The 72,089-nt window shown below is 38.1% G+C and overlaps 1 protein-coding gene across 1 annotated transcript; it reads right to left on the reverse strand.

Moving 5' to 3' along the window:
• Nucleotides 1-4,731: 4,731 nt before the first annotated feature.
• MACC1 (MET transcriptional regulator MACC1) lies at nucleotides 4,732-42,001 on the reverse strand. The gene is made up of 5 exons (XM_069007082.1): nucleotides 41,892-42,001; nucleotides 21,966-22,080; nucleotides 17,849-19,887; nucleotides 15,153-15,341; nucleotides 4,732-9,725 (listed from the first exon to the last, which is right to left on the reverse strand). The coding sequence occupies exons 1-5, from the start codon at nucleotides 41,892-41,894 to the stop codon at nucleotides 9,513-9,515; spliced, it is 2,559 nt and encodes an 852-aa protein (XP_068863183.1). The 5' UTR covers nucleotides 41,895-42,001; the 3' UTR covers nucleotides 4,732-9,512.
• Nucleotides 42,002-72,089: the final 30,088 nt, after the last annotated feature.

The following is a 72,089-nucleotide window of genomic DNA, read 5'->3' on the forward strand; positions in this document are numbered from 1 at the left end:
TACTTGGAGGCTTGTAGGTGGGTCCAGATTCTCATTTAGATTAAGTAGGCTGGGATGTTATTTTCCTATAATCAATGATATCTGTTTTGAAAGAGCCAGTCTTGCGAGAAAAATCTCATCTGAAATAATACAGTTACAAGAAAACTGTTCACTTTGGGAATGGTGAAATGTGAAATAATATTTCAATTGATAAAAAGTGATCAAAAATCTCACTGCTGCCTATTCTAGAAATGTACCTGACATTGTAAAAAATATGTCTGGATTATTTAAGTGTTGTCTTTTCTCAAGATAAACTTCCTGGTTTGGTGTTACAGTTTCTGGTGATACTTCCAGCTGAGTATTACACAGAAACAGGGAGCTCCTCTATCAGTGTCTTTGTCTGCTAAAGATATTTCCCAGCTTTTATTTTGACAGGCCACACTTGCATTGAGAAGGCTGAATAAAAGATGTACAGCAGTCAGGGCTTCTACAAAAACTGTCTTAGATGTCCATTAGTATATGAATAAAAACATCTCCTACATAGCTAATCTGACAGTTCATCACAGTTTTTGGCCTACAGTTGCAATGCAGGCTAGCTCCTCTCTCCTAAAGCTTCATCCCATATCTGCATATGGTGAGGTATCAATGAACCCTCCCAGGAGTGACCACCAGTCAGGTGAAGGGTACTTTCTCCGGTGCAGTGAGATGCACAGATCCCATGTGCAGAGGATGCCCTCAGTTTGGCTAAGTGAAAGAATATGTGTCTTTTTGGATGACAAAAACACGCACACTGTGAAAACCCTGCAAATGCTCCTGGAAGAACCCATGAACATTGTTGTGAAAAACCACAAGTATTTTTTAATATGCAGATTCATGACAATCCACATAATTATTAAGGTAGCAATGTTTAACAGATAAGGCCTGAGCAAGAGTTTAGAAAGGTCCTGGAGATATCCTTTGAGTGACCTTGAAAAAAAGGCTTTTCTAGCTTCACTTTGCTTCTTGTTCTTTTTCTCACTTTCCGTATTTGGAGATCATTGCACAGTACATCTTCAGCTTCAAACCAGCCATTGATGTAGTACAAATAGCTAACAATCATAATCATCCAAGTAACAACAACCTCTCTTTTTCCTCTCTCTCCTCTTTTACCTTCGTCTCCTCTCCAGACATAAAGCAGGCAAAAATAAACTGAGGAAGACCTGAAATGCGTGGGGCTTGAAATGTGTTGATTGGCTGTTAATATCTTGTAGTGGTTTTAATTACTGTGGCTTCCACATCCTGAATTTTGCTATATTTTCCTTCTCTGGTGAGCTAACTTGACACAAATTTCTGTAAAAATGCAATACTCCATCAACATTGTCCTTAGATTAACATGCTGAGCTACTGTGCCAGCAGTGCCTACCTTTATGCAAACCAATTTCCAAAGCAAAATCCTACTTGTTAGAAGTATTTCAAAAGGAAAAAAGCCTTCTGAGGTTAAAGTCATTGCCTTAAACAGATACTGACCTTAACTACTGTGTTTCTCCTAAATATCGTGGCTTAATTAATTAAAAATGTGTAAAATAGCAAGAAACCAGAAAGCCGTGAGAAAGTATATTTAGCCTAGGGTCAAAATTCATATTTCATCTTTGGTTTCTGTCTATTAAAGGACAACTAGCACGTTTTTGTGTTTCCTTTTGATTTTTGTCTGGATATATTCATCTCTCCTGCCTTTGAAGTTATCTGTGGGTAGATTTTTCAGCTGAGGCAGCCTATGTCCATGTTGTTTTCAGTCTCATCAGGGGCTGGATCCTGGAGTCTATTCCTCAGCAAGGAGCCAAATAAAGGGCTGTGTTCAGCCACTATGGTGCTAAGGGGAGAGCATAGCATCGACTGACCAGGGATCGAGCAACAGGTAGCACAAGATTTGTGAAAACCCTGCAAGGACCTGCGGAGCTGGGATGGGGTGGGCATGGAGCAGGGAAGAGCTGTAGAGAAGCTCACAGAGGTGTGTTACAGGTGGTAGAAAGCCTAGGGAGCTAAGGTTGTTGGAAGTGGCTGTCCAGCTTAGGAGGAGCTTTGGAGAAAGAAGAAAGTACAGCGGACTGGGGGTCAGATGAAATGGGTATCTCATTTCCCAGGACCCAGAGCAGTGGGAGAGGGAGCGCAGCTGAGGTGTGAGGTGGAGTGGCAGTGTACAATAAATGACTGCCAGCTAGGCTGAGGAGAGGATGCCTCAGGGGAGAGAGGCAAGAGGGTTTGGGGACATGAGAAAGGCTGGGAAGGCAGGCTTGTAGCGTGGGTTGCAAAGAGGTCTGTGCTTCTGTGGTACTGATGTGAACACTTCCAAACAGAAACCTAGAAACCTGTGGTGGAAAATGGTATCAGGCAGCCTCCACATGGATCTGCACTGATCACTCTCATTCTCCCCATCTCAGCTACACCATCACTTTTGCTTTATGGAGCACTATAGGCCTTTTATAGGCAGATAAAAATTGAGGAAAGGATAAGGTTTTTGCCCTTTAGTTTTTCTACAGTAGTTTGTTATGTTTGATACCCTGACATGAAGGGTAAATGACTTGCCACTGAAGTCATCCTACTGGCTGGAGGTCCCCAGGTGAAGAGACTTGTTCATATGTATGAAAATGAATCTTCTGACCCAAAACCTTTAATGAAGCTTTCAGGCATGTGGAGCCAATTCAGATTTCTGTTTCTATGAGATAATCCCCTGGTACTAATGGCTGAGGTCTGTAATTTATTCAGCAAAATATCCCAACTCCTTCTTGCTGGGGCTTCAGAGCTTTGGGAGTTTTTATCTTTTTTATTCTTTTAGATTTGATAATCCTATTTAACCCTCCTGCAAATGGGACCCCAGGGAGAGCTTTTCAGTTGCACACAATTAGTTTTATAAGCAGCGTTATTAAATCATCCATTGGCTGTTTGGTATTTTTAAATTCCTTTATTAATAGCAATAGAGGCTTTTGTATGAAGAACAGAGGGTGGCATTATATGAAATCATTTCAGACTCTAATAATAACTTTTCCTGCTTGTGAGTAGAACTAAGAAATGAGCTCTCTTGTCTAAAATTTTGTTCAAAATCTGCTACTGCTTTCCTCCACTCATCCTTCCCCCTCTTCATGATTTTCCCTCAGATTCATAAAATAGGACTATGCTGGATCCTGAGGGAGAAGAAAGTTCGTGGAGCAGGGCCAGCCCTGAGGAGTCTTGGTACATTGATCTCTCCCTGCCTAAAGTTGAGGATCATGCTCCCCTATCAGTGACCCCATGGCCAGAGGCAGCATGTCAGAGGATCACAGCTCATTCCAGCTACTCTTGGCATTCAAGGCCACAGAGCTGGAGAGGTGTCATGGTTGTTGCTAAACAAATTGAGGAACTGTTGCCTGAGCTGGGGCAGAAAGGAAGCAGGTGCTAGAAAGGAGCCTGCTGGGATATGTGAGGACCACGTGAGTCTCATGGTTATGAGACTGCAGGAAGGGTTGGGTAAGAGCAGGCATCTGCCCACTCCAGACCCACAGTCTCCAGAGGAAATGGTGAGAAACTGGATAAGTAGAGTACAGTATTTCTCCCTGCTGCATTTTTAGTATCCAGTTCTGTGTTATATGAAGATGGTGGCTGTAGACAAATCACCACATCCACTAGGCACTTTTTTTTCTCTGTAAATTTGACTGATTTTCTTTCACACCCATGTGTCATTTCATCTTCAACAATATCCCATAACAACACATTCCCCAATTCCTCACTGTATGAAAGGGCACTTTTGCTTATTTTTAAACCCATTGCCTGATAACATCATTGTTATGAGACAGACTGAGCAGTCATTGCATATTCACTTCCCCCTTGTCACTCCGGATTCTATTGTTCTCAGGGTACTGTATTTGACAAGGCTGTATTTTAGATCTTGTACTGAATTTAACACAAACACAATGTTTAAGGCTCTGAAGTCGTGGAGTGGAGCTGAACGCATTTTGTCTTTGTCTGCTCTCCTGGGACTATTGTGCTGCCATGCCTATTTCTGCCAGGCCACTTCATTTACATTTTAAAACCTGGGATTTAGAATAGATATGTAAATTGACCTTTCAATTCACAGGGTAACTCTTCATACTTAGTTTAAAATTTAAATCCTAACCATAAATTTAGGATTTAAGATATAGACTGTGTTCTTGTCCAATGTATACTGAAAGGATCATAAGGATTTGATTTGAGAAAACTGAAAAAAACGTTCAATTAAAAAATTAATCAGCACTATTTTTTCTTTCTATGGAAGGTTCAGAAGCTTGTGTTAGTTCTGAATGTCCTTTTCAAATGAGGATTTATCTTTTTGAACTTACATTCATGATTCTCCAACAAAAAAAGAAAAAAAGTTGAGAGCATGTCCTTGTGAGAAGGCCTGGTTTCTGCTGCAAGGTCCACAGACTGCCCTCTTCTCAAGAGTGAGATAATTCTGTTTCTGGAAGAAATATCAGCAAATTACTTTTGCTTATGAACACACTAAAAGGACTGTGAGTTCATCTTTTTGACACACAGGATTTTTAAATGAAGAGAAATGTGTATAAAGGCATTGTTCATTTCCTGGTATTTACAGAACCATAATCTTTCACCTTATGACCTCTTCCTCCACTCTTCTTAGTCTTACAAAACCAAAATATAATTCACAAATGATTCTAGTGGACAATATAATTTTGTTTATTTTCTTTAAAAATATATACTGTAAGCTAAAAAAATAATTTTTTATATATATATATATAGGCAAGAAATAGAAAATGGTACTTTTTGTACCAAGAATAATCACAGGTTATTTTAATACCCCATAGTGTCTGTAGATATTTATTGGCAGCAAAACTATCAAGAACAATGATTATCACTCACACTAGACTAATATTTTCTTTACATATCTACAATTGTTCTAGGGCCTTGCCAGAGAATTTAATAGTTGGTGTCCCACACTAATGTGAAGAGTATAATTTGCTACATTCTATTCCTGGGCGTGGTGGGAAATACAACCCTTTTGCTCTCTATTTTATTCCTTTCTTTCCACAGGAAATCTTCATATCTATGACACAAACACAACAAAACAGCATAGCTTTATATTCCTGTTTGGTACAGCTGTTCATAGCTGAACAAGCTATTAGATGATGACAAAGCAGGATCACTGGATTTAGCTGGGAACACAGCATCACCATCTGCAGTTCTACACAATTGCCTTTGTTATTTAGTAGGTCACTGTCAGTTGGATCACTTACTGAGCCCAGAGATACTTAAGGAGTAGGTCTTTAGAGTCAGCTCAACAAGACAAAATTGAGTTGCTCCTTTGGAGCTGCTTAGTGTTTGTTTTCCCCACAGCTTAAGTTTCCAGAAAGGATTTGTGAAAAAAAGACTTTTTCATTAAAAAATTACTTAATAAACACTTGACCCCTTTTCCACATTTTCTGTTCTCAGTAGGAAGAAAGATGGCAGATATCTCCTCCCAAATTCTTCCCTAGACAATTCCACAAAGAACACCCCATAACATGTAGCTTGGTCTTGGCATCCAGCCTGCTGCCTGGAGCCTGGCTTGGGGAGTAGCCCTTTACTTACATTTTAAAAGAAACTTCCTTTTCCTTCCCTAAACCTCTGCTTTCCAAAAAAAGCAAGTGAAATTTAAGAAACCAAACCCTTCCCCAACCAAACTGGAGGGCTGGAACTTCTTGGGGGAAATAATTTGCCTTTTCTCTCCAACCCTGACTGTTATTAATTCAGAAATATGTCACTGCACTGTGTCATTAAATGGCATGAAGCCTCTGCAGTGAAACATGAATGGCTTCCAACTTCACTGAAAAACCAGCATTTCTAGTACGAGTGACTTTCCTTGCCACTGCCCACCATGGAAGGTGTCTGCCCTACTCAGGTGCAGACTCATCCAAGGGAACCATTATTCCAGCTGTCATGGGTAGGTGGAATCATAAAGCAACAGAAGCACTCACAACTTTTCCATTTGGTCATTTGCTTAAGAAACACCTATGCAGAAGACAGAAGGAAGGTGAGGGGGTTTTTTGCCTACAACTTCAAAGGGAAATGGAACTGGCTGACACAGCTCTTTTCTACACAAAGAAATTAGGAAACCTGGAAACAGAGGGTCATTTAAGGCAAGGACCAGCGGCTGGTATTTTTCCTAGTCTCCTCCCAAAGAGTTGTTAATCTCATCTCACTTTGAAGAAACCCAAGAAAGTATGTGTGCAGGCTCATGGGAAAGCTGTTCTCTCTTGACAGGGTGGGAGGAAAAGAGAAAAGGTCAAGAACAGAGTGTGTTTACCTAAGCCATGTGCTCCAAGCTGTGTGTTGCTGTTGAGTACAGCTGCTTCCACTCTGAGCTGGCATTTTGTGGTTTTGAATACTAGACCACTAAATAAAATATGGGGTTTTAATACCTGTTTTTTTTTTTTTTAAATATATCCAGTGTGGGCTGCTAAAGTAAACAGAATATTGCATGAGAGCACATTTCATTCACATGAGCAGAAGCTTAAAGCAGAAACAGGAGTTCAATTAGCAACCAAAACCAGCAGTCAAAGGCCCTGGAATACAGCAGAACTACAGGCAGATATAAATTTCCTTTTAAAGAAACATACTTGGAGGACCAGTTGCATAATTCTGCAAGCTAAGGAGAACACTGACTCACTGAGTCAATATTTGCTAAATTTGCTGGGCCAAACTCAACTCTTGTTCAACACAGAAAAAGCTTTCAAAGCAAAGAAAGGGCCTAGGCATGATAGTTACAGGCAGAAGCCTCTGGTCCCTGGGCCCTTCTCTTCCTGAGACCACGATCGCTGACTACCTTCTCAGGGTGGACTTTCCTTCAGCTTCAAAGACTTTGGGCAGCCTGTCCTTTATACTTGGTATTTGGCAGACGTCTGCCATTAGGAATTGGTGCTTCTTGTAGCTTTTTCCACTCTTTTGAATAGTATTCATAACAGAAAAATACAGAACTGAGCAAACGAATTACTTCATGTCTTGTTGAAAAAGAAAGTCAGCACATATTTACTAAAGATAAGAAATTAGGATGTGGGAAAAATGGATGGAAGCAGAGGCTCATCTTCAGAAACAGATTTAAGTTGAGTTGCTTCGCTGTTGCAGCCAGGTTAACAAAAGAGGGGGGGGAAATGAAAAAAAAAGAGTTTTAAAAATTGACTTAACAGGGTTTTAAGCAAGGGAGCAAGGCCTGCTGGGATACATAAAAAGCAGATGGTGAGAGAACATAGTGAAGCTGAAAGATTTGCTTTGTGAACTCCTTTGGTATTTCAGCTCTGGGGGGGCAAAAATATATTTTCCTGAGGTTTTAAGTCGATCTGGTGTGTGGCCTCTTGCACCACTGAAAAATCCTGTTCAGGTTTCACAGTCTGCTACGAGCAGGGTCTAAGGTGAAAGTAGAAGCAGTCTGGGAAACCTAAAAAAATTCTCAGGGAGTTTGCAGTGGGTTTTAATATTTGAATATCCCATATTTTACATATTTTAAAATGTCTTTTTATCCTTAAAATCCCATATTTTAAAATTTTTTTTACCTTTAAAAAGGTAAAAAATTTTTTACCTTTTTACCTTTAAAGACGTCTATTAATATATTTAAAGGTATCAGTATGCACCTTTTCCTTATCTAGCAGCACAAAAGAGTAGGACAACCTGCTTTCTCACCTTCTGGGGGCTTCACTATCTGCATGAAGGAAGAACAAGCATCTCTGCACTAAGTGCAGATCACAAGAGAATTTTATATTTTCTCTACAGCTCTTTTTTAAAACTATGTGGGGAAAGGTATAAAATAGGTGCTGGCACCTGAAAGAACAGGGAGCTTTGATAAACTGACTCTTTTTTTCCACCTTTCCTTGATCAGCAATGCCAGATAGTGCTCTGTGGATCTAATTCCTCATTGTCCTGCAAATCAAGGGCAAGTCCACTGAAGCCAGATAACTTGCACGCATGCTAATTCAGTCATGCCCTGATGCTTGAGGATCTTCTGGTGAACGAATTTACCTACTACTGGGGCAACTACTCCTTCCTCAGCCTCCTTCCTGAGCTATGGGTGCTTTGGGAAAGCTTAATGAAAGTAGAAAAGAGGTTAGAAGAAAGGAGAGGGGAGGAAAAATGTCTAAATGTACAGTTTTATTTTAGAATCACAAAACCTCCCTTTTTGGTAGAAACGCACTAAGACAACAGCGGAAGCGCAGTTTCTGGACTGAAGTGCTGGTTTGTGGTACTCCTGAAAGAATCTGGCTTTGTCTTGTCAACCACAAGTGATGGCAGAATGCCAATTTTCTTTTCAACTGGTTGTCATGAGTATTTGCTGATGTTTCTGAATTCATGTTGATCAAAGGCGCTCAAAATGGCTTTAATCTTTTAGATGTACCACTTAACTAAAAATATATTTAATATGTTAAAAAATTGCATTAAAAAATTTGGTCAGCCTGAAACTACTATTCAGCCTGTATTTTCTGTACTTATAATAAGCTACTCAGTAATTGAAAGATTTTTTACTGATATCATCTAAGCAGGGTTCTTTTTAGAACTTATGACTAGTTATAATTAATTGCTCCATAAATAAATTAATCTAAAAAGCCCCCCACTGTTAAGTTTTTTTGAGAAAATAATAGTCATGTCCCATATCCAGTGAGGTAGAAGAAAACAACCAACAAATGCGGATCTTAATTGTTTCCAGCCCTTGCACTTACAGTCTCTTTTCCCTGTATACTCTTTTAAAAGCAACAGAGAAGGACTACAAAAATTATCAGATAGTGTACATAAAGAAGGCTTCCAGAATTTTCTGGAATTTCCACTCAGCAGAATGTAGAAAAAAATTGCAGAAATATAAACAAAAATACAAAAAGAGAAAAAACCCTGTTGAGTTACATCAACAAATCAATCAAAACCAAACACTTTTGACATTTTATCTTCTGTCTCTCTTCCAGTCTTCAAAATAGACACCAGAAGCTGTTTTGGAAAAGTGCAACACACACCTATTTTTCCAGGAACTGTTGAACTCCTGTGTTGTGAGACAACTTAATTACTTTTGTCCCAGATGAGGATGAAAGAATCATAAACGTTTTTTTGTAGGCTAACCTGCACCCATTAACTTAGATTTGAGAGGTTTGAGCACCAAATAGTATAATGTATTAAATATTTAGATTTTAATACTTCACTGAAAACAATGTAAACCTAGGTCCCACATGCTAAACTCATCCATGAATTGTTCTGGTTTTAAAACTGGTCTCTTCCTAGAAGTCAGTGCAATCAGAAATAGCTCCTTTTAAAAAGTACACTCCATAGAATTCAAGTCACTTTTGTTGACCTCATTATCTTAATCCCCCATTCTTTTCTTATTTACTCAGAAGCCATCAGCAAGCTCTGGCAATCTATAGTTGAGAACCACAGGGCTAGACTCAACATCAACTCAGTTAAAGCAAACTTCATTCTGTCATGCTCTATAAGCATCACTGAAACACAAATATACACAAATAAACTGTACACAGCAGTATAGTTTCCTAAAACATTTTCCAAAAACATATTTTGGCCATCTACTCTTCCTCCATTTTGGAGAAAGCACTTGCTCTTAACACCTCCATGCAATTCACAAGAATCAGAGCTCCAGTTAACTCTCGCCACTGTTTTGTTACTGGGTTTTTCATTTTATCCAAGGCTGATTGCAGATCTTGTAAGACGTCCCTGTAACCATCTCCATAGTGGGCAGCCCAGGTGTAGAGAAAGTCATATGCAGGTTTCCACATCATCTGAAAACAAAGGGAAAAAATGAGGTTTAGTGTCAGAAATTTAATTATTGAGAGGAGAAAAGAAAAAAAGCAAAATAGTTGAAAAGCCATAGAAAAGAGAAAATAAGCGTTTAATCACTAGGCATGCTGAAACACTTTATCAAAAATGGCATCTTGATATAAAAACTGCAGTAATCTTATTTACATTATGTCTATGAAACTCTCAAATTCACAGAGAGGTTAATAATAGATAAATTCTTCATTCAGATGATTATCACCAAGTCAAAATATATCCTTGTCTGAAAATATACGTCAAAGAACAAGGGTGGAAGGAAAACACTTTTCCCCTTGATCATCATTTGCAGTGCATACACCCAGAAACAGTTTTCCTATTTGGATGTGCTTTTGATGGTTACTGCCCCATTAATCAACATCCTACTGCCCCTCTACTTAGCCTGGAAATTTTAAACATGCTTTTTGCCTTTCAGAAATGTTTTCTGACAACATCAGCAGGAACTTAATCTGCCTACTCTCTTAAAAGACAATAAAAAATGTTTCTAGAAAGGCATCAGCAACAACAGAAGGATTAGGGAGAATCTCCAACCTTTATTGGATACAGAGGGCAACACAGCGATGAAGGATGAGGGAAAGGTTGAGGCTCTTAACATCTTCCTTGCCTCAGGCTTTAATACCCCGACCAGATATTCTCTGGGTATCCATTCTGCTGGGCTGGAATACAAGGATGGGGAGCAGAATGAAGCCCCCTTGATTAATTTAGATTGGCTATTAGGAAAAAATTCACCACTGAAATGTAGGTCAGGCATTGGAACAAGCTGCCCAGGGAAGTTGGTTGAGTTGCCACCCCTGAAGGTATTTAAAAGACGTGTAGGTGTGGTACTTAGGGACATGGTGCAGCGGTGGACTTGGTGGTACTGGGTTCAAGGTTGATCTAGATAATCTGACTAGCTGATCTTAGAGGTCTTTTGCAACCTTAATGATTCTATGATTCTATAAAATCTGTTTAAGAAAAATGGGGGGGGGGGGGGGGGGGGGGGGGGAAGCACCCAAACACTAAAACAGGCAAGTCAAAAACTTTTATAATAATTTTTTTTTTAATTAGGACATACAACTTAAAAATTTTCCTGCAAGAAACAAAGGAAATAAAAAGATAGGTTACCAGTGCTTTTTTGTTTTTCAAACTGCAATTTATTTCGTTTATGCCAAACAAGTAGAGCAGATCCTTAGCAGGTGTAATTCGTCATTTCTCTAATGACATTAATTAAGTTATAGCAGCATGATTCAGATACCAAGCTGGACTTACATCTTTCAATGTGCTGAGTAAATTTGCTCAGTTAACAAACAAAATAATTATTTTCCCAGCTGCTGCTTTTCCAAATGTTACTTGGGCAATCAAAATTCTAGTTTCCCTCTCCTCATTGGCAATAAAGATTTTGCAATCAGCAATTGAGTTAACAGTTGCAGGGATGATACACAAATCTGCGAAGAAACCTATGACTCTCCTAAAAGGTTTTGTCATTTACTGTTTTAACAGGAACATACTTATGCATAGTAATAAGTGTATATGGACTGATGACTGCACATGTTTATATAGATACACAAAAGTGATCTGGAAGTTGAGTTTTTTTAGCATCTTTTCCTCTTTTTTTGAAAAAACAGTTTTTATGGTTCTGAAGGATAATTCTGAAGGAAATTGGTTATTTCCTCAATATAATCTTATTAATTTACAAACAGTACACAACATAAAGCTTTACTTCCTTGACTTAAGCTTTATTAACTTGATTCCTGGAGGAACTGAGTAGGAGGAGAATTTCTTTACTCATAGTTCTGAGCTTTTGTCCATATTTTTGGGCTATGATCTTTCAGCTTACCCAAGACTGACTCTGTCACAGTTTCTATAAACATTTACCTCGACTTCTGCTGCCATGCCCAATTGGAAAAAACCATTAAACTTACTCAGCATGTCTCACAGTCTGATTAGTCTAGTTTCTACTTTGAGTTTAAGCCATAGAAAAGTGCCTATGCTTTCAGTGAAGTTTCTCATTTCAGGTCTACAGGAGGGAAAGGTATTGTCATTTACCCAGATGAATGGCACCTACTTTGTCCTTTAAGCAAGTCTATCTTAAGTCATAACCATAATGTTACAGAAGGAGAAAAGTACAGTAGTGGTAGGTGGGAAGAAGAAGATTGACAAATTCTTTTGGGTGTTTTTAGAGATGATAAGATGAATGTAATTTTTTAATTTATTACTGTAAATATTACATATTACAACATATTTTAATGAACTAAAGCAGGTCACCACTGTTGTATTTATGCTGAGACCAAAAAGTTTCTGTATTCCTATTTTTGGCTTGTTTGCCAAAGTAGCCAACAAGAAAAGCTGGTATTTCCTACAAGAGATGCTGGTATTTCCTGAAATTCTGTCACCAGTTATGCTTTTTCTGTGTCTCTTTCTTCCTTCTCTTGCATTCTTCTTAGACAAAGTTATTTAAAGGATTAGGGTACAGTCTGCTGTCTTCACTAGAATGTCAAAAGACAACGAATACAAAAAGATGCTATGCTTTGACTTATGTTGAAGGTCAGTCTGATATTGTAATAAGACACTTGGCTGAAATATCCTTAAATACAAACCTTGGTTTCCACTAATCTATCACAACTGTTTTTTTGGGTTTTTTTATCTAAGAGAAAAGAAAAGAAAGAAGAAAAAGAAGAATGTAGGGATCAAAAGCTTTACAAATTGGTCACTACTGATGCATAATTAACTCAGCAATAATCTACACACTCATCACATTAAACTAATACTGCAAGCACGGCAGTGGCTCCAAGGAAGATTCTTCTCCACATCCACATATTCTAATGCAATGGGTGAACTGAATTGCATTCAACATTCCTGAATTGTATCAAAGCAGAATTTCAGGATAAATATTAAATCACTGCAGCATCCCGGTCAAGTTTCATCTCAGCTGTGTGAATGAGTTTTCCCTCTGTTCCCACTCTCTCTACTGAGTACACAGTAATGATACCTACATCCTCTGCAAAGTGATTTGGAATTTACTCATGAGAAACGCTTCATAATCTACACATCAAGTGTATGTACCCTCAAGTTGCCCGTGATCATTTGCAAGATTTCTCCCACCAAGAAAACTATGAAGTTTAAAAGCAGAAACATTTTTCAACCAATCAATCCTCCTGATGGTGGAACAATCCTTGGTGGGGAATGAACTAGTTAATATTTTCATATAATCCTCAATAACTAGTCAAAACTTGTTATCCTTCCCCAGCTTTGCTGGGTTTCGGGTTTTAAGGCCAATAACTAATATCAGTAGGAAATTTTAAGTTTAAAAAGGTTGGAAGAAAGCACTGATATTTACTAGAAAGTACTGAAATTTAAGGTTAGAGTCACAGGACATTGAGGGTACTCATTGATCACATGAGACACCAGTGCTAGAAACCTCGTGCTTTGAACTCACATCTGTGTGGACAAGCACAATTAAAAAGCTCACCCCAAACCAACAAATCTTCCATGGATCCAATTTAATCCTTGAGAAATGACACAGAGATATAGCAAAATTCTGATCTTTGATTGCTTGTTGAATGTTCTCTGAAAAAATAGGAGTTTGACTGCACTGTGTTTTGGCAGCAGACGCTGTCACAAAAGGCAGAGAATTTTGTGGGTGGTTTGCCATAAAAATAATGCAAAAACTCTTGAAAACAAATGAGTAGGGTATATGACGTGGAAGATAAGCTTCATGCAAAATCAAAACCCATTTAAAGCAAAGTAAATGTTTGTTTATATATTTTCTTAATGTATAAAAATAAATAGGTATGATGCTGGAAAAACTGTTATAAGATTGTTTTATTTCTGCTGCCTATTAGCAAAGGGGAAACATTTCGAAATCACATGGAGACCAGCAGAGTTCTACATTGTTCAGGTCTATAATTCCTTCTGTAGAAAGCTGGGCGTTTATCAGCCAAACACAGAATCTTAGTAAATAGAACAAAAGTGTAGAAAATGAGACAAGCCCCTGCCTAAGAGTAAAAAAGAAAAAAAAAAGAAGGTAGACATGGGATTGGAAAGGCTGATAATTTTATGAGAAAAAATTGGAGGAAGGTGCATCCAGACTTAAGTACCCAAAAAAACCTAAAAAAAAATACACAAAATAGCTCAAAGAGAAAAACTAGATCTGAGAAGGAGGCTGTGTTTGCAAACAATTATGGAGATAATTTTGTTTAAAAGTACAGAAGCACATGAGTAAACATGGGGAATTTTGATCAAATATTGCTTGGGGAGGGAAGGCAGAGCATTCAAAAGGAATAAGAGGTAGTGGTTCATGATTAGAGCAGAAATATCTTGATAGTTATCGCCAAGCAGATAAAAACAAGATGACAGACTCACTGGATTCAGACAGTGGAAAGGAGAATATGTTTGGCAGGGAATAAGAAGAATCAGCTACAGGAAAACAAAAAAGGAAGAAAAAATTATCCAAGTAGTTGTGAACCTGTGAATGGGAAATAACAATTCCTTTGGCACGAAGAGGTCAGAGAGAGTGAATGCGTCCGGATCATGTACATTACCTGCAATAATCAGGGGATGATGGTATAGGCAGAGGGAGAGCCAAGCCTGAATATAAGGCAGAAAGATCATTCAGCAACGCTCATAAAAAAGGGAAAGAATGGACCTACTGCATGCTCTGATGTTAGAAGAGAGAAGGCCAGGAAGTAACCTGGTTGCCCAGGCAAAGGTATGCCAGGGGCAGAGGCTGACCCTAAGCTCAGCAGCGTGGACAAGAGCCTTGTGGCATACCTGACATTGCATGGGTGCCATGAGTACCTCTGGTCACCTCAAATGTCACTAGAGATTAGTGACATAGGCACATAAATTGCTCCTAGATGTGTGTGCACTAAAACACCTCTGAGAGGATAAATTGACTTTTATACAGAACTCAAACTTCTGTATAAGAAAAATGCTGTACAAAGGAAAAAAATCATGATCTACCTGAAAAAATATAAACCTAAAGCACAGATTTGCCACATTCATACAACAGAAGTAGAATTGGTGTCAGAGCTTCCAACCTCTTCTCATGCTACTTAAGCTAAATGATAACAGCTATTACACTGGCATAAAAAAGTATTAATGACAGAAATTGGCTTCCTTTTTGTGGAAAGAGCCAAAGCTGTATGGAGTGTGATTAGAAGTGGCTCCTGCAAGGACCACTGTGTCTGAAATGACAGCAGAGGTGTGAGTAAGGTTAACAAGTGGACAGGACAATAAAAAAAATTGAATGTGGCCCTGAAGCTCAAGACAGGGACAAAGACCTTCACTGGAAGGTGCAAAAGAAAAGAAGAATGAAAAACAAGGAAGAAGGAAGGTCCCTGGCTGTGTTTGTGCAGAGCAGCAAATGTGCATGCACTGCTACACCAGGCCCTTACCTCCAGAGCTACTGCTCCATTTTTCCCTTGGTGAGGCACTTCGTAAGCCTCTATTTGCTGCTTTGTGAGTCGGGCTAGCTTCTCTGCAAGCTCCCGCCAGCTTTTGCCAAGCTTGACAGCTGAAGTCAAGATGATGGTGTCCTGGGTAAGACGTGCCACTAATCCCTGGCAATCTATTTTCAAAAGTGCCTGAAACAATGATTTTCATTAGTGATCCTTCACCAGTAATTACAAACACAACCTTTTCATTTAATTTTATAACACTATTCTGCATTTCTATGCAAACAGGAAGATTTTTTTTTTACTTTTTTGTTTTTACAAATATGTATTTTTTTCCTACAAAATGGTGTTGCCAACAGTTTCAGAGGAAAGCTGCCCACAAGCTTAAGAAAAAAATGAAGCTGGCATTCAGTTGGTTCAGCATTCCAGTGACAAATGGATCCTGCCAAGCTTACAGACCCTGAAAGAAAAACATACTTCTCCAACAAAAATATTTGAGACAAAAAAATGTTTAACTTCTTAGAAGCATGACATGAAACTTGAAGATTAAGTTAGAGCACTATTATACTAAGGTGTGGTCCTTCATCTAGGGCTTTATTTGGAAAATCATTGATCACATTGGCCAGCACCTTTTTATTTACTCCTCCCACAGAACTCATAATTTGCTGACCATTAAGGAGAAATGCAAACATAAAACCTTGCCTCCTCCTCACCAAATAAATATCTAATAACACTCAAAATGGTTGAAGGAGTAAAACCTTGACATGCAGATACGTTGCATTCTCCTTTCTTTATTTGTTTGGATAAGAGCTAATGGGTAAAACAAATGTTGGGGTTTTTTCTTCTCCTCAAATTAACACCAAAATATTACACTGAAACTGTTGAGGTTTTCAGGGAAAGATCAAGAGCAAAATACAGAATTTTTACTTGTTTTCTAAATACTGATTTTTTTTCTGAAATATCAAGCATTTCTGCAGAAATCAGACATAGGTGTAATTTAATTTTAAAGTATCAGCCATAAAAAACCCTCATAGCAAACAGAACTTTGGTAGACACATTAGGGAGAAGCTGACTACAGCATGCTGTACAAAATTCCCCTAAACTGGAGAGAAAGTTGTTCAGTATGCATTTGCTGTGATAAGCAAGAACCCTATAAAACACAAAAAATGGAGATTTCTTAAAAGAAGTAACTGAAAATTCTACCCCAAAATTACATGGATGACATCTATATTTATGTCTAGCTCTACAAAGACGAGGACCTGCTTTGGCACTTCCTAGCAAAAATATATAAATCTCACAAAACAGGACATTGAGCAACTTGGTCTAGTGAAAGTTGTCCTGCCCATGACAGGATGGTTGGAATGAGATGATTTTTAAGGTCCCTTCCAACCCAAGCCATTCTATGATTCTATAAGATTAATCTAATTATGCCCCACATTTTGCCTGTTTTGTAATGAACTCTGTTTCACTGTATTCATTTGAAAGTTTAGATAATTTTCACCTTTAGGTCCCCCACTCCTTTTTGTACAGAGACATGACAGACTTTGCAGTACCTCATACAGGCTCAGTTTTATTCCACATAGTTTGATGTGCTCTTAAGAATTGCAAGTGGCAACTGCTACCAAAATTTTCTGAATCCTGCTGAAGTTTCTGTCAGCGCTTCAAAGGGGATAGACTAGTGATGAGGAGTAAACTCAGCTGAGGTTTAGAGTTCAGGGTAATAAAAAGGCTTTAGATTAATAGCTGCAATGTGAGTTTTTAAACATTCATTTTTGTAATACTTTATTTTCATATCAGAAATTTAATTATCTTTTGTTCCTTAATAGGTTGGTCAACTTTTCTGTCAGTGACAAGGAGAGTATTAAGTGACCATTAATTTCAAATTAATTTGCACACAGATCAGTAAGTGAATTAGGATTGTTAACAGTGCAACTTATTACCTGGAAGTAATTAAAATAAACTTTTGATTCACACTTGGCAGCATTTAGTCACATGGAAGTTGTCCAATGGCTTACAAATGAGGCCCATGAAAACAGATACTAAAATACTTGCAATATCCTCCTTAGGACAATACAACATTGTCTATGAAGTTGTAAGGTGTGGATGGAAAAATCTTGCCTTCAACAATTGGATGAAGATGTGTCTTTTAAACATATGAAGCTAAGCTAGACATGAAACTTAGCATAGACAAATATCTATAGTTATAGATATAGAGATATATAGATATATATAGATATCACTATAGATATTTGTCTATAGTATAATAATGTTACGTCTACAGTATAATATATACAGTAATATACAGTATATATGTCTACAGTATAATAATGTTACGTAATACTTCACAACAGGAATGTGAATGTCTCAGGAAAGCAATTTACCGAGACAAAAGACAAAACTATTTCAATTGTGGATATTTAAAAACAAAAAAGGTATCTTAGTCAACCTACTAAATGAACACAGTTTCTGGAGCATTAACAGAAGACTGTTCAGAATTAATTGATCAAAGTATTATTCTTCATGAGAGTTTGGATGTATTTTCCACCTATTGGTGTCTACAACTTTTAGTAATATGTTCAGGTCTATAAAGATCCTGCAAGGATGCAGAATCACATTTTCTTGTTCCTACATTACAACCGAGTAGAGTTTCTTGGCAATACATTCCCAATAAGCCAGTTAGATCATGAAATACTTACAACAATGAGTTCATAAAGAAATAGTCTTTTTTTTTTGTTAGCATGGCAGTCTTGCTTCATCTTCTTCACAATATGTGCAACTCTTTCTGATTCTTTATCAGCATGTGCCTCATTAAAGTCATCCAAAGACATATGTGAGTATCCCAACACCTCAGCTAAAGCTCTCCAATCATAAACACTCTCTGATACCGTAGACAGAACTACTGAGTAGATATAAGTCAATTTTTTGAATGGCAATGCAATTTGTTCAACAAGATTCCTGGTAGTTAGCTCACTATCAGCAGTGTCCATAGCTTGTTCTTTGGAAATCACTTTTATGTTTTTGCAATGTACAAGACCAATCTTTCTTCTGAGAACTCCCACGTACCACTCTTTCATTTTGGTTTGTCCAATGGCTTTAACTTTATCTTCACCAAGAAGTGCTATTGTGTCCCCTTTAAAATATTCCAGCAAATAGTCAACCTTATTTTGACGTAACACAGTTTTCAAAGCCACTCCATAAGTATTGACACTCAAAGTTCTGTCTTGAAACTTTGGATATTTTATTGTTGGTATCAAAAGCCATGGTGCAGACTTGATTTCTTTGCGGTTTTGTAGGCGCTTTGGCCTATTAATAATTCCACTTAATTTTGGAGCTGGGTCAGGAGTCGTAACATGGAACTGTGTTACTTGGCTACTTTTTAAGATTTTAATCTGAACAAGGAAAACAAAGAAATGCATCTCCCTACATCCAAGCATGGAAAACAGGAATTGTTGGCGGACCATTTCACCAGTTTTCAACTCCTCCTTTTTAATATTTTTGCTTTGATCTTCCATTTTTACTTCAAAATCTGGATCACAGGATATCAAAGAAATGTTTAGATCTTGGGGTTTTTCAAGCAGAAATGTGTGCTTTCCCCACAGCTGAAACACCACAGGAGGCATGCCTTTCCCCCTTTTTTTTATATCACAAATAGTGAGTTTTGTTGGAATGTAGTTATGACCAAAGACTGTAAAAACTGCTGTAAAAGATGGATGAATATATTTGGGACCATAAATTCCAACTGAGACTGTTCTATGAACATAGTCCCACACATTAGTTGCTGGGGGCTGGATTTTGCTTGCTTGTATGGCAATCACTGCATACATCACATGACTTAGGTCTGTTAGCTTCACTTGTATGGTATCTTGATAAATATAGCAATTCTCTAACTTCTTAAAAGGTCCTTCTTTGTTGAGGCTAAAAAAACACACAATATCACTCATAACTTGGCTGAGTGGATCATTCTTCACTTTAGCTGCAACTTTCACTTCTAGGAAAATGGCTTCACTTGTGTTGAGGTTGCTCAGTGTAAGTTCTATTAGAGGACTTACTGTGCTGGACAGATCATTGTTGCATGACATTGGAGGGTTAAGGATAGCCTTTAAACCAACTTCTTGGAATTCTCCGGGTAATACATGACCCACAGGGACATGAATGTTGATATCTGAGTCAGGCAGCTGCACTGAACCCCCTTCATGATTCAGTTTACAAACTACATGAATGTCTGTAGCTTGCGTTTGCGCCCATCCAGGACTGTGGCTCATGGCTTCTAGATCTAGGCAGGACCGGGTGAGCTGTCGGTGACTCAACCAAGCCATCCTGTAGGCTTCGCGGTCGTTCTGAAGCCACGTTACATCGCAAGCTGTAGTTTTTTGAGGTGCTGTCTTGTGAGGATTAAATCTTTGGTTATCAACTATATCCAGGAAGTCAGAGATGCTCTTGGATCGTCCAGATCGTCTTGCTGAAGTCTTTCTTAGGAGACAATCAATATCTAGCTCATCACCTGAGGAATCCAAAGAGTCCCTATTGCTAGAAAGTTTAGAGAACAAATAAGGTTTTTCCTTTAAGATAGAAAGACGTTTATTATTTTCATTTCTATTGGAGGCAGCTATGTCATGTACAAAAGGGTTGGATCCTGACAGTTCATTCCAGAAAGGATTAGTCTTGGAAACAGCTTGAGCATGTTTGAATACACCAGACCAGTCAATATCCAAATCCAGTTTACTTTCATTGACATCTGTTTAAAAGAAAAAAAGAAGTATTTCCTAAAGCACAGAGGCTTGAGACATTCCATTCATTTCCAACTGATAGTCTGTTAAACTAAGAGCTGACTAAATTTTCCTCCTGAAATACACATAGATAATTTCTATATTTCTCCTTCACATTTTTAAACAGTATCAATGTTGATTTAATTAAGAATATTTCTTAATAGAAAGAGCGCTAACAAATTAGTGCTGAATAACAAAATAATATTGAAGGATGTAAAGCATCTTTTTTGATGTGTTGAACATTATCAACTCTTATGATTATTAATTGTCATTGAGTATGATAAAGTTCCATAAGGTCAAACCATCATATTCCAGTAATCTTTGGCCTCTTACAAAATGCCATGGATTTCTTTCCTTTGTGTCTGTCTCTTTGCAAAGACTAAACAACTACAGTTTCATTTTTCAAACACTGCAGACTGTACAGATAAATGCATTATTCAATATTCCTTTTCATGCTAGTGCATGTGTATTTAATTGATAACAGCACTCTTACAATTTATCTCCATGTGCGTGGAATTTGTTATACTAGCTTTCCATTAAAAAAAAAAAAAAATTGATATCATTTATGAGACCTTGTACAACTTGAAGTTCAGAAAGAAGTGTTTGTGTGACTACTAATTTTCTGAGATTGCATTTAAATAAACAAATATGGGTGTATAAGTGATATTTACATATCTTTTCTAATAAAAATACTCATTATTAGCAGTAATATCTATTTTTTTGGAAGAAGAGAATTCCTTACATTTTATATTAACAATTGTTCAGAGAAGCTGGTTTATAGTTGATTGAGACTCACCCTTCTTGCAATGGAATAACCACAACTTTTTATGCTAAGGGTTTCCATTACTTCATTTTGCCATTATTTTTTCTATATATAGAGGCTATATCATCCCTTCTTTATACATTCTTGCAAAGAGTTTAAATTTTAGAAGGAAAAGTCATTATTTCTAATTTTTTCACCATATCTATAGCTCACATTATTACACTTTCCACAGTACTCTCCATTTCCAAGGTTATTCTACATTGCTCAATTGCAAGCATTACAGTGCATACAGTCACAAAAAGAAAAAAAAAATACTTTTAAATGTTAGTACTTCTCTTTTTGTTTCCTTTTTCAAATTGTGATAAAATGCCGAAACCATGAAGTCTTTCCACTGTTCCAGAAAATTCCCAGTTTGGAAGAATCAAGGTGGAATTTACTTGTTTGCCAGCTGCCTATCTACAAAGCTCTAACATTGCCTTGACAAGAGCTTTCCAGGTGAGCTGCCAGGGGGATTGAACCCAGGGGCAGCCTCCTTTTCCTCAAGCTCCTTGTCTTGACCAGGGTCACCAGAGGAGGCGAGGCTGTTCCAGCCCCCACTAAAAAGTTCTTTTGTCTCTGCCCATAGTCCAAAAACTTTCCTTGCGCTGTGATGCTATTACAATCAGAGCATTATTGCATATTAAAATATAAATTAATTAAGCTCAAAATAAACATAAGGGGTTTGTTTGGGTTTTTCCCCCATCCTAAAGGGCATGTTTCTACAGGAAAAATACGAGCAGAAAACTCTGTCAGAGCCTGAGTCACTAGGACAGATGCTTTCTCATGCCAAGGTAACAGCACAATTACTAGAGCGCAGCATGTCAGCAAAGAAATAATTCCTGCTCCACAACTTACACAGCAAGTGTCAGGCTTGCTGTTACATCTGTCACTGGACAAGAAGCTAAGAGAATGCCTACATTGTGGAGGGCAAAGTTTTCTCAGCATTGGGGTTAAAATAGCAAGGAGATTAAATAAACTTTGCCAAGACTCCAGTTTTTAAATTGGGCTAACTTCAAAATTACCCTGCCTTCATGCTTCTTAAAACCCTAAATTAATCTAGTTTGGCTAAGAAGTCCCTCTTCTCTTCCCCAGTCTTGACCCCCAGTAAACTTACTCTAAGTAACATTTTTTGATGTAAGGTTAAAGATTTCAACTCTTCCTCCCAATCTGCCTGATCCAGAGTTTTGCAGAAATAAAGACTTTAGTTTGAGAGCCTTAGTACAGAAAATAGCAGAAGAGTCATACTGTAGCTGTCTGAAGGTGTCCGGTCATCCATGTCAATCAAAGTCCCCTCCGACCGGCTTCGTGGAATCTCTCCACTGCTTAGGGAATCTGTTCCACTACTGGAAGAATTTTCCTCCTAGAAGACAGTTAAGCATATAAAACATCAGCAAGTATGCAATTTGAAAAAGGGGAAACTGTTGAAGAGTAATTGAGCTTTATTCCTGTATTGTGATGTGAAAAAATAAATATGAAGATGTAGATTATGACTAAATTTATTAACTCTGCCCAAGAGCATCACAATCCTGAGTGAGTCTTGCTATCTAATGTCCATCAAACCCAGCAGATGCTACAGCCGCAGTATAATGTGGTACCCCAGCCCATAGTGAAGTCCAATAACTCACAAAATTAAGTGTCTTGTAATTGGAACTGAGCCAATTATACAATAACTTCCACTCAGATGGTCTTGAATAAAATGTTTTTTTTAAAAAAATAGACACTGTAATTCCTGTTTTCAGGTTAGTTTGAGTAAAATCATTAAAGGGGAAGATCTAGATGTGTTACTTTCCATGTCAATTAATATAAAATATTTTCTTGCCATTCTGCTTTATTATTCTTACGTTCCTCCCTGAAAGACGATCAGGTCAGATTTCCTTTTAGCCTGTCCAAGAATGACTTAAAGTACCCTTCCTTAGTGAGCACACCAGCACAGCAACAGCCCAAGAGAGGATATTCAGATCTCTTCTTCCTTGTTCTGGCCACAAGAAATTCTGTTTCATTTTGGTGCAGTCCCTTAGAGGCAGGCAACAGAAGGATGAGCCTCTCAAGGTAACTTGACTAATGCTGAAGAAAGTGGGAGTTGTTGTGTCCCCTAAAGAAAGAGGAATTACAGAAGTTTCAAGTGAGCATTTGGTATCCTACATGCTGAGATTACTGTATCCCAGAAACAGAAGCTAGAGGAAATAAAATAAAAGAGATTTTTTGTGGAGAAAAGCTCTTCAAGTTAGGGCTATAAACCAAGACATCACCTAGTGACTTTCCCAGAATCCTGTCACAGATCCTATATGTAGTGAGATATAAATGCTGATGACCATTAAGATATCTGGGGAAAAAATGAGACAGATGAGACAAACAAACAAGGAAGGGAGAAGAAGAGAGAAGGAAAAAATCAGAAGATTTTTGGGTCCATACATGGGATACAAAAGTCAGCTTTGTTCAGAAGTCTGAAATACTGCAGCCTGCTACTTCTGCAGTGAACATTGCAGCCTAAGGAGGCCTCATTTTATCAAGTTTAAAATAAAAAAAAAAAAAAAAAGGGAGAAAAAGAAGAAGGATTTGGCCTGGTTTTGCTGCAGCTGTAAGAAAAAGGAATTTTCAGTTCCAGTTCTCTCCAGTTCCAGATGAGTTATGGGAAAGGACACATACCTTATATCCAAGCATTACTGCACAGAAAGCAGAAGCCAGCTGTCTGTTTTCATTGCACAATGCCATGGTTTAAGATACCTTTTTTGTTCACTGCAAATGTAAATTGATAGTTTTTGCTCTTCCCACAAAAGGTACCTTCAGCTAATGGCAGTCTGTTCAGGCGCTGTTTTGTACACAAGCAGGGTGCAAGGCTGAGGTCAGGCAAAGCTCAACAGTCACCCAGCACCTCAGAGGGCTGTATGGATTTTCAGATTCCTTTGTTACGAGAAATCTCTTTTATTTGGCCTTTGGAGTCCTGATTTTAGCTAGTAGGTAAAGCTAGCCTCCAACATCAATACATTCTGGCCTCTGCTGCTAGCACCCCACCAGAACAAAACTGGAAACTAAAATGCCTCCTTAATCCCAACACCATTAATTCCAAGATATGACATTCCACATCTGTATAAAGATATCACTGTTCCTGCTGCCTCTGATAAGCAACGGTATATTTGATAATGTATACAGACTGGTTCAAAAGAAATAAATTTTGTTTTGCTACTGCATCTCAAAATGTTGAAAAACTGAATACATTTTATAAACATGCAAGATTTTAATCTCTGGCTTCTACATACACACTATGGAGGTTTAATCACACAAGCATAAGGTATCCATAGTCTAAAATCTCAATAAATGTACAAAAAGTAAGTCTTCTTTTTACAATACCAGTGTACTTGTTGCCAGCACTAATCTCTGTCTGACAATTTACTGATAATTCACAAATGAATTTAAGAACAGTTCTTTAAATAGTTAAAACACCTACAATTATTTCAGTAGCCGCACAAAGTGGGAGGTAGTAAATAAGGATGAAGAAAGGGCACGAGAGTGCATATGTACAGGGGCTAAAATAGGAAACCCATGGAGAAGGGAGAAGAAGAGAGGAAGAAAGAAAAACAATCTCTTTACACAGTGAGATTATATTGACAGAGACATGACAACAAAATTGCTTGTGGAAGTTTTTGAAACACTAAGGACTTCTGCAAATAGAATAAACCATTTCCTAAAAGTTCCCTCTGGGAATTCCTCAAAATGTTCATCACTAGCCTGGCATAGAGATAGAAAAGGCAGATACTGAAAAGGAAAACCACTTTCAAATATAATCCTCCGCCCCCATGAAAGCATTTCTTGGTATGACAGCATGATGAGGGATCCCTTGTGACTGGGGCACATCTTCAGGCCAGCTAAAAAGAGGATGAGAGAAGGGGAGATATATAAACATTCCTGAGCAAAAGATGACCACATTTGGCCAGCATGTCAAGGGATGTGGGAAATGCTGGGGACAAGCTGTACACACACCACTGGGTACTGGGCGATGCGCCTCTTGCACAGGGTTACATGAGCTGACACCAGGGTTGGGTCCCACCTCTTCTCTGTTCCAGCCTGAGTGCTGGGAATGCCTAAAGCCCCAGCTCCTTTCAATGAGACTAAGAAAATAAGAAAAACAAATGCCTATCCTTTTCCATTGATACATTCTGTGATAAAATATCCCAAACTAAACTGTTGATAGGACAGACCTATTAACTTGGAACTTACCTGAACAAATTCTGAAGATCATTCACAAGAGAAGTGAGATCGACGCATGTGGGATATACAACCATACTGAACAACACTGAAAAGCAAAGGTATAAAAACCTTTTGCTGCAAAAAAAGGGAACTATGTGTAGGAAGAACCAGAGACCAAGCTTTTCATTTGCTGTAGTTACTGAATAAGAAAGATATAAACTGACAAGTGTTTAATGGTGAAAGGAATTATTTGACTGATGGCATGTCAGCTCACAGTGGGAAGTCAGGAGGGAAAGAATAAGTGAAGAGGTTGGAAAGAGATCAGCTGTGGAGGTGACCAGTGAGTGAACTTGAGTGAGTGCTGAGAGATGTGGCATTTTTTGTATGAGGGCAAGCAACAGTTAGCCAGGTGCACTCTGCTGGGGATTGCTTGACCCATAAAAGCACATAACTCAGGAACCAGAGCACTGCTAGCAGGCACATTGCAGCACTGTTACAGAGGAAGAAAAATGCACTAGATGCTCTAGAGGAAGAAGAAAGTCTTGGGTAGAAAGTTCAGTTTCACAGAAGTCAGGGGACAGATTTGCTGCAGACAGCATTTTTGCTGCATATAATGCCTCCAGAAATTTCTTCCAGGTCTTTCAAAATTCAAGTGCACCCTTTTTTTTTTTCCCAAACTCACTAACAAAAAAAACTTATCCTGCTCTGTCTAAAATAGTGGTCATGAAGAAAATAAAAAAAGCCCAAAGGCAAATGCTTTGCCACTGCCTTTGCCTTCAAAAATAAGAGAGAACACATTCTTTTGTGTTTTTTAAGTATCAATACCCCAGAGCAAAACACTAGCAATTTATATTTCATTCTACCTTAATCCTCCTTCAAAAGCAGGTTTTGTTAAGAACAGAGCTCTCCTGTGGCCATGTCTCCCCATGGACTTCTACATGTTCCCCACACAGTGCTACCCTTATTCAAAAAGATTCATGGCCTTTGTAATCAGAGGATGACGTTTATGCATTAGCAGTGAGAGAACAAGCAACAGAAACAGGTGATGGTGATGTGGCTCATTCCTTGGGGTCATTTTTGGGTGACACAGGGGAAAATGACTTTCTAGTTATCTAGGCTGAGTTGTTAGACTTTCAAGTTTCTTTCTGAAAAAGGAAAATTGTAAATATAGCAGAATGTTAAATAATATGTTCCTCATCTAACCAAATACTGAGTCTACTGAATTCTTGAAATTCTATTATATAGAGAGAAGAAAAGGGATTCTAAAGAGACAGCAATACACAGAAGAGGGAATGTTTCAGAAGGGCTGCCCATCACCAACAAACCTAAAACACTGCCCATTCTCAGCAGACTAACATATTTTTGAGTAAGCATTAGCTACAGTAATAGGTCATATTTTAACTGTCTCTTGGCTCTTGTGGCTTAGAACAGCTTTATGCAGCTCAGAGTTCGGTGAGAGGCACTTGGACCCAAGTTACTAATCTTTGATTACAGAGCTGAACTGTGGTGCTTTAGCCACTGGCAGCACAGCGCAGCAAATGGAACATTCTGCTGAAGTGAGGAAGCCTTCAACATATTTTAGTCTGGTGCATGCAAGGCATTCAAGGAAATCCATCTGTATCTCACTTTGAACAGAGACAAGATCGACTTTTAAAGTTCAGCAGCAACATTAATGATTTAGTATGACCCAATACCTTGCCATTTTGACCATAATTACAAAAAGGAATTTTCAATAGATTTATCTAATGGTTTACTCTATTGTCGAATAGTTGCCAAGTTTGGTACCTACTTTTTCAATGTTGTGAAATTGTATCACTCTGTGGGAACTGCAGAGCCCTTCACACTGAACCCAGGGCTTAGACTTTCTGCAGACCCAACATATGTCTGCATGGCTGCTTGGAACTGACACCATCCCTGCTCGTAATACTTCACCCAAGCCGGCGCTTAAGGGTAGAGCTGGTACTCTCAGCACAACAGAAATGGGAATTGAATTGGGTTCATCCTCTCAGTAGATTTCCACCATTTTTCAGGTGGGTTTTTATAGCCTCTGCTCAGCTCTGCACAACCCAGAACTTACTTTACAGCCTGTTTGGGGAACACCATGCAAGCAAAAATAGCTATACCATAAACACTCCCTCCACAAGGCAAGTATCCTTCCTTCCATTACACACATCTATGCTTCTAAAACTGCTTGTTATAAGCATAAGTAGTAGAGCATTTATTTTCAATTATAAACTTTACATTTGGGAATATTGCTTTCCAGAAACCTCGAGGATGTGTAGTTAAGTTTTGATGTTGTCTTTTGGGTTTTAGCTACCACTCTGAAATACCCAGTGGTTTCCCTTTGGCCTCAGGAAAAAAGAAACATGTTGCCTTCTATTTACTTTAGCAAGTAACTTCTTCAAGAACAGAAAATGGAAAGTAAAGATATCACTAACAAATTAATTAATGGATCCAACTTTGCACTATGAAAATGCAATATTTCTTCTTTTTGATGGACAGAAAAAGCTTTGCAAGTTTATCAGCCTAATCCTTTCATGGATTTATGTCCTTACAACAGTTAAAAACAATAGTTAAAAATCTCACTGGATTCTCACTTAGTGTGTATAGTTGTACATATTTTGGAAGCACAGTTTGTTTCTTCACTTTTGGAGGTTCTGTGAAAGCACTTTTGGTTCCTTCACAGAGATTACAATACTACAAGTATTGTAGTATTGTACTTCTGACTGAAGCCAACAGCTATTGCTTCAAAGTGGATATTGAAAGTACTCTGTAAGGAACACCTTTAATTTAGAAGTTTCATTACAAAGTAAAATTTTCATTTCTAGGTGCTGCAAGTGTTTCAGTGTCACCATAATTAATGCATGCAACACTGCAGAGCAAGGCAAAGCCTGTACATACCATGTTCTGCATGTGAACTAGAGCCCTGCTGCTTTTCCTTGGGTACTTTTAATGTTTGCTAGGATGACACAGAAACCTCAGCTATCAACATTTTTAATCAGCCTAGAGAAGTGGGAAGTACCAGGATGCTCAAAATCTCTGTTAGCTATTTATATCCCTGTGAACTATAGCTGTGATCACAGGTTTTTAAGTACATGACACCTCCAAAGTGGTCTATATATTATTTCATTACCCTGATTTCTTCTTCTCTTTCCACTAAGTTAGACTTTTTCTCACATCCAGGCTGCATGAAGGAATTACACTGGGTCTTTAACTGAGCAGCTTGCCTGTCGATGGCAAGTGGAGCTAAAGGCTGAGACATCTGCCCACTAGCTTGGCTTAGAGAGCACTCCCAACTTTGCATAGCATTCATTATGTCCTTCCCTGGGAAAGGCTGATGTCTGAATATGTTAATGCCACAAGTCAGCTTTGAGCAGGATAGATATGAGCTGTGGTCTTTGAGGGCAGGAAGCAGTGGTGGCGGACAGAAGCAGTGGTGGCATAAACAGAAATCCTTTGTATGCCTCAGAGTCACTGGGGCATGACCAAAAGGGGAAAGAAAAAAAAAGGCTTCCTCTGTCCCTAAGACTTGATTCTGGCAACATTCCTCTAGTTTTTCCAGTTATATATAGAAAATAGCACATCTACTATCCACCCAGAAAACAAGCAAAGGATCCATTTTCCAGACAATCAAACCCAGGTCAAGTAGTGAAGTAGTTCTTCAGTTCTTCCACAGAAACTGGCAATCAGGCACTTCTGAGTTACATGTGTCATAGATATAATTTTAAATTTAAGAGCTGAGCACAGGCAGGGAAGAAATCCCTCTTGACTTTCAACATTTAAATGTCTCATCTTGGCCCAGTGATGTGATAAAAAAATCCTGCAAGGGCTGCACTCTCTTCACAGCATCAGGGTAAAGCAGAATACATCAAGGAAACCACCCACAGAGAAAGATCAGTGTTTTAGCTGCTTACAGCTCTTAAAGCTGTTGAAATTATTATTGTAATTAATATTAACAGCAGATTTTGAGAACCTGAATCACCTGGATTTGTTGTAAATATGTAGGATGGTTTTTCTGTTATTTCAGGCCAAGAATGATATGACAAAGTGATGTGGCTGACACTATGTCAGGATCCAGTCTTGAACATCCAGCTGTGGAACTAAATTGCCTGTCAGTGTGCTGCCTGGATAGCAACGTTTTATTTTGGACAGGTGTAGATTAAAGATGCATGAGCAAAATACGCAATGAGAACCTTGAAGGAAATTGAACCTGCTATCCAGGCATATGAAAGGTGCCTTTAGGCTTCTGGTGTTGCACTTTCAGCAAATTGAGGTGAGTGCCCAGAGAAGGATACAGGGGGACACTACAATGTGCTGTGGCTTTGATGAGATAAGGTAAGGTCTATCTTTCCATAAGCATGACAGAATTCTGCCTCAACACAAAGGAAAAACGTCAGAAAACCTGTACTGTCAGGTGGACCTTTTGGTTTGGTGTTGGTTAACTTGGAGGGGGAACAAAAAAACTCCAGCATACATACCAACCAAAAAAATGAATTAACACAGTTAACACACATGGAGAATATGCTTTGGAAGGTTTAAACTACCTCAGGCAAGCTTTCAAAATATTTAAACTGGCAAAAAAGGTACCCCAGTTTCGTAGGACAAGAATGGCATGGTGAAGAGAGGGGAAACATGACAATCACTTGTTCCATTTCTCCTGGGAAGTATAAAGGGAGATCAATACTGAGACAGCAGAAACAATGGAAAATGGATGACACATGATCAGATCAACATGGAAAAAAATTAATAAAAGATGCAACTACCTGTTTGGGAAAATAATTAGATTAAATATAGTAGAAGAAAGTAAATCCATTTGGCAAGGATTCCTCTGGTTGTAATTAGAGGTTAGTTCAGAGAGTTAATAACTGCAAGCATAATCATTCTTCAGTGAATCCACAAATTACATTTTGCTCTACTTGACTGACCACATAACAGACACAGGGAACATGTACCAGCACAAATAGTATGTTTGATAGATTGTAATAATATTCACAAGGATAGACTGTTACCTATTTTTTGTGTATTGACCTGTTTTGACTGAAGGACTTGTTCAATAATCCTTGACACTTTAGGAACATGGTGAAAGGAGCATCAGAAAGGGAGTCTTAATCACAGAGACAACTTCCAAAATATACTGCAGAAAGTGAACTTTTCCTTTGTTGCTTTTTATGGCAACTACAGTTCCCGAAGTTTGGTTGGATCTTTCCTCCAGAAGTGAGACATCATTGCCTTTAAAGCATTTGTGCCTATGTTGTTAATAATAGCCTGAGCTGTCCTTTAAGCTACACCTGCCAATATTATAAAGTTATTTTTGACAATTTAATTTTGAAGGGAAGAAGGGAGGAGAGTTCATAAAAATGCATTTTGTTCTCTAAAAGCCAAAAACAGCACCTCTCATTATACTGCAAACTCTCCCTTTACATAACAATCACACATGCTCTTGACAAGGAAAGGCCCATTATTTCTAGCAAACGGGATACATGTTTAAATGGATAGTTTCTCTACTAATGAAGGACATTTTAACCTCTGAACTGTACTCTTATCTACTACTTTTCAATAGTACTTTTAACTGAATACTTTCATTGAAGTAATATGACTGCCAGATAGACTCCAAAATGGTAAAGATCCAGCAACAAAAATTAAGTCAGAGGAAGATAAACTGCCATGCAATATCAGGTTCTGTTTAATAGTCCAACTCCAGTTACGGAAGACTGCACATTTCAGAGGAAAAAGGAAAAAGTTCTACCTATGAAAATGAGGACTGCTAAGTCCAGTATTGTTGGTAGTCTTAGAACCAAAATGGCAGTGATTATACCTTAAAAAAAAAAAATTAAATACTGGGTACGTTATCACTGTGGATCTTCTTCTAAAGGAGCAATCAAGTTTGAGAAGATTTGAAGCAACAAGTTCCCAATAAATTGCATGCCCTTATGTGTCTAAATTTAGTTTTTAAATCTAGCTGCTTTGCAGGCTCCTTCATTGATCTGTCTATTCCTACGTGTTTAGAGGAGGGCATCTATAATTTTGGTTGTTAATGTTTGGTACAGTAAGCAGAATAACATGTTCAATCTCATCCACTTTTATACTGCAGTTACAATCATTCTTCAACAATTTTCTTTTTTCAGAAGTGAAAGCAAGAAGTGTAAGAGATAACTTTTCCAGGTCTCTTCTTCCTCCAGTCCCTATATTCTTTAACCACCTTCATTCTCTCCACTGCACCACAGTATACAACTGTCTTTTCAGCAGCAGTTGTCCTTCTGGTGATGTACACCATCAGCCTAGATGCAGCATTCAGTGGAAAGCCAGTTTTCCCATCCAGGAAAACCACACTATTATATTGTGATGGATAGTATTACCTACTGGAAGCATCTTAAGGCTGTGTATTCTCTTGTCCTGGCTCCCTGAACAGCTGAGACATAGAAGCCATTCCTAAGGTTCTCACCAGACAGTTGGCTGATCTCCAAAATCGATCAGTGAAATGCTTGTACAACAAATTGGAGAAGTTCCCAAGTGAGCCCAGGCATTCCTGTGCTGACTTTTATCTCACATTGTCTCTATTCCCCCCAAAAGCAACTGCAGAGCTCCAACTTGCTTTTCCTAGCATCCCTGCCCGTCAGGCTGCTACCGACACCCTACCTTCTCACTGGTTCTCGCTCTTCCTTCTGAGCCAACATCACTGAGGGCAAAATTTGATGAAGCAGCTGAGAGAGCTGTAATTGTTCAGAAATAGTATGACCTGTCACTATACACCAATGGGTGCCTAATGATGCAAGAAATCTATCCCACACAGCTCTATAACATCTTTCCATACCATTTGCCATGAAGAAATCTTAATGTTAATAATAACTTAATCCTATTTCTTCTTTGTATTTAGTATGGCAGTGGTGCAAAGAGAAAGAAGATATAAAGCTGTTGCTTCCTTCTTTCTTATTTCCTTCCCTACCTCTATTACCACGCCCTAAGCCCTAGGATATATCACCGTGTCCCGCAGCTGTAGGGAGGAGGAGAGAAGATCCAGCAGGCAGGAATTGTGCAGCAAGACTGATCTAATTAATTGTTTTACAAACTCTTTTATAGACTTTTTCCTTCATAGTCTAATCGGACAAGAATCAGCCACCCCTTGGAGGTGATTGGCTAAAATCCTAAAACTTCCATTGTCAAAATATTTTCCTACTCTACTATAAGCAAGACTTTTCAAGGCTGCAGGTGTTTGGTTATTTACATAACTCTGCTACCTCTTCTGTGTGAGAGAAAAGTCTCTCACGGGCTTAGAAAATAGCAAGAAAATCCTTGCTAGCAGCATTTTTGTATCCACATACCTCCACACAGGTTCACTGGCTATGACACTGTGTTAGAGATTTTGAGGAAATGAGCATAGGATAGAAAGTAAGGATGTCAGTGGCTCAAGCTCTATAATAGAGAAGACTCTCCACTCCAGTCACATGTCAAAGGGACAAAAAAAAAACCAAACTAACCCCTAAATTATCATAAATTTCATCTTTTTACATACAAGAATTAGTCAATTCAGTTGCAGAATTTTTTTTTTTTTGTCCCAAAAATTCTGGCTGACATCCTGAAATAAAAACAATGGCTTAAGAGATGCAGTCATAAATTGCTTAGAAAGTTGGACTGAAAGCAAACTTATCAAATTCCCAAAGATTGCCTCTAAGACACTCCTGCAGAAAATCTCCAGGAAAATGATTCAGAAATATTGTTGATTTTACTCCATCAATTCAAAATATTTTCCCAGACTTTTATTTCTATGTTTCTTTTTCAGAAAGCTTTGCTATTTTTCACCACAGTTGAAGTTATTGCTGTAGATCAGTAACTTAGAATCACAGCATTTCTGTATGTTATGTCCAGCTTCTCCCTTGGTCTTTCCCTGTCCCCTTCTCCCCCTTCAAAAAAAAAAAAAAAAAAACAAAAACAAAACCCAAACCCTAAACCAAAACAAATCCACAACTCCAATCACTCTTGCACTCTTCCAAGAACTTTTAAAAGCAGAAAATTAATTTTCACCAATAAAACTGGTGAAAGAACTGGCAACTCTTAAGCTTTGTGACAATCCTAGTGTCAATACTTTGTTTTGCCTCACTCCTCTCAGACACCGAGCATGTTCACCTTCCAATTTTACACAGACTAATCAAGTTCAATATTTTATAATACTAAGTCTGAAAAAGCTGAAGTTCCATGGTCTCACTGGCTTCCTACACAAAAAAAAAAAAACAACCCTGGGTGCCATTAATCATCTAAACCCACCTCTGTAGGCACATGATGCTCCACTCACCAGAAAGAATAATCATCTGGTATACAAAGTGAAAATGCTCTTTAGACGATTGTCAGACTACAGAAATTACAGAAAAGTGATTTGAGACCCCTCTGATGTTTAAACATCATGCAAAACCACATTAATTTCACAATTACTACTTGGAAATGAAATTTTCATGTGATGTATAGAGTTGAGGTTTTCTCTGACTTGCAGAGAAAGTCTTGCACGAGGGGAGGATAATCTCTCCCTGCTGGAGGAAACTACCAACAGTGTCCCATACAATGGCTACAGCAGATTGAAAGGAACAGACATCCATCTCAAATATCACTAGACAGCCCAGGGCACAAGTCCCTACAGGTACCTGCACAGGCCATTTCTTTTGGGATCAATGCCTCTGGGAAGCTCGAGTTTTTCTAGCTGGCCTATTTCAGTCTGATCAGTAAGAGCAGAGCAGCCTTTTCTTTAGACAGAAATGTACCAAATATGAGGTTACAAGTGAAATAAACTAAAACACAGACCTCACTTACAACAGCTTTCTAATGCTTTGATTTCCCTAATTAGGAACCTGAAGGCACCTGCCATGTGTTAGCTCAGAGAATTCAGCCTATTCAGCAACACCTTCCAAATGCCAGCCCTAAAGAAGAACTTTTCCTGGTCTCACCTTCATAAGTTTACTGTCCTTGCTCCATTTGTACCACAACGTGGGAGGAAAAATTCACAGCCATTCCAAAAGGTCACTGACTTTGATGATCAAAGCATTCCCTTACCCATCTCACCTCCTTGGCAGCAAGTCTTGAGTTTTACACATTTAACTAGCTCCTACACTTCAAGATAATAAGCTTCAAAATACGTGTTTTGTTATGTGAAATCCTGCACAACCATATATGCAAAATTCCACAGTTTAGTTTTTCCTAACCAAATCTGTTATTTTGGGTTGGATTTTTTTTTTTTTTTTTTTTTACTATAGAGATCAACATATACAATACGTTTGCAGTGGAGTTTAGGTCAATCAGCTCACTCTTACCATTGTACATATATCCTTGCCATCACTGTCAGGGGTTCTTTGATTAAAGTGTACAAGTGTCATGATGTCCTAAATACCATAAACATCCTCTTAACATTTAGCTTACAAATAGCAAATAAAGCACACACCTTGATGTGCACCTTGATGCATGACACCAAGTAACTTTGCTTAAGGCATTTTTCCTTGGCTTTAATGAGACAGGAGACTCCTGTTATTTGTTTTATCTCTATCCTACAGACACATGTAATCCTGATTGTGCAATTTATTGAACGCGTTTTTCAGCATCCCTTTAATGGAAATTATTCATCTATATTTCAGGTCACTGCTGATGACAAGCAGATATTTGCAGAACATAAGATTCTCCAACAAAGTGTTGTCTAGTACAAAAAGGGAAAGAAAAGCATGAAGTATGTGAATTATGATACTCAAATATATTCTGCTTCCAAAACTTCATCTAAACTTTAATTTGGCATGTGCTCTTGGAGGTGCATGATCCAAATGTTGACCAGCATTAAGTTAGTTGAGCCCAGCTCCTGACAGACCACAGCCCAAGGTTATATTTGTATAGGTTCCTTCTTCAGTAAAAAATAGAAATATGTACAACTTTGCTCAAAACTTGCATTATTATGATCTAAATACCTTCTATGATGTGGTGCTTTTCTGTTAGCTGTTATACAGCTATGTCACATCCACCAGACAGAAGGTCATCAACAAGAACATAAGAAAATATTTGTCTAACATGGTACAAGTTCTAGTCTTCACAACCTCAGGAGATTTCACTCAACTTCACACCAAGAAGAAATGATGTTATGCCCCAACAGTCTTGATAAATGGCACTAAGCAAATTTGCTCTGTTGTGAAAACTGGTTCAGATAATTTTATTTTACAGTACAAATTAATCTCAAATTGCTGATTTTAGCAATATATTACAATGGTAGGTCAATGTCTATCATCATCATTCAGTATGCTGAATCACTAGCATCCACACAAGTAATTTCATTTTAAAGTTCTTTAGAGATTAGCATTTAAAAAAACTTGAGGCTTAACCTGTAATCCACAAGTGAACTTTTTGCCTACAGGGAAACGGAGTGAGCTTTTGCTCCACTTTCTCCATATTAGGAGAGGCATGATTTGCCACCTAGGAAACACTTAGGTTTTTCAGCCTCTCAGACCTATTTGTGCCAAGACACAGTTTTTGGCACCACAAGCATAAAAACCTGGAAAGTCCTACAGTTGATCGTTTCAGAATCACTAAATTTGATTTATTCATAGATTTCAAAGCAAAAAATGCAAGAAAGCAATCATCTTCCCTCTTCCTGTGAAGAATCAAGGCCATAGAACTTTACCTAGCTGTTATCGTGACAAGTTGTGTGATTGTAACACTTTTTATTGAACTGAAATGTTAAAAAAAAATCCAATTCTATGCCTCAGAGCTTCTGTTTATATTCTGTTGTGGCCCAAATCAGGGTTTTCTTTTACTTTTTCATTGATATTCTGGTAGAACTAGAATAAATAGCATCCCTATGCAAAGCTTTGTACAAATACATAAAAAGCAGAGCCTCATAACAACAAACTGATTGTTTAATGCACAAGATAAGGAAGGGTAGGGATGGGGGAAAATGGAGATAGACAAGTTTACATATCATAAAATCATATAACAGTTGGGTTGGAAGCTTGCCTTTGAAGGTAACCTTTGACAGTTTACTAGTCCAAACCAAGATGGGAAGACTAGACCACAAAGAAAGTGATAACCATATTCCAGTGCCTTCCACCCCTACTGTAAGAATTGTGCAAACATGTGCTAACCCCTTAAAAATCCAGCTCCAAACAACTTGTCCCAGACTACTTAGAAAATCAGTGAATGGGAACAGGACTTGAAAGTGCCATGGGAAGAGAACTGTCACCCAGACCAAAGGGATGAAAATAATCACATAAATATCACAAGAGCCCTTCTCTGTACCCGGGTGCTCACACCCTGAAAAGGCAATTAACTGGAGAGCAAGGCAGGTATTCATAACACCTCCTGGCAGCCTTTCACTCTGCTATGTTTGTCTTCCCTTTCCAGCTATGGCCAGAAACAGATAAAACTGAACTGTAGCTATGTATTACAGGTAGCAGAAAATTACTGATACACACACACCCCCCCCCCCCCTTACAGTGTTTCTCTCTCCCATGTTTTCATTTATCTGGTACAACTATTTAATAGCAGCCAAACTTAGAATTCTGATACCATTTATTATTGAAAAAAAAAATTGTTGTGGGGGAAAATGCCCCTCCTATTAAGTTCAGACTTCCAAAAATATTGTCCTTCTGTTTCTGCTACCATTTATTACATGAGATGAGGAAAGGTCTAGAGAACTTCTTACTTATCTGGGGAGCACGTGAGTAGTGCACACAATACCTTTTGCTGTGTGTTTTGTGACTACAGTACAATCATTGCCGGTTAAAATACACCAGAGAATTCCAAGGTGCAAAGGGCTCTCCTACATATTTTCCTGATTAGTTGCACTTTTCTTCTGTGTCGTATTAATATCCACTGCTCAGTGCAAGCGAGAAGAGAAGAGAAGAGAAGAGAAGAGAAGAGAAGAGAAGAGAAGAGAAAAGAAAAGAAAAGAAAAGAAAAGAAAAGAAAAGAAAAGAAAAGAAAAGAAAAGAAAAGAAAAGAAAAGAAAAGAAAAGAAAAGAAAAGAAAAGAAAAGAAAAGAAAAGAAAAGAAAAGAAAAGAAAAGAAAAGAAAAGAAAAGAAAAGAAAAGAAAAGAAAAGAAAAATCCCTGAGCAGAACAATCTGTCATTACTCATGTTTGAGACATTATAATTTCACACGGAGCAACAGGTAGCAATTAGTGCTACAGGAATTAGGGCAGTACTATGAATAAATTTATACTTCTTGTCTCTCTGCAGTGTTCCACCCCTCCCACCTTTACAGAGATCCTGTTAAGGCTAGAGGATCAGGATGCACCCAAGAAGGTTATCATCACATGACAGCCTTTTCTTCAGGGCTAAGAGAAGGTATTACGTGAGATCATGTATGAATATAAACAAACCACTTCAAAGTCTTGTCAGCTGTCTCTCCCCCAAGTTATTTCAGGCAATGCCATTTCCTTTTAATTACGCAGCTTAGCGCATGCAGAAAAACAGTTTATTCTCTATGTAAATACATATCCAAACTTTGGTCCCATTTAGGATCACAGGACAGAAATTAGGCTGTAGGATTTGTCACTTATGGGTCACAAGCTTTGCATTGACTTGTGAAACTTTTGGGGTTTTTTACAGACACAGGCTCAGGTGAGAACTTGAACAATTCCTTGTCAAGTTGTTACATGAACGTTTTGCGATACAGCTTATTCAGCCAGCGGAAAGGAGCTGCTTCCTTTGGCATGATCACAGAATGAATGGCACAATGGACAAGCATGGCTGTTGGCAGTTATTAGTAGGTAAAGATGAAACCTCAAATAATATCATTATATCTAACTAGAGGTCAGTGCAAATTAAAGTATAAACCAATATGCTTTAGAATCAATTTAAATACTTGTGAACCCCCATTTAATGCAGGGAAATATTATATGCCTCCATGGAGAGAGAGAGAGAGAGAGAAAGAGATTAAAGAATTAGCTCAGAGCAAGCCTGGATTAGAAGAAGGGTCAAGTCTCCCAAGTCTTCAAAGTATTAGAAAAGAGATGAGATCATGTGGCATTGTGCTTGAGGCTAAGCCTGGTCTTGGGGATGCCATCTGACTGGGTGGCTGGCTGTCTGGCTGCTCCAGCAAACAGCAGTCCTACATCTCCTTTGCATCAACGCTGGTGCTTCTCTGGTCTCACCAGGAGCTGGTCCAGGCACACTGACTCAGTGCTCTCCTGCACTGGCCTGCAGGAAGCAATGGCTAGGTATGAGCAAGGGGACTACCCCATTCTGCAGCATGCAACCATTACCGAGCTTGAATGGAGTGCAAAAAGTTACCCAAAGTAAAGTGGCAGCTCTCCCTCTCACAGGTGTGCAGCAAAGAACACAAAGATTTGTAAGTACTCTGAGTAGCCAGCGAAGGCAGACTTTCTCTAATAATTCAAAAAGATCCTTTCCCCATAGAGAGAGCTGAATAAAATGGCAAAATAGTCTACTCTTTACATTTTGGACTCAAATAATTGTCATCTAGAGTCTTTTGTAAATATATATCCCAAACATAACACCTCAATTATTCTCTTCTGGGCTGTGGGATTCCAGAGAATTTAAGCCTGCAGAGTCACCCACACAGCAAGGGAGAGACAGCATATAATATAGCTTTCAGCTAAATAATCAGCCATCTTCTCCTTGATCATGCTGGCTTACAAGGTGAAGTTCAGCTGCACAAGAAAAGGACTCCTTCTCTTACAGTAATTAATCAGTATATGCCTCCTTTAAAATTCCAGGTACATCCAAACCTAAATTCTTTTTCTCATCACCAAAAGGACACCGAACCAGAGCCCAAAACATCCCTTGCAACAAGCTATAAAATTGTTTTGGTTTTCTGATGCTTTCAGTGGTTCAAAGCCCTGCTTCAGCTTCACCACTGCTCCTTGGTAGGGATGTACTGCAGTAACTCCACGTATCGAAGTACACAGTAGGCTCTTTGAGGAAATTCTGGAGGGTGGAAAGGGAAAGCCAGTGGAAAGTGATATGACTGTGTTTGCTCACAAACCAAAATTACTGAGATTATTAACACTAGAGCAGACTATGAAGAACTATGGAAAAGCCTAATAAATGAGACAGTGTGAGATTAGGTTTGTTGTAGATAAGAAGACGTGCTCTCAAAGGAACAATTTCAAATTACTCACACATTGATTTCTAAACTAGTTTAGAAATTTATTAGCAAAAGTTTGAGCATGACCTTCGGCAGTTTAAAAAGGATGTGCAGAAATGCAAATGGAATACCTGTCTGTACTTAGAAGCAGATGAAAATATGGTAAAATATTGCAGAGCTAATTGAAGTACATGCTTTCCATTAGTATAGGATGTCACATTTGCACTGCAATTCAGTTTCTGAAAAAAAACACCTATTTTCTCCTGAAATTACGGAGTTGAAGGAGATGAACTGAAAACAATTCCAGAAAGAGGGCAAGAGATGAGAGGAAAAGGCTTCCATAGAAGTTAACATCTGGTGATAGCAGTGTATGGGACATCAAGAAAGGGATGACATTCAAGTAGATTTATCTTTCCAAATCATGTTTCATTTCCCATTGTGGGATCTGTGAGGTAAATTACAATTCTATGCGGTAGGAGAAGTGATAGGAGAGCCTATAGTTCCAGACAGAACTATGCTTATTGTTTTAGAAATTTTGCTACAAGTATGGACCATGTTTGTGGTGTAGAAATATGATGAACTACAGCTGCCACTACTGCAGAGCTCAGCTCTTCAGACAGGAGGACATCCTTTAGAGATCATCAGATTAGATTGACTAATTGGCTGTTCTGTCCAAAAAAATCCAGTCTTTGACTTTTACAGCAATGTGATTTATTTACCTGGACCATGTGGGTTTTTGGTGTTTGTTCCACATATTTTGTATTCATACTTTAAGGGTGGACTTCCCTACAGGGACTTGTGCCAAAGTTTGCAGTAGCATGAACACATGTAGTTTCTCAAGGAGTTTGAGTTCATCTATTTTGAAAAATAGAGAGGAATGGCATCCAACTTCAGAGACAGTGAGCATCAAAGGTTTTGTTTTTTTTTCCTTGGATACCATTCATAGAAATCTCTCACAGATAGTCCACCAAACACAAATATTCCTGGTCCACAGGGGGAAATAGCTATGATAAAGACTTAAAATAAGTTGAATAACAAAGTGTGCAATTGAACCCAATTAGCCATTCTCATAATAACAGGAGAAACATAGGGAAGAGAGCAGCAGAATGTAAACCAAATATTTAAATGCTAAATAAACCTTCTATTACAACTTATTGCTGTGTCAAGTCCGAGGAAAGGCAAAAAAGTTGATGAAGGGTGTACAACACAGGTATTATGGGGAGCAGCTGTGGGGTTGTTTAGGCTTGAGAAAAGGAGGCTCAAGGGGGACCTTATTGCTCTCTACAACTACCTGAAAGGAGGTTGATGTGAGGTGGGGGCTGGTCTATTTTCCCAGATAACAAGCAATAAGACAAAAGGAAATGGCCTCAAGTTGTGCCAGGGGAGGTTTAGATTGGATATTATGAAAAAATTCTTCACCAAAAGAGTTGTCAAGCCTTGGAACAGGCTGTCCAGAGAAGTGGTGGAGCCACCATCCCTGGAGGTATTTCAAAGATGTGTAGGTGTGGCTCTCAGGCACACTGTTTAGTGGCAGACGTGGCAGTGCTGGTTTAATGGTCGGACTTTATGTTCTCAGGGGTCTTTTCCAACCCAAGCAATTCTTTGATTCTATGACTCTATGTAATTAACCTGTTGAGCATACTCCCACAGGATATTGTTGTGTACTATGTAGTTTAGTGAATACAAATGTAGGTATTCCTTGTTTTTAATGTACCCAAGGCAAACACCATTCTCTGGCTTCTCACATGTCAATAACCAGCTTGAACTTGTGCTGTTAATCCCATTGTATATGTCCCACCCAACACAGACACTGTGCAACTGTTTTCAGTGTATAAGTTCATTGTTGGAGCCTTTTATATTAACTACTGTCAAGTACATGGTTTTGGGCCAGGAAAAGTGCTGCCAGTGTGGCAATTTGTGCCTCCCAAGACCTACCCAGTATGAATGATTCCCTCACTTCTTCTCTCTCTAGATCAGTTACTCAGGAGGATACCTATTTCCCTTTCATAATAAAGCCAGTCAAAAACTATTCCCAAGCTGTTAAAATTTTGATCATTCTTCTTAAAAAAATAAATCCATATGGAAAAAAGAGGAATTAGCTGAGTGGTAATAACAGGTGGGAAAAGAACAAGAACTGCTGCTTTTTTTGTCTTTCACTTAAATCTTTCTGTTTTTAAACAGACCGGCCAGCGCTGCTTGTTATTTTTTAGCCATAAAGGGAGTTGGTTCAAGGTATGTTAGCATGATAGGTCTTGCCTCCATTTAGGCTGGAGGTATTACCTTTCAAGGATTCTTTTAATAGAGAATGAATATTTCAGTGTTCAGAAGAATATGTGCTCTTTAAACTCTCTTTTTCTGACTTCTAATGGCCGCCTTGTTCGTAGGGAGGATTGTTAGGAGGTGCTCACCATTCTGATCCCCAGCTGACAAAGCCAGAAGCCAACCCAACAGCTGCATGTGTGGAGTGTTTTTAGTTCATACAGTGCTTCAATAAAACCAAACCAACCAATCAACCAGCAAAAAAAACCAAACCCCACAGAGGTGCGTGCGCGCACACACACACAGAGATCTACAGCAGCTCATCTCGCAGAAGTAAGACAGAGAAGGAGAGCTTAAGACTGATTGATTAAAAATTTTAAGAGGTTCACCATTATTTATACTCTCAGCAAAGGCAATCATCAGCACTTAGCAAGTGCCTTTCTCCATACATCCCAAATCACCCTAGGGTACGATATCATGCAATTCAAAATGTACATAAGTTCTGCACCTTCTCCAGTAGCACTTGGAACTAGCAATGGCCAAAGATAGTATTGGACTGATGCAATAGTACTAGGCAAAAAACTACTCTGACATTTCAGATCCTCCAATGTATTTTAAACATAATCAGCAAAAGATACTTTAAGAAAAAGCAAACTCACCATTCTGGAAACTAAGAGGTTTTCCCTAGATCCAAACTATGGTTTTGTTCAAGACATCAGTATTGTTGAAGGAGAACTTATTCCTGCTCTGGCTTTGAAACACTCTGGCGTGCTCAGGGTTCAGGTAGGTGCTGGAGCACACCTGGCGAGCCTCCCTCTTCAGAGTGCTGAGCAATGCCTGCTGGAATGTGCAGTCTAGCAGGAACCTGGCACCGCTTGTTCAAACAGACAGGCGTGAGCCATGGGACTACATTACCCATAACTGCCTTTAGCTGGTTTATGATTACACCTGAAACCAGTAGAGGTGGTGTGGGAGTTTCATCTTAGGGGGAGAGAGATACGAAGAGGAGAAGGAAGAAGCATGTTCTCCTTGTGTGCCACTGGAACAGACTTAGGATTTTCTACTTACATACACCATGTTGCAGATATATTGAATTGTTGGGAGGGTTTCAAACTGTGGCCTTCTGGTTAAGGTCAAGTTAGAAATAATTAGATTTACTGGCAGTGAATACAGTGACTGAAATTGCTTGAACCTGTATGACCGGTTTAGGCATCTCTGTGTATGTGAGAGAATCAGACAACTGGGTATAAGGAAGCAAGTGAAGGAGGGGTGGCAGTGGCCTAGGATATCTACAGCGGAGAGAATACAGAGACATTGGGGAGGGTGAGGAGGAAAATGTTCCTTTTTAACCCCATGTCCTTTAGGAAATAGCAAATTTTCCAATATGTTATATTGCAGGTGGGTTTTTCAGAGATTTAAGAATTTTGTAGAATAAAGTTTAGAAGGACAAAGGTTACAGGCACAGAGAGATAAGAAAAATGTGCCAGGAATGTCACAGGGACTTGGAGAAGGGATGATTTGCCTATCCTGTTTTTATTTGCTACCTGTGGGTTTATGACACTTAGGATTCACAGCTGAAACCCCCATTTCATGGAAAGAGGTTTCACAGGCTTTCTAAGCCAGCATCCAAAAAGCTGAAGTATAAATCAGACAGGATAAGAAAATGGAGAAAGGCAGAATTCAGGGTGTTTATGAATGAGATAGTGTGGGCAATTTCCACCAAATAAACCATCTGCCAAAATAGGTGGTTCTGTTTGATCTGACAGCAAAGTCGGGTGAATCTCAGCAAGTAGTTTGATACTGAAAAAAATGAAGTTGAAATTACCAACTATTTCAACTAAATGGTCAATCCATTACAGCACCATTCAGAGAAATGAACACTTTCCCTCCCATCCAATCCAGAAAACAGCCTTTCCTACCTCACCATATGTGACAAAGATGAAAAAAAGATGCCCCATCTCCAAATGATTTGAGCAACCAGAGAGATTGTTGAGAGAGCTTTATCCTGCTTTCAGAAGCAGGATGTTAGAGTAATACAGCATAGCTATTCACTCTGTGCTAAAACTACCAGTTACAGAAAAATTAGGTGATTTCTTCTACCACTGCTTCTCTAAAGATGTAGTTTGGAAAATCAAGATCTGGAAATAGAAAATGTAGGACAGATAAGCCCTGTCAGACACCAGGAAGAGAAGGGAAAAAATTCCAGTGACATTTAGTGGTTTATCCAGAGCTATTAAGAAAGCAAGTATTTAATTTCTGTTATGTTTCATTTTCTGGGTTTTTTGAGTTTTCTTGAGGTAGGTATTGTCCATCATGTGTGTCTAATACTAATGACAATGACAACCCAAACCAGTTAAAACTTACTGTCATACTACTATAATCTAATAATAAAGTAAGATCTTGGTATCCTAAACTCTAAATTTCAATCCCTTTTCTGTTATCTCAGACTACTCCTTAAAATTTCTGTTTAGGTAAGATACCTTTCCCAGGCTTCATTTCTCTGAATGGACCACTACCTCATAAAAGAAATGTTGGTTAAAAGTAGAAGTATTTTCAGGGCCAGATGTTTTCAATAATCATTCTTCTGAATAAAAGAATAATTTAAAAATATTAGTGGTATTTTACCTTAAGTTTAGGCTGATGACTTTTAACATCCCTTTTTATAGGGATGAATCAAAACTCAATTAAAATAATATCCCTCTTAGCTGTTTCTCAGGTAGAAAATGAGTTTAGAATCCATAAAGCTTCAGCTAGGACCCCGATGACTCACCTAAAGCCTCTACAGGATTTGAGTTGATCTCTGGGTCTCATAAAACAATAGAAACATAAAATGATTTGGGCTGACTTCTTGCACTTGATCAGGTCGCTCAAAGTCCCATCCAACCTTTCTTTGAACACTTCCAGGGATGGGGCATCCACAACTTCTCTGGGCAATTTGTTCCAGTGCCTCACCACTCTCTCAGTAAGGAATTTCTTCCTAATATCTAATCTAAACTTACTCTCTTTCAGTCTAAAGCCATTTTTCTCTTATCCTATTCCTACATGCTCCTTTAAAAAGTACCTCTCCAGCTTTCTTGTAGCTAGGTACTGGAAAACTCCTAACTACAAGAGGGCCCAAGTATTAACATAGTCTATCTGGGTTTTCCCTACAAGGGTGACCAGTTATTAGTTCCCACATATTTATTAAAGTCTGCCACTTCTGTCTTGTTGCATAATAAAGTTTACCTTGAAGGCAGCTAAACCAGATATTTAAAAGACAGCACTGCCTAATCTGCTACCACTCCAGAAACAGTTCTGACAAGTCAGCTTTCATTTCCAGTCTCCTCAGAAACCCGGACTCTGCAACAGCTTTTTTTTGAACATCATTTGATGAGACACTGCAGTTTTCTGCAGTTTGACTCATTTTCAGAGCAAAGTCTTCCAGAAAGAGACTTAGACTCTTAGGCCTTAGGACTGCTAAATAATATGTGGACAGTTAATAAGCACTTTCATGGGTTTAATTAACTGGACTGGTTGTACACACATGCTGTGGACACAGACAAAATGAATAGCAAATGCTGACAGGCTCACTTGGCAATATATTTTTTACTTTTTTTTTGGTTTGTTTGTTTTTTTGGGTTTTTTTTTTGGTGGGTTTTTTTTTGTTTGTTTGTCTGCTAAGCTTTATCCACTTCCCAGATATACTTCTGTCATTGAAATCAGTGGAATTTAGGGAGAATCTTTTGGAAGAGGGACAATGAGCATAATTTCAAGATGGAAAGTTTGGAAGCTGGGAGCACGTGTATATGGTAAACCCTGGATGAAATCCAGACATGGTAGGTCAGTCCACCTGAGCCCCAAAAAAATTTAGCAATAGCAGTAGAGCTGGTCTCCAGCAACTGCCAACTCCGGGGCACAAGCAACACCACAGGATAATTAACTTCGCTTTGGAAGTGGGTGAATGCCACCAAGCCACATCCTTTACCTTTTGCAACGTTATTGGTGGTGGTGGCGGCAGGATCCTGGAAAGTTTGGGAGTGTAAACAATCACATGCTGGCTTGAAGTAACAGACATGGGAAGTGGCAGCCATGTCTTTGCTTCTTGTCTGATTACAGTATGTGCTTTCCCCTTCACTGATTTTGTACGTTTTTGCTTGTTTCCTTAAATAACTACATATTTTGATGGCTAAACCTAGCAATGACTGTGGGGTCAAAGGGCACACTTAGGTTCTGTGTGTAAACACATTTTATTTTCTTGCAACAGATGGAATAGCTGGGGCAGAAAGTTGCATATACTATTGGACCTGCATCCATTTGCTGCAGTTCTCATCAGAAGAAAGGAAAACACCAAGGCCTCACTGTACATCACATATTGTTACATATTGTTCTCATCCCATTTGTTATAGTTGTTCCTCAAGCTCATGAGCAAAAAAATACAAACCCCTTGCCCATCCAGCCATTAGAAGAGGGGCACCATTAACCATAGGCTACATGACAGTTACCTCTATAATTATTTCCAACACAAATTAGCTGTGGTCACTACACTATGATTTAGGAATGCATCTGGGAGAAGAGACAAAGGTTCAATGTCAGGACATTCTGGACAGAAAGAATCCACGCATCTGTGTCAAATATATTATTCTTCCCCTGCCCCATTCCACCATTGGTAGAAAAACTTCCATGGCAGAAAATATTTAGGCCAAAAATATTTACGCATGAGGTAGAGGCTTGGACATTCCTCCCAACAAAACAACAATTAATAACCAAGAGAAATGTGGGGGTGAAAATTGGTCTTCTGACAGGTCTATGCTAGAAAATGTTTAATAATATAGTAATACTGGCAAAAGTGGTTCTGGTTGTTTTTATTGATTCCAGGCCTCTGAGTATGTTCTATACCAGCAAAAGCACTTCTGCCAGTTCTGTATCACATTAGGGCTCTTGCCAGTATCAAACACTGCCAAAAATCACATTCTTAAGAGATATGACTTACACTAACACACGTATCTAAAACAAAGCAGGCTTTACAAACTCTAATGAATACTCCACCCAGGCCGGCAAACCCACTTTTCCTGATAAATAGTGAACCAAAGCAATCAGAAAGATTTTACCTGGTTTCTGAAGGGCAGGATACAGTCCTGGAAAATGTTACACATGAGAAAAACAGCTCTCAAAGTGTGTTGTGTTCTCAGCAGGCTGTCTCCTAGACTTTAGTCAAGGTGAAGATTTGGTTTAAAAACAACTGTGACATCACACTTTAAGGAACACATAGAACTTGTGGCAAGAGTACCACAGTATGGGAAGCTGCAGCAGAAACACAAGTGTGTACTGAAACTGCTGAAGGCAGAAGCAGATCAAAAGGAAACAACACTGTCCAGCAGTGACATTTCTAAGGAAGATGCTACAGTGAGCAGCAAAAGCTATATCTGTACTGACTAGATGTGTGCACTCTGAAAACAAAAAATTGAATCATTCTCCATGGAAAACGGAACAAGAAATGTGGTTTTGGTTTTTGTGGGGGGTTTAGGTTTTGTTTCTTTGATTGTTTGAGGGTTTTTTGGTGGGGGGTAGGGGTGGGGGTGGGCATTGTTTGTTAGGTTTGTTTTGTTTTTTAAAAAAAGAGCTCCCAGAAAGTCCTACAGAAAATAGAATTGTTTTGGTTTTAATATATCAACAACTCAAGGAAAATCATTGCTTTCCTCTAGTATTTATCTTAATGAAGGAATCAGTATACCATGTCTTAATGCTGATGGAACATGAAATTATATTAAAAAGAGAATTTTTTTATATAACGATAACTTTAAAGAGGATCATTCAACCAAAACATTAATATGATAAATTAGCTGGCAAACTGGACTGAAGGATATCACAGCAGGAACATTCCTGAATGGTGAGCATATGGTTGCCAAAAGGGACTTGGAGGAAGAGCTCTGAAAGTGGTAGAGAAAGATCTCTTTCTCTCTTGGAATAGCAAGTGGGTTGGAACTTGTGCCCTAGGGAAAGATTCAAAAGATATCTTTTGTACCATGAAAACATTTGTTTCCTCTCTGTTAACTAAAGCTGTTTAGTTTGGTTAGTTGCTATATTACTTTATGCAAAGTGTGTTCATTAAACACACAATATATATATTTTTTTTTTATACCATTTTCATTCTGTCACTAGCAAACTTCTCTCTCCCCCAGCCAAATCTGCTGCACTCTGCAGGGAAGGTTCACTTCATCCATTCCCACAGAGAAAAGGTACAAGGAGACCTCAAAAGAAGGAAAACAAGTTTGGCTTGAGCTTACAATCCTACCACTTCAGTCAGTAAGACATGGGCAAAGACCCCCATCGCCCAAGCAGAAACCAGACCTTGAAGTGATGCCTCCAGATACAAAGCAGAAGCAGCAGTAGAGAGCAGGGCCACATGGCATTTCCTCCTGTAGCATTAGACTGGGCAAAAGAATAACATCTTTCAGGTTGGGAAAACCCTATTTTGATCCTAGCTTTGCATTAAATCCCACTTCACTTATATTACATGTCACCAAGGAAAATATTCCATGTGACAGTAAAAAAAAATCTGCAGGCAAAAGAATGGGGTTAGGGCTAAAAAGTTCATGTCTTAAACAGCAGTGAGGCAAGAAAAATACTGTTCCACCTCAGATGTCCTTGTATCATATTTCTAGAAATTATTAGCACACTGTACTCAGCCACACTCAAGTAGAATATAACTGATTACTAGAGAAGGAGAAAATAAGATTTCTCTCATTACTTTTAGCCTGCTGTCCTCAGGAAACAGGGTCTACATGATCATGCCATGTCTATATAAGACTCTAATTGATCCTCACCCCTAGTTTGTGAATTCATAAACCAGTTCAGCCTAATGCAGGCACAGAAATCTCAGCACACTAAGTTCCATGAAAAGGCTCATCCAAGTGAAAAAGAAAGCTGAGGATATCCATGTGGAGGATAGGTTACTATATTATTAGACCTCAGAGAATCACAGAAAATTACAAATGAAAGAGGGACTAATATCAAAGTACAAAATCCAGAGAAGGTTTCCTTTCGTAACAGGAAAAAATCCAGTTCAAAAAAGAAATTCATAAGAAATTTGAATCCTAAAGCTGCCCTTGCTCATAGGAACACACAGACATCAAGAACCAGAATCTGATCTCATTGTAGATCCCAAGCAGCTCTGCTGAATTAAGTAGTAGGTGGCTAGCTTTGACCCTATAGGTTGTCAACGTAGACCTGTTTTTCAGCAATGAGTATGTTAAGAACTTGAAAATCTGGCCATGGGTGCCTCACTCTGGGAGTCAGTAGATACCAGACACTCTTGAAAGACAAGCCTTTGTTTAGGTGCCTGTATGGAAAGCAGCTGCTTCTGAAAAACAGATATAAGACATCAGGTTAAGACCTGAAAAACGCATTGTAGCACCACTAAAAGCTTAAAACTGATTTTCTTCATGTTAGATAGGGATTGAACACTGGCATAAATAATAAGAGTTTCATATTCTTTATGCCATTTAAAACTGAAAGTAAGTACTTGCTAGCTTGGGTTTCTCCTTTTTCTTTTAGCTTGATAAAAAGGCAGTTTCAGAAAGGCTGAAAGCCATTAAATTTTTTGTCTTATACCTTCTTACCAACTTGAAAAATTATTTGCTAAATATCTATCAATTACATCATAATTATAATCTTTACCTGTAAACCAGGTATTCATCCCTTTAAACAGATTTTATATCCACTAATATAGGATCTAATAAGCTCTGAAAACCTAAACCCCACAAATTCATTGTTTTCATCATTGTAAACTGAGAGTTAATTTTTGGGTTTTATTCCTCCATTTGAGAACATTTTTTCAGTTTAATAGAAAACATTTCTCCTAAGTTTAATGATGCTTTAGCCTGTATTAATAACAAACCCAAATGTGACTGTTTTTATGAACTGCGGTCTAAAGAGCAGAGAAATAAGAAGTTAGGCGTGAAATTGTGAGTGGAGCTAAAAGCCAGTTTCCTGCCCCTTCTCACAATTACCTGGCCTCCTTAATTCAACAGCATGGTGCTGCTCACTGTGGCATGTCCTTGAAATGTGGGCTATCAGAATAAGCCAGATGACTGCACATATCTGCAAAAACTGAAACAATACTCCTAAGGTTACAACATTTTTGACCTATCATATCCGGTACTTTATGTCTAATACCGTAAGCATTCATTAGTCATATTTACTCTGTGGTATGGTAGATAAAGAAGTTTAAAGGTTACATTTTCAATGTTGCATACAACTAGAAATAGGAGTCAGGCTTCCAATAATGCCTGCAGTATAAATAACAATCTATCTTTACAACTATCATAGAATTGTATGAGATACCTGGACTGATCACGTTTTATTCATCAATTAGTTACCCATCATTTTTGAAGATTAAAAAAAGTACTGGTTTTGGTTGCATTTTCCTCAGATAATTTGACCATATTTGTTTTTATAGTGACCCTAATCAGTTAAATTCTACTATGATTTTGTCACATATTTGCAATACAGGATTGTGCATCTGAGCTCTTTTTGTGTATTCATTTCCTGGGAAAAAACACTCTGTTTCTCACCATCAGGTACATCAAGCAAAACAAAAATTTTATAACAATGCAAAGAAAAAAACCCCACCACTGACAAAGAAACTGTTCAGCTATGTATTCACTCGGGTGTTCAGTCAGGTTTCTGAGCCAGCAAAACATCAGTTTATCTTCTTGTTGCTGATGCATATTTAACTGTGTATTTTGGTGGTTTGTTCTTTAGGAATAGTATTATCATACTTACACTGCATATGTATATGTTTTTTTCTGAGCCAGAATCTGAACTCTGGAGTATATATATCTCAGCTTCACAAGCAATCAGTGCTACACCATCCTGATAATTCTGTCTCATCTTTTACTAACTGAAATACAATTTTCCAAAATCGCTACAAACACCCACTTGACCTGAAAAGGCTATTTCTGTAACTGAAACTTTTCTCCTATAACAAGGAATTTATCATGCACTATAAGTACATCACAATTACTCCTAACTCAGTGACCCCCATTCCTTTCACAATTGTCACCCTTGCAACTTAAAAGCAGCACCTGGCTTTAATTCCCAAGTGACCTCACAAGGCTAATCTGAGAGTAAAGGCCCAGAGACGGTCTTTAATGTTGCCTCCCAAAAGGGAAGATCATTTCTGATTCCCTTAGGAGTAATAGGGCTGGAACCCAAGATCATTTCAGCTGAAAGTCACTCTGAGACCTGGCCAGATCTGGGCAGAGCTGCTGTTACCTCTGGGCCCATGGTACTTAAAAGCAAACCTCTTATTCAGTAATATATCCAGTTGCCTCTGATTAGCATAATGACTGTAATTAATGCCTACACCACCAGAGCAGTGTGTGCTGGTCCTGCAGCCCTCCACCCACGGCTGACACCCGCAGCCATTTCCTGCAGCACACGAGGCAGCAGCCACTGAGCACTCCCTGCCTGTACTGACACTTTTTGCACGGAGGTTGCTAATATGGGAGTAATGGTAATGCAAGAAGACGATATTCTGACTTCATCTTCCAGTAGTATCATATTTCTCTTTGTTTCTCTTCTCAGACTTTCAAAAGTTCTGACTAAAAATGATTTTCCAGCTTAGAGAAAACCTGCAAGGTGCAATAAACAGTAGGATTTAAGTACAGTGTATGCTGAGAATGCATTTATTAAAAAAGTGATAATGCCAGATCTGCTAGTAATCAGGACAACTCTGCTGAAGTGAAGGGAATAATTCCAGTTTGTATCTGCTGAGGATCCCTATCAAAGTTAGTTAAACATGGAACATCACTCCAGCACACTAGGTGCCTGTTAACTGAAAGATGTGGAAATAGGAACATATTTGGTTTAGAGGTCCTTATGGGACCTGTTCTGGAAGGCAGGTCCCTGCAAATCACTGAATATTTTCAGCACTGACTAGCTCGAGGGAGTGCTCACTCAAAAATCTTGCAAGGTTTGTTTCTCTTGCCTTCATTTTGAATGCAATGATTTATCTTTCTTGACACCTACAGGAGCAGATAAGATCAAATAATGAACTGCTTTAACCTTCTTTAAGTGACATGGGTGGTTTCAGTAAACATTTTCCATCACAATAATACAACCAATGCTTAACCTAGCATCTTCCAGTGTTACACACAATTCTTTTTGGTTTTTAAATCCAGTGCAGTGAGGAAGCTGTGATTATTCAGAGGCAATGAAATTGCAGTTCTGCTGATTGTGGTGTTAACGGCGACAACTTTGAGGACTTCAGACCACTTTTGAGTTTCGATCAGCAGTGATGCTGCCTTGTGGCTGGAAGTTCAGGTGGGGACAGGGAATAAAAAGGATAGTAAACCTACCTCAAAATGGTAACAAAAAATAACAGTTGCATTTCAGTAAATGCAAGTACCAAAGTTAATCAGTCTAAGACGGTTTGGAGTAAATGGTTCACAGAGGATCCATGAGAATTCCCTTTGCATGGCATTTCTTGCTGAAGGTGAACTTCAATGACATACATAAATTGGACAGTGATGCTGCCATACTTCAGCAAAACATCCAGGCTACAGTAATGCAGATGCAAAAACATAAAAGAAATGCTCATAAATACTTGCAGATATAAAACCCTACATTTTTGCTTTTATATTGCTAGCTACTCTTGTCACTTGGTTAGTTTACTGGCATTTTGGACTTAATTTACTGGCATTTTAGACTTCATTTCTAAATATAAAAATATGTTTTTTGAATAGGGGATCATTTTCTCACTTTATTAACAGTGGAGAAATTTAATCATAGCAAAATTGCCTTCAAATATTAATCTTTTAAATATGAGGGAAAAGAGCAACTAACAAATCTGAAAAAGTTCAGAAACTAGTCCTCCTGATGAGTGTCTTGAAATGGATTCTTCAACATCTGCAAGCTGTAAATCATAATTTTTTTCCCCTCATAAACATGTAAAATCATATACAAGTTCAGTCATGATTGTTAAATTGTGGATCAAAGGCACAGTTCATTATAATGAAGAGAGTATTTAAATACGCCCACAAAGAGCACTCATTACCAGTGCCACCAGGCCCGTTGTTACTGCCTTTGCTGCTTTTGAACACAGACACTGTTGCTGTTTGGTTGAACAAATATACATATTTCTGATCTGACATTAACAATCTTGTGAGTTTACACTGTCTTGCAACAGGTACGACCTGTCAAGCCTCACACAATGAGAGGTCGAGGCTCGTGTGTGAATCCGGGCTCCTGTTCCTCGGTAGCCTGGGCCACATCTCCTGCACTGGCCACACACTACCTTTGCTCTGTTTCCTTTACTGTTGTTTATTTGCTGACCAGCTAGATGTACAGCATTTGGTTGCAGAATAGTGGAGCATGCTGGACCACCTCATGTGACATGACTTCTTCCAGGACTCATTTCTCTGCTCCAAACTGTGCTGCGTCATACCAGTCCCTTCAACCCAGGTCTTGATCTCACTTCCCCCTTTCCATTATCCAGAATCTTCCACATGGACTGAAGCAGACAAATCGTGACAGGAAAAATACTAATAAAGTTATAAAATCTGCCAATCATGGCTGCATTTAAAGCCATTCATCCAAAGCACTTCTGCATGCATGTTTCTATTAAGTTTATATGAATGACCAGATCTTCTATAATTGGTACCTCTTCTGTTCAAAGTTTCACCGAATGTTGGACATTGGGAAATGTATTCATGAGCCAAGGAAAAATGCCATAAAGTACTTTGATGAATTCAAGTGTCTAGTTTTGTCAGCCACACTTTCCTTGGAACGTTCCTCTTCCTTGGAATCTCAGGCACTTTCAAAAATTCCTAACTGGACTTTTTGGTGGATTTGCCCTTGAGAAATCATTCCTGCCAAAATGTCTGTGGCAGTTCAGAAATTACACCCTTCACAGATTTTTATCCTTGCTTCTTTGCCAAAGATTCTGTAGCTGGAGCTCTTCTAGCATACCATATCAAGTGAGTGCTCCTCATTGCATACATAATCTGAAATTGTACTTTGAAAAACCTCCTACTGCAGGCCCGTTCTGCCATTTGAATTACAAGGTGCTAAGCTTTGCTTGATATCTTACTTCTAGATTTCAGGAGTGGAGAGAAATAATATTTGTCTTCTTTTGCTGCAACTTGCACTGGAAAGATCTACCCTCTTTGGAATTTTTCCATATAACTAAGTATGAAAGAAGGTGATTTTTAAAACTCACAACACTTTGCAATCAGTTCAAACAATTATTTTAAATTCTTTCTTTGCATGCATCCAAGTTTTCCTATTGTGACTTCTGCGAGTCAGCTCAGAAATTAAAACCAGTTCTCCTCCACACATATGCTATCCTTTCAGTCAAATTCCTTATAACTTTGTCATGACTGTTCTTTTTTTTTTTTATTTGGCCTGCAAAATAACGTCTTGTTTGTGTAATTTGAATTAAATTTTATAGTTTGCTAAACCTCTACAGAGTTGTCACATACAATAGTAGTATTATTACAGTCTGAAGCTATGCCAAATTCCAAGCACAGGCATTGCAATGAGCAAACAGAGCTCTTGCCATCTCCATTTTGCTACCTATGTCGCTAAGCTCTCAATAATTTTGGAATCTTTACAGAAGTTTCCATGACATGTGTTGAGTCTCAGTGCTGAATAAAATATTGGAACTTTATCACTACAACTTCTCTACACTGAGTAATCTTGAGGCCTCCGTATGAACTTTTTGTCATTATCCATGTGTGCGCCGATAAAGTCAGTTGTTTTTTCTTGGGGATGTTCGCGCTGTCATTCAGCATAACTGGATATCATTTGCAAGAAACCATTGCAAGATCTTAATATCCATGATTTCTGATGTCTAATTTTGAGTAACTGGAACTGAACATTTGTTTTTGACCCTTTTCCAGTTGTAAAGTACCAGGATCACATCTGCTTGCAAACAGCTGTTGAAACAAGTTGTACTCAGCTTCTGAGAGACAGGCATGGCTTCAGGTTATTCACTACAGTGACCGTGTGATGAAAATCTTTCTCTTACAAGATTAACACAACTTAGAATTTTGCTATGATTTGCCTTTTTCATTCTTTCTCATCTGAATAACGAAAACTTATCAAGTCACTGGTATTCCTTGTGGTTGTTTGAAAAGTAAGAGCTGTGATGCCCCAAACTTTTTTTCTGAATAGGGAACCCTTGTTATGTAAATGTATTCAATCAGAATTTATTCTCAGTTAAAAGCTGCATGACCACAGAAATGGTCACAGACTTTGAAATAAAACCCTTGAAAATATTGAAATTACAGTGAGCAGAGAAAAAGTTTCATTTCCCTGAGCTGCATGGAAGGAAAGGTTTTTAGTGATCTCTGATGAACTGTTCAAACTGTTTTCCTGGGATCAAGTACTATTTTTATTTGTTTCAGGTGCTGATAAGTACAGGCTATTACTATACCAAGAAAAGAAGGTTCACATTTTTTTAGAAATATAATTCTGCTTTTTTAATTAAAGCATTTAAAATATATTACATTTTTAATATATTTCATTTTATCTTCAGGAAAACGTTATATTTTCTCATTATTTTGCTCAGTCTCTACTTAGTACGTCTTAAAATATATAGGCCTCCTGATAAACAAAACTGTCTAGCTGTACTTGGATTTATTTGTTAACTCTTGTTTATAGAATAATCTGAAATTCAGCAGAATGTAGAAGGGAGAGTCAGAAAATTAGGCTTGTACTTGAGGGGGAAAAAAAACAATTAAAAACATTTCCAATAAACTTTTTTTTTCTTTGAACTTCATAAAAGTTCTTCCATTTAAAAATATTTCCTATAGAAATAAAGTAATTAAGCAGACATTTTGACTAAAAATGTTGACCTCTTCTCCTATTCAAGAATCATCCTAAAATCACAAGAAATTTTGGGAAAGTGAAGCAGATTTTTCAATCATAGTCTAACCTCACCACAAGTTCCACTCTTAGGAAGTTCCCCATATGAAGTTCCCAAGTGACATTGGCCAAACTTTCACTAAGTACCAGCCTGGCTGTAAATGCCGCTTTACTTCTTGTTGGATTTTTGAAAACCAGAAAACCATGAAAAGAGGTATGTCTAGTAAAAAAACCAAAACAAAGCCCCTTACTGTTTATTTACTTTTGGACACATCCTGCCCAGTGCTTCAGGATCGTTTTCATGACAAGGAGCAATACTACCATAAGTAAAATATGTTTTTGTGGCTCTAAACATCAGTGAAACATTGATGAATCAGAGAGATAGAAGTGACATAAAAATATGCTGCCAAACATAATTTCAACAGATTTTTGTTTGTTTGTTTAATACTTTGTTAGAGATAAAACATGATTTAATGTATTAGAGGACTAAGATAAAGGTGTCCATAAAATAAACAGAAATGAACTACACTTTCTTCATTCCATCACCAAGAACCCAGTGGTTCTATAAAGTAAAAAAGCCAGGTTGAAATAGAAAATCTGGTTACATTCATGAAGTATGAAAGGTATATTTTTCTCCATGTCCCTTTCATTCTCCTTCTGATTTTTTTAGTGTCCTTTCTTCAGTCAATATCATGAAGACCAGCAGCAGTCCACTTATAAATAATAAAATCTTTGCATTGTTCTATGAATTCTGACGTTAGTAGAGGTTTATGTTTTGAGTATTTAGATGTTACTCTCATGTTTATTAATAAATAAAATTCTCACTTCAACATGAGTAACAATTTTATGTATACCTTAATAACATTCTTAATATTATTAATTTTTTCATCGTTACTTTTTCTATGAAGACTTTATTCCAATTAGACATTGGTCAGTAAACTCACAGTGGTACTGATAATCTTATTATTAATTTACCCTTTGAGGCGTAAAGGTTTTTAGTTATATATTTACCTTGAAAATTCACATTTAATTGATGTGTGCATTTACATGCTTTTCTGATGTCAGATATTTAAGCAAAAAAAAAAAAGTGCTTAAATTCAACTTCTACAGTAACCCACTATTTTAAAAAGTGGAGTCTCTTCTATAACAGATATCACATGGAAAGTTGAACAAAAAACGTGATGAAGTGGGTTTTATCCACACCAACTCACGTTCAGATGATTTGAATCAAGAGATTATTGAATGTGATCTGTATATAAACTTTTGAAATCAGAGTGAACAGACAATTTGAAAACAAATAATACTCTAACATCTTTTACAAACATTTCCACTGACACAACACCCATGAGTCATATTTTTAAAGCTTTGCAATAAAAAAGCTGCTATAACAGGGCTCTATTCCACACGCACACAGAAATGGTTGGAAACTCACATTAGTTTGATAGTGGAATAATTCTATTCCAGAACGTGTTCTTTTGCCAAGTTCCCTTTTTTTTTTCCTATGGAAACAGCAGAGCTTTACCCATGAAATACAAGGCTGGAAACACAGTGTACTCAATCATCAGAAAAGCATGTACATTTTCACAGAGCCTCCTTGTAACAGGATAATGCAATTAGAAATAAAATTATATTTTGCTTTTATTTATATTTCAGTCAGTGAATTTATATTTTAAATCAAAATTTTATGCTTGTCATTGTATGTAGAATATATGCTCTTGAAGAAGAAAACAGAAGTAAAAGAGAAGTTTATAAAGCATATTCTAACAAACTTAGAATTTCCAAAACCTTATGAAGTTTTGATTTTGTTTACATAAAATAAAAACATAATCAATCTATCTCTGGCTTACATATTCCAAGGTAATTGTAGACACAAGATTAAGCAAGCAAATGTAAACTAGGCATGTTTGTGCCTTCCAGAGTTTGTTCCCAGATCAGAGCTTTTTAAGAGTGCAGCACAGAGATGCTGCATGCTACAATTGCATGCAGGTGATGACCTTCAGAGCACCCAGCAATCCTGGCACCCTGCCACCTTTGATAAACCCTGTAATTTGCTACACAGGTCTGTACTACTGAGGTTCTATCAGAAACAGTGCCAACAGACAAGAAAGAGTCCAGAGAGTGAGGAAAGTATTCTACCAAAATATTTGCCTGGCGTTTCTGCAAGAAGCCTCCACAGAGCTGTAAGATAGGCCTGGGGCAGGTCCATCCAAGTGTAATCTCTTTCAGAGAAATTATGTGGAATGTTTTATCTGGGAGGGCAAAACAGATACCTCAACAGTTCATTCTAACTTTACGACCCATGAAAAATGAAGGATCCCATAAACTTCAGAAAAGTATTTGAGACAAAGATATGGCCAAGACTATGAAGAAAATTTATAGAGCCAAGACTGGTTTAATATACTACAGCAAAAGAGAGCAGGCCAGGGATGGTTTGTAGCACTGTGCTAACACAGATGAAGTGTTTGAGAGAAAGGATTGGAAGAATTTTTAATGGAATGAAAGATGTAAAAAGGCTTCTTAGGGCCATGTGAGAACTGAGTGACATGCATCAAGCAAAGACTTGTTACAGATTTCTCTTGATAACACAATTTTCATGCAATGATTAATAATAAAGCAGCATTTATTTTTTTTTCTTTCCTATTTAAAAAGACCCGAGAACCCACTTTAAATCCTGTTGGGCTGCAGAGAACCATACACATGTCTAACAAACACATGAATGCTGATTTTTTTGCTCCACTACCGTGCTGAACATAATTTATCACTCTCTCCCATACATATCATTCCTTACCAAACAGGGTGAAGACATTAGGCACACAGAAAGATTTTCATGGAAGTGACAACATTGCCATGGTCAAAGAGGTGGGGTCCAGGGGCTTGTGGCTGAAGTAACTGCACCAGCTTCAGGAGCCATGGATGACAAGAGCTGAGGCCCCATTGCCATGGTACCCTCTTCCCATTAAATGGAAATTATCCATGGGTTTTGTTAATGCTGTTGCCCAAGTGAGGTGTTGCTAAATGTCTTTAAGTTAGCAGAGTTTATGCATCCTTTTGCTTCTCTTTCAGTCATTGTCTTTGATGTTCAGACTGCACATGTTGTCTTAAGGGAGAAAGAAAACCTTTCTTCTTGTTCCAGGACAGCTTTTCTGTGTTTTCTTTTCATAATACTGACTGAAGATAAAACTCACAGGTTCACACTTGATCACTGCCAGATACACTTCAAAAAGCTGCAAGTGTCTTTTCAGAAAGCCTACAAATACTTGGGGGCTACCTGTTTCAGTTCTGCATCTGCTGTCTTGTGAAATAATAATTATACTCCAGAAGAAACCCACAGAGAAGGGGAAGAGAATGAGAACACTTTTGGGGTTTCCTGAAATGTTCCTCACTGGAGGACTTTTAACAGGACCTTAAGGGAATTTGAGACCCATTAATCCCATGGGTCATCAAGATCTGGAAAGGAAGTGCCTCCTGGAACAGAGGTAAAAATTCTTTGAAATCATGTAACTGTGAACCAAAACCAACTTAGCCGCAGTATTTCCTAACTTCCCAGCCCTTGATTTTGGAACACAAGTTTTCAATGGAGCAGAGAATGGCAGAGCAGTGAGCACACAAACCACCTCTCTGTGGTCTTAATTAGGGGGAGGCAACATAGTTTTAATAAGGTATTTCCCAGGCCTCTGTGCCATGTGAATTGTAGTACCTTTTCCTTGTGCTAATGACCCTTGAAAGGAAATTATCTTTTCAGGCTACAAGTAAATGCTCAGGAAAATAGTTAAGGTGGCCTTAATGCATGTTTGATTCTTGGTTATTTTGTTTACCTCCACCACTCTGAGTTGAATAGACCTTTCAAGCACAGTGCAGGACAAGTGATTGTTATCAATCTTCAAGTTTCTCATGGAAAATCAGCACTCTTAGCACAAAAATATGACTTGTGTATGTCTTTCAGCATTCAGTAGGGGTGGCTATTGTCTGTCAGTAGTCTACAGACAGTTCTGAAATCTGTGTTTTGAAATAGTTGCGAAATTAAACAGAACTGCAAAGCTTTGCAGTCTCTCTCATTAATAGCAGTAAAAAAAAAAAGGTGGGCTTTTTTTAAATTTAAAAATAAATGTTATATTGTGCTTTGTGGGGACAGTTTGTCACTTAGAAATTTAGATGGTAGCAAGTTAGGTGTACAATTAAAATGTTCTATTCTCAGTATGATTAACCCTTGGAAACTTTCCCACTTACAGGAAAATGATTCCATTTCTAGTGTTCTTTTGCAGTTTTTCATCCTGCTATCTCCTTTTTTTCCAGAGGTCTCAGTGCCAAAAAAAGTCATAGTTGCCAGCTGGAGTTGCTAAAGGTTTTGAAGGCAGATCTCTCATTGAAGTATAACATTACTGTTTTGCATGAGGATGACTCTGTGTTGCTCTCTTTACTGTTTAGAATCAGACAATGGATAAAAGTAAACTTGCTATAAGCCCACTTTGACTAAGATTCTTACTTTCTTTTTCAAGACCTCATCAAAGGAAGTAATATACAAAAGCGGTTTTCAAAAAGAAATTAAATTCCAGATTACTTTTGTCATTGGAATGCAAAACACTGTAGAGTGGCTTCACCTCGGAGAGAAGCTTTTCCTTCTCAGGCTCCCCAGCATACAAAGGAAGAGCAGCCATTCCCAGTCACCTGTCTGGCTACTCAGCCTGTATTATGGGACAAGAGGAAAAGTGCATTATAATCATGAGAATACATATTAGTAATAGTTTATAGTCGTGGTATCTGTCAATGCAATGTACAATTCACAGTCTGTCGATCCAAAACACAGATGGGACACAAAATGAAAGTGAAAGAGGACCCAGTCATTTTTACACTGCAGTACACGTTGTCTCCTGTGTAATTTTTAACCCTAGAAATAATAAAACCAAGACACTACAGATTCTCTGCGTATTAAGCTTTGTGCTTTGACATATGATCAGGATATTGGCATCTCATACAAAAAGTGGACTGAACTTCTGAATAGTTCATAAGATTACTCTAAAAATTCTTATAGTTTTTTGTCTAAGCTTTTGCATTTGAGAAACATTGAATTCAGCATTTGTATTTACTGTTTCCCATGTTAAATTCGAATTTAAGAAAGGAAATATGCAAAGTCAGTTTTTCTTTGTTGATAACAGAGTTAAACCCAAACAATATGAAAAACAGTGTGTCTAAGACCTGAGGAAGCTTGGGGATGGGGATGTTTTGCAAAATTGAACTTTAATCAAGTGACATGTCCAGTAAAGGGTTAGAAAAAACCTGGGTAGAGATTTCTTAGTATATTTGGAGAAAAATGTGCAATTCAAATACATGAGTGACAACCTGCAATAAAGAATGCTTGAACAGTGATTGTACCCTACAGCATGCATTTATTTGGCAGAATGAAAAGCACTCATACATTTCTAAGGCCCAGCATATAGGTGAACAGTCCTGCAACACACTATGTGCTTTCAATTCTCAACCAAAGTAGTGGAAAATGAATGCAGGTTCAAACCTTTATACATCTAACATCTTTTTTTTCTGAAGGATATGAGTCCTTTCTTTTTCTCCTTTTCCCTAAAGGGATCTCAGTAATCTCTTCTAGCAGTATATTACCTAGCATTTTATACACTGCATGAAGGGCACTAGCCTGGAATCTGAGACCTTACTTTGCTCCAGATTTCCAATATGACCTTGAAGAAGTCAGATCCTTTTTTAATTTTTTTTTTTTTTTTTTTTTTTTTTTTTTTTTAGAAAATAAAACCTTTTGAATTCCAGACCTTATTCTCACTTCTGTACCTTCAGTACTGTTTTTTTGGCACATAAAGTAAAGCTAAAAAGGCTTTTCCATCTTGCAGATCATAACAAAAAGTAAATTTAAAAAATTAATGCAGTCAGATACTGAAGAGCTTTTTTAATAAGGATGTTAATGAAGCATTATAGATGTAGTCTGAATATTTGCTCTTGCTGGGAAAAAATGGTGAAATCATACAAACTATAATTACAGACTTGTCAGTCTCTGTCTTTGAAAGCAAGACACTGCCAGTAAATGAAGATACTTAGAATTTAATATATGATAACCACTAAAAAACTAGGCTACTTTTAATTGTCATGACAAGCCTCTTTAATCAGAACATTCTGAGAGATCTAAAATACAATATAGGTCATTGTAAATGGAAGACTGAGAATATGCATGCAGACATTAAAGAGTTCATACAGCTCCCTGTTATCATGGTCCCAACAGAACAAAGTATTTTCTGCCAGACAGGCTATGAAAAACAGACATTTCGCGTGTGTGCAACTGGAATTGATTTTCCTCTGGAATTAATACATATATGGAAAAGTAAAAGTTATGCACAGACTTTTACATACTTACATGTGAATACAGAAAAGTGCACATAGGTATGGGTATCCAATTTATACAGATTGAGAATAGCTGAAAAAAATCACAAAAAACAGTATTTAAAAATGACAGGAAAATTAAAAATATATAATTTCACAGTTCTGGGAAAATGAGCTATGGCTTATTATTTTGAGGGCTTGAGTTTGACACTAATGACTCTGTAATAGAAATAACATCTATTCTCTGTGCAGTTCTCTGTGTCTTGGAATATTGCCTAGGACAAAATAATTATGGAATCCACAGTTTGTGGCAGCCTTTTCTCATTTTTATGTAGCATAAATTTAGAATGCATTTAGAGCTTACATAGTGAAAGAACAGGACCATACACATGCACAAACATATGACATATGTATGTATGTAATATTTAGCAAGTGGAAGTTTTGCTGCAATTGATCTCCCATTTCATAGCTTTGATCCATAATGCAGATTGTTTATTGCCCTAAAACCCCATGCTGAATGATAAAATAAGGATTCCCTGAAGGGTAAAATTAAGGCAACACAACACGCATTCTCTTACATATAAACACAGCACTTCAACACCTCACCAGCATCATAAGAGAAAACAAAATCCTGCTGTACCTCTCAGATTGTCAACCCTTTAACTCTGGGCAGTGGTTTTAAGTCTCTGAGACAGCAAACTCTGATGCATCTTTTTAACAAACAGGATTTATGCGTTTCATAAGTGTGGTTTCATAAACTGCAACATGTAATTTATTGAACAGACAGGGGTGAGAAATAAGAACATCTAGAACAATCAACAGAATAAAACCAGTAGTATAATGATCTATTATGATATGAACATTCAGATCATATCAGCTCCATGATTAGTCACTAGAATTTAAAATACATACTTATGAACGAAGAATAATATCCCTTTACTCTGAAGTAGATCTCCAATTAGGAAAACAAAATGGTATCTCTATTTAGACTGTAAGGAATATTTCTTCCGGTGTAGAAAAGAGAAACTTCCTCTAATGTGTTTGGATGTAGAAAATAAATATCTAAAAATCTTGCCTAAATTTAGAACTCTTGTATGATTTGTCCAGGGGTGCTTTCATTTGCAAACTACTATGGAAGGGTACAATGTAGAAGGATGTAGGGCAGCAAAATGAATCAAGAAAAGACATCATGACAATTTCTTTGGGAACATGGGAATACTAAAGCTATAGGAGATGCAAGGAGAATAGAATCTATAGTGAGATGAAGAATGTAAAAGATATTTCAGGTGTTTCTCAGTGGGAAAAATGAGAGGTAGAAGGATGAAAGCTACCAAAACACAGAGAAACTTGGGCTAGGCAGAAGCCACCTCAGAGTCAACTTTTCTAGATATTTGACATCTTGTTTCATATTTGATGCTTTTGTCACTGTCTCATATTTTCCATTAATTATAATTTTAGTTTGTGTCAGACTGTGCCTTTTTCATCTGTTGACTCAAAGGAGATATCTGTTTATCTCTGATTTCAACCTTTCTAACCTTTCAGCCTCTCTAACCAGAAGAAATATGCTAATTATATGAAACTTGAAATATTGAAAAGGTCACAAAAACCTACAGAAGAGTGAGATGTAAATTATACATCTTGGGACAAATGCATATGCACGTCAATCTATCTGTATTCACTCCGATGCCAAGCTTATTTTAGCCTTCTTCAGGCATGCACTTTACAGAGTTCCACATTTCCCTTCAGCTCAGTTCTACAGCTCTTTTCTGGTCATTGCTACTTGCAGCTTCCTTTGCACCAGCTGGACTTTTCAGCCTTTTTCTAGGCTATGCAGTAGGGAAGGAACCACAGCATAAAGATGCTGGAGAGGATGTGAAACCTAGAAAGGTTCCTCTGCAAGTGGGTCAACAGAAAAGACATCCCCATGTTGTGCTGTGTGGGAAAGTAGGGATGGAGATGAGGGCTCCATCCTGGCCTACCACCCAGGATGTGAGGCTTGGCAGGTCTGCCCTGCCGTGTAAGTGCCAAGAACTCTCTCTTCTTGCCTCCTGGATCAGTTTAAGTCAGATGGGGAGTGCCACCTGCTGGGTGACCTTCTGAAACTGAATCATGGGCTTAGGATCAAGATAATTGTAACAGGAATTTATATGAGCAAAACCTCAGCAAGGGCCTAAAATTAAAGAATTGACTAATCAGACTCAGTGAGAAAGACAAATTGGTCTTAAGTAGCTTCCCTAGAGTTTCATGACCAGCTTGCTATCACTTTTAGCAATTGTTTTCTTGCATGCTGGTCAAAAATCCGTTGGGCTTGCCTACCTTTAAATGTAATAAAGCTTTTCAAAACGCAGCATAAAGACACTACCTGCCTGCCAAATCTCTCATAGATCTTAGGGTTTGGCTCTAAGGTGTGTCTTTTTAAATAAAGGAAAAAGAACTGTCCATCAGCTCTTGACAAGGTCTTATACCTACACATATCAAATAACAAAGTATTCTGAGTGCTGCTAGAGATCCTGAAGAAATTTTCCACAGTACACTCAGTATAACTGTGATCAATCAGTGGATGAGGTGGATCAAAATTTTCTGAGCAGTGTGTTTTATGTATACATACCACTCTGCTCATCCTGACTCCAGGATTCTTAAAGTGGGGAGACTTACAGCACAGAGCAAGAAAGGCAGAATTCTGTCTTGGCTGGGGACATCACAAAAGACTAATTTTATAAATTGCTTTAAGTTTTTCTGTCTATTTAGTCTCTTAACTATGACTCAGAAAGCTGGCCTAAGGAAGTTCAAGGAATAATTTGATGTCTAGAAAATGTTGCAAGTGGCATATAGAAGATGCATTTCTGTTATTTTCCCTGTTATGGGAGGTGTTCTAAACTAAGGTAAAGGTATAAAAATGTGGCACTCTGTAACCAGATTTGGGCAGATGTGAGATATTGGGTACAGCACAACCTCTGCCTAAGAATAATTACAATTTCCAATCAAAAATATTATGCTTGATTAGTTGATGAAGTTCACATTACACATGAAACCTCAATCATTATCTGCAGATATTTGGGGATAAAAGTCAAAACAAAATGCCAAAAAATACTAATACTGAAAAGAAAAAGGGAAAACTGGGGATGGAGCTGAAATAAAAGTGTGGTAAAATCCAAGAAGTTCCATGTCTGATGATAGATTTTAACAGGCTGTCCAGCAAACCACAGCAAGGTCTGCAGTAAATGTCATGGCTTCAGAATCAGAAAGGAGGCTGCCCAGGGAAAGTCAGTCAGGGTCCAGGACCTGGCTGTTGCCAAAATCCACATTGGAAATGGGGAGGTTATCACTTAATTAAATTAATAACAGTGCCACCATTTCACAATTTGACAAGAGAAAATGATCTAAAACATGGCAAAATAGTCCTGGGAGAGCTGAATGGAGTTAATTAATCAACTTCTGTCCGAAGCACAGGACACAGCAGCAAATGTGACTGCAGTAAAGGGTAAAGAAATAGAAAAATCACACATGCTGGCGTTAGTTTAGGTTTGTAAGATGATGGTCAATGATGAAACAACACAAAGATTCTGGTTCTGTGGCCAAATAAAAACGAGACTATGCTGCTGAGAGGATTTCAAAGGAACTACTACAAAATGATGGAGTGTAAGTGAGAAGGTGGAGCCAGGCTGTTCATAATAATGTGGTGGTGGTGGGATGAGAGAAAATGATCATAAACTGAAAAAGGAAAAGTCCAGACTAGATAGATGTAAAAGCTTTCACCAGCTGAAACAGTTTGCCTGGTTATGAGGAGGGTGTGCTGTCTCCATCCTTTGTTTTCACAATAAAGCCCAGAGAAGCATGGTCTGTCCTTCTAGCTGATGTGAGCAGGAAGTTAAACTAGATGCTTCCAGAGGCTTCCTTCCATCAGAATTTTGTGTGAGTCTAACATTATATTATACTGTGAAAGCAAATAGCTGAAAAAATATATAGACTCTAAGTAGTCTACATGAGAAGAAAAATGCTTTAAAAATTGATTGGCAGAAGAAGAATTAGATGTTATGATGAGAAAAACAACAAGAACACTGTAAAATTTCATTATATAAAGATTATACAAGCATTCAAATACCTCTGCTGATAAAGATCACAAGAATTGAAATACTTCAGCTGACAGGTAATGATTGTGAATAGCAATATTAGTTTAAATGTTAGTGATCAGGACAAATAGAACAATAAGTTGCAAAATCAACACAACAGGAATATGCTAAATAATCTGCAGTATCAAGTTAATCATTGAACTAGATGTTGATTAAGGAAGTCACAAAGTATATGTCAAATTGATGGCCAGCAAGGAGGGCTAAAGAATGACTTACATAGAATGAAAATGAGATTTCCTGGGAGAGTTCTGCATAAAAGGGCAGGTATGCAGAGAAATTATAATCACGGTCTAGGGAACCCCTCTCACAGAATAACTGTGTGAAACGAAAGATTGCATAATGGGAGAAAAAAACCCAAATTAAAAAAGTTCAAAGAAATCACAGTTGTCAACTTGAAAGTAATGAACGAGATCTGCTGGCTCCAACACCAGAATAATACTACTTAAGTTAATATATCTGTATAGCACCTGAGAAAAGAAAATAGCATGCAATAATAGTCTCATTAAAAATAATAGTCAGGGATATAAAACAAGCCAGAATTTCACCCCTGGGTTTTGTTCCAAAACGCTGATAATCTTGAGATGCACTCTAGGAGGTCTATATTTTTGTGAGTAGTCCTGCCTTTGGTGTCGTACTAATAAATGCTATGGGGTCATTTAGCTCTAGGCTGAGTACAATAGATGATGATGCAAAGGGAAAAGACCAAAGAAAACATGGATATGATGATGCTTTATTTACTTGAGATTATGAATATTGTAAAAGGGTCCCATTGACTTGCAATACTGATACATTTTCTTGCATTTAACATCCAGCTCATCAATTTTAATAATAATAATTTCCAGCTTGTCCATCTACACTTAACTTTCCCTTTTTTCATTCCTATCATTCTTCTTTAGTCATTTTTAAGGCAACATTTATTATTTTTTATGCATCACAAATCAAAACAAAATTTTGAAAGCTGATTTCTGTTGCAAATGGGAGCCTAGAAGCCCTAGTTTTTAAAAAGCAAAGCATTCCAAGGGCTGATCTCATGTTATTAAAGGCAGCTATGTTGCCTGGGCTCTTTAGTGGGTGGGTATTTGAGCAATGAGTTCCCAGGGACTCTGAGTTTCCCAATCCTTTCACATACTGGATTGCAATGTCCTGGAAGGATGGAGTTCTTGGTAGTCAGGAAGCAGCAAATATCAGAAGGCCCAATTGATGAAAACTCTGGGATCCTGATGTCTAGATCAGCAGCCAACGTAAAAAACCCACTTTGTGAAAAAGCCAAACATATGTCTACAGAGATCAACATTCCCCAGGACATTTCCATTTTCAGCAGATTAGTTTTCTTTGACAGAAAAACTGCACACCAGAAAACATCCAGCTGTCATTCTCACCTTATTTTCATTTCTGCACAATGGGCCTGTACACACAAAATACATCGTTTTATCATGTCTCCTGCTTCCAGCTTCACAGATCATACATCGGCCTCTACTCAACGCCAAACCTGCATTTACCTCTCTAGACAGTTTGGAAGCCTATTTTATTGTAGCATACATGAACCCTTCTGATTTCTGCAATAGATGTTTGGGTTTGGTGTTAATAGAAGCAGACATTCAGTAATCACACTGACATCTTACTCTTCCCAAGACATTCTTTGGGCAGGACATCAACACTTCATGTTATATATCACAGCAAAGGGTGTCAGGCCCAGTGGTGCTTGGGAGCAACATTGCATGATATGAAATGAAAGACATAAAAGCCAACAATATCTTCCTCCTCCCTGCCAAGAGAAAAACAGCAGCTTAATAACTAGAAAAGAGCTGTTCAATTTTCTGGTGTGGTTACAGTGTTTGTTCCTTAACAGTAAAGTAATGAGCCTACTCTTGGAACAGAGAAGTTATGGCCTCATATTAAAGAACTATGGTTTTCCCCTTGGTTTAGCAAAAAAAAACCCCAACTTTTTATTGATGTCAAAGTTTTGGGATGGTACTGAACCTGGTTGATAAAGAAACCATAACAACAAATGTTGAAACCTAAAAGAGACAAGATGAAAAGGTTATAAATGAGGTAGATAAGAAACAGAAAAGCAGAGTGCAAAAATGGGAGAGACTTCTGGGGAGATAGAAGAGTTCTGGGGAGACTGTCTGACTCATTATCAGTGGTCATCTGCTAATACTGTCCCTGCCCTGCTCCGTGGGGTCCTGTGTGCCCCCACAGATGCACAGGTGCGTTCACTATTACAGTCGGTAGCAAGGAGTCGAGAAGGGCATTTGTGTGCATTCCGGCAGGAGCATTTATGGCTGCTACACTGTCAAAGGGTGCAGAGGCAAATATGAACATGATCCCAAAGCTCACAGTTTTATCCAGGGGCAGGGAAAAGGCAAGACCAGGAACTGGGACCAATGGGGAAACTCTGGGGGAGTGATGAGGGGTAGAGGCTGACAACCAAACAGGGAATTCAAACTGGGATAGATTAACATAACAGAACAATGCACCCTGGGAGAAGCCCCCTTGGCCACCCCAACACAAATTGGCTCCTGTGGTACTAGGGACTTGTCCTACCAAAAACTCTCTGTCCCTTGTAATGTATGTTCACCAGTCCCCACAATCTGCTGTTAGAAACATGCATAAAGTTTAAAAAGTTTACTTAATTTCTTCTGAGTTTCACATTCTTACACTCCAATCCGACATTTGCATCTTGGACATCTGACTATGAAACGCCTGTTGATACATTTATTGTCTTACATTTTATTAGCAGTAGTGTGTCTGGAACAGTGTTTTCAGTGGCTTCAGGCTCATGCCCCTTTTATGACATAGGAAGTTATACTGCTTGACTTGCGTCAAATCTGTTCTAACATTGGGCCCCTGCCTTAAAATAATATTTCATTATATTGTTTCAGATATTTTAGAGTGGGGCTTTTTTTTTTAAATTAATGTTCCCATGCAAGTGAAAGTGCAGAAAATAATGTCTTATAATTTTTTTTATTTGATTAAAGGATCCTGTGTTGTTTTTATCACTCCAACAAAAGCTCAGTCTTAAAGAAAAGTTATATCACTTAACTTTTTCAGTGTTTTCATTATAAGCTCTACTCCTTGGGGCTCTGAAGACAGAGAACAAAAATACATTCATTTCATGATTCTTTTGCTAACATAAAAATATGCCATAGTCAGTTCAGAGTTTCAGTGCTTACATCTAGAAAATAGAGAGCATGTGTATTTGCCTTTATAGAATATTTGAACCTCTAAACTAATCAAATTTCAGCAACCTGAAGAGCAGAAGATCCCCCACAGGATTTATTTTCATGGTAAAACCATGCTCCAGTTACATTTTTCTTTTTTTTTTTTTTTGGCTGCCTACATTTTGCTTTGTTTATTTTTATTCAATTCCATCATTCCAAGCTGAACCAAAATTTGCTTGTAGCTCACTTTTAATTTCAAGTGACTTTTAAACTGTTGAGCCCCAAAATCATACGTATCATTTGGATTTTCCCAGCAAAAATCTGAACATCTGCACAAGCCATATTTTCCTTTAGAGTGTAGCATGGATTCCCCCAAACCAATATTTGATGTCATATTTTGATGGAAATATCTAGATAAGCATTAATATCACTAGATGTCACTAAACCGTCATTTCCTTTTCAAAGATTCTACATAATTGTTTTCCATTTGGTAAGACATTTATATTTCAGTAGTTTAGTTTTCATCTCCAGATATGACTTTGTCTCCTACAATTGCTTTGCCTATCACCTACGTTGTGTGCAAATCATTGTGCTCTATGCTTCAGTTTTGGGGAGTTTTTCTGGTCATTGTGCATAACTGTGTGTGGGGGCAGGTAAAGCCTTCTTGTGGGTTTGTTTTTATAAAGTGCTCGGCTTTCACATACTCCAAGTAACACAAGAACTTTCATTTGTGGTACCTTAATGTGCTTTTTTAAACTGAAATACTAAAAATTTTCTCCCTTTTGAGAATATGTAAAGAGACTATTCACATCTGGATTTCTGGGAAACTTGCTTTGGGTTTCATTTGTACCAAACGACGTATTTTGCTGGAACTTTTTAGAGGAAGCAGAAAATGAATTTGCAAGAGCAGAAAGGCAGTCATCCCTGTGGTTCTCATGTTCCACTTTTCAACAAAAGCCACACTGGCTCCTAACGTCTGCTTTGAAGGGGATACACCAGCTTACAGTCGTCTATACATGTCTGAGAAAAGAGGGAGAGAAGGCTGTATATTCCAAAAACCTCTGGGTGGATATGAATCAGGGAAGTTAAGGAACTATCCTGGTCCTACTGAAACAGTCCAAGAATTCTGGCTCTGCCACTGTGCAAACACCTGGCAGGCTCTTCATCTCACTGTGCAATGCAAGAGGGGTTCCAGCATTGCCTCTTACCTGACCATTCCTGATTCCTGGACTTCCAGTAATCTTGTTCTATGTCGTCAATACCCAAATTATTTCACTTTCATGCCATGCTCAACCACCACCAAAAAAAATTTGGCATGTTCCAGAATACACAGTGGTGCCACAGCTTATTTAGAAACAATCATCTGGGTTTATGCCTCCCCTGCTAACACTGGAAGTGCATTTGTTCTTAATGTAGTAGCTCAGCTTGCCCAAGTGTAATCATTTTAATGCACTGCCTCTGCCTGAAGAATGCATTGCTTCTGCCTTGCCACCAGCCTCTGATTTGTTGTCTGTGTAGTGGGGAGCATGCTCTCTTCACTTGATGGGATTTTAATATAGCTGTGACTCTTACTAGTTCCCAGAGGTTACATTTTGCCATGTATCTTTTTGATACGTGTTTTTCCTGTCTGTCAGTGGCATGTAGATGCCTTTTTCAATAAAAGCAAAACTTTCAAACTAATTATTTTTTTCAGAACATTAGCATTTTGCCTTCCTGTTTAAGCTCTTGGTTACACCTTAGTTACAGATGCTTGGTTACCCTTGAAACTTCACCAAAACTTCAGTCAATTCCTCCTCTGTTTTCAAGACCCAAACCATTCTGTCACACACATAAATTAGCCTGGTTCAGACAGCACTGGGAACATTTGTATACCTTTGAAATTAAGCTTTCCCGCTAATGAACCTCCATGGGCATACATAAATTTCTTTTAAACCTGACATTACTAGTGAGAGAATCATTCAGAGTAAGCCCCTAAGAGCCCAGCTAGTGTTTAGGTAAAGATTAGGTACAAACAATATTTCTGAACTTCTAAGGGCATTACTTTAACAATCTACCTCCAGAACTGAATGAGGAGGTGACAGTACTTCTTAATCTAACACTAGAGACCAGCTCTAAGAGAAAAAAATTCAGTGAGCTCCAAAAATATTTTTTTAGAAATGAAAATGCAAGAGAAATCGAGAACTCACATTCAAGCATCAAGTTTTCAAGGAACTTAAACTCATTAAAAAGGTATCTGTGCATATATAGAAGCACTCTGGAGGAGGGAATCTGGTGCCTACTTCCCATTTGATCTAGCAGCTATTGGGAAGGGCTTCCAAGTGTTTTAGATCTCTAACAAGATTAATTCTGAGCACAATAAACATCTACATTAGGTAATACATACGATGTAGAGGACATATAAAAAAAACATTTTCACACAAAAACTTGGCTGGTGGTCACAGATGTAGAGAAATATTTTAAAATCTATGCAAATTATTGTCAATAAAACATCCCTGAAGAGAAACCCATTTTCTTTAATAGCTTCCAGCTGTAATATTAAGAGCAGGGTATCCATGAGGCTGGTCTATCTAATTGATAGTTTGAATATTTTCTTCTTCATGTTCACAGAATCACAGAATGGATGAGGTTGGAAGGGACCACAGTGGGTCATCAGGTCCAACCTCTCTCCCTACTCAAGTAGGGCCTTCCTAGAGCACAGGGCACAGGATCGTGTCCAGATGGTTCTTGAGTATCTCCAGTGAGGGAGACACCACAACTTCTCTGGGCAATCTGCTCAGTCACCTGCACAGTAAAGAAGTTCTTCCTCATATTCAGGTGGAAATTCCTGTGCAGCAGTTTCTGCCCTTGGCCTCCTGTCCTGTTGCTTGGCACCACCAAGAACCTGGCTCCATCATCTTGACACCCTCCCTTCGGATACCTGTAGAGATCCCTCTCAGTAGTCTCTTGTTGTGGTACTACATGGAGATGCAATGCTGTAAAAGCCCATGGATACTGAATTCCACAAGCTACTTGCTAAGAATAAGAGAACTATGAAAATAATGCTTATAAGAAAAAATGACAGGAGCTATTGCACTTTTATAAACACAGTACTGACCTTGGCAGGAATTTTCCATTTGGTGAATTACTGTGAAGAAGTCCTTTTATCCAAAAACTTAAAGATTTTTGCTTATGCCAAGTGGCAGATGCATGGGTTTCAGAGCAGAAGCACTCATCTTTTCTCCCTCAGAAGTTCCACATGGGCTCAGCATATTTTACAGCAATGAAGAAAAGGAATACATTTTTACACATTTGTTAGGAATACTAAACTCACAGCAAGCAAGATCCCTTTACATCAGCAAGTCTGCTTTTTCTGTGAAGTTTTATCCAATTTATTGCT

This window comes from Aphelocoma coerulescens, chromosome 2 (assembly GCF_041296385.1).
Source record: "Aphelocoma coerulescens isolate FSJ_1873_10779 chromosome 2, UR_Acoe_1.0, whole genome shotgun sequence".
NCBI lineage: Eukaryota > Metazoa > Chordata > Aves > Passeriformes > Corvidae > Aphelocoma > Aphelocoma coerulescens.

Bases quoted from the DNA above. Each gene is read 5' to 3' on its own strand.
- MACC1 (XM_069007082.1), bottom strand. The intron at 19,888-21,965 runs GTATGACTCTTC...TCTTTTAAACAG, and splicing joins GACACCTTCAGACAGCTACA to ATGTCAATGAAAGTAAACTG. The intron at 9,726-15,152 runs GTAAGGGCCTGG...CTTTGTTTTCAG, and splicing joins ATGGAGCAGTAGCTCTGGAG to ATGATGTGGAAACCTGCATA.